The following is a 55988-nucleotide window of genomic DNA, read 5'->3' as shown; positions in this document are numbered from 1 at the left end:
GCGGGCATCTGACCTCTGTGTGGACACAGCACGTGTCAGGCGGCCCCCTTTCCAGAGGCAGCCAGGACCGTTCTCAGGCAGTTCTGCTCGGGACTATTACTTCCCACAAAGTTTTGCTTTTGAATAAAATTAGCTGAAAGTGTGCTTTTGCTAGTGTGTGTCACATATGTTTCGTAGTCAGTGCCGAAATTACTGTAAACACTTTCAAAATAACTTCACCACCTGGAGTCACTTGCTTCTCCCTCGTGTCTTTCACCTGTAATGATAAGAGGTGAGCTCCAAAATTCACAGTGAGATCTTTGCCTTTTCAAAGTGGCTTGCGATTTTTACCAATGTTAGGTTCTTGACTATTTCCTGAAAACACAAAAATGAATTGCTCTCAAAGATTCAGTTGCCATTTATATGACCACACCCTTAGAGAGTACACACACCACACCACAGCCTCATGCTTGATGTAGGCCTCTGGGGTGTATACTAGTGGTCACGTGGCCACGTGGTTGTGTGTCCCACAGTGGTGCCTAGTATCTGCGCCCTTGTAAAGTCCCCTCCCCTTGAATCTGGGCGGGGCCTGTGACTTACTTTAATCAATGGAATGCAGCAGAGGTGACACTGGGCCTGTTCTGGGACTAAACTTTAAGAAGTCATGGCATTTTGGGGGGCTTGGGACCCCTGTGTATGTAAGATGTTCAACTGTTCTGCTGGGAGACCATGTGCAAGCTTGCCAAAGAGGGTCTACCAACGGACAAATCTTACGGTGCTTTAGGCCGGAGAACCTAAATCTTTTTTAAAAAATACTTTTTGGCATCTTTCCTCTCCCTGGGGTACTGAGTGCCTGGGACAGAGAGATGAGTCCTCACAAAATCAGGAAGTACCGTACTTACCACGCATTCATTCATCAGTCACTCGCTGAGCAGCCGGGCTGACGAACGAAGAGATGCAGGGATGGACAGGATGCAGCCCTGCCTTCCCGGAGTTCGCAGTCTGGTGGGGGAGGCCATGTGGTCAGCACACACGTTCAGCAACGGGATGGGAGCAACAAGAGAGGAAAAGAATGGTGCTTACTGTGGCCTGCACAGGGAGGGGAGGAAAAGCCTGGCTGTCAGGCAGTGTGGGGAGGGCCAAGGAAGGCTTCTCAGGGAAGGTGACATAGGAACGCAGATTGGAGCTTGGTGTGGAAGGATATCGGGCGGGGAGAAGATCACACGTGAAGGCTTGTGGAGAGAGAGATCCTGAGACTTGGGGGGCCCACAAGTCCTTCTGTCCAGCCTGGGGAGGGGGTGCCCATGGGGGTGGCCGGAGAAGCAGCTGGAGAGGTGGGCAGGCATCAGAGCATAGATGGACAACTGCACCAAGGCTTCACGTGTTACTGGCTGAGGTGAGCTTGGACCTCGGGCCGGAACCGTTCCCACCAGGGATATCTTGCTGAAAAATACCCGAGACCATGCCCTCTCCTGCTGAAACACCCCACCAGCCTCTACTGCCTGCTGGATCAGGCCCAGATTTCCAGGCTGTCCCTTCAGTCCCCTGCTTAGGCCACCTCCCCGCTGCTCACCCTTAGTGCTCCCCCCCATCCTTCCCCCACCCCCACCCCTGGCTAACTTCCAGGTGAACCCCGCCCCTCTTGCATGACTCCCGGCTCTCTCCCCACTGAAGAAGAGGCAACTGCTCAGGGCTCAGCAAGCGCCTTAGCCACTCTGTGGCTGAATTATAACGGGACCCTCTCTCCCTCTCTTTTTTTAATTGAAGCATACTCAGTTTACAATGTTGTGTCAATTTCTGGTGTACAGCATAATGTTTCAGTCATACACAGACATACATATATTCGTTCTCATATTCTTTTTTATTATAGGTTATTACAAGGTATTGAATACAGTTCCCTGTACTTACATGGTAGGACCTTGTTGTTTATCTGTATTATACCTAGTAGCTAGTACCTGCAAATCCTGAACGCCCAATTTATCTCTTCTCACCTCCTTTTCCCCTGGTAACTGTAAGTCTGTTTTTTATGTCTGTGAATCTATCTCTGTTTTATAAATAAGTTCATTTGTGTCAATATACAACGGAGACAAGACAGTCTCTTTGGCAAGCGTTGTTGGGAAAACTGGACAGCTGCATGTACATCAATGAAGCTAGAACACTCCCTCACTCCATACACAACAATAAACTAAAAATGGCTTAAAGACTTAACCATAAGACAAGGCACTATAAACCTCCTAGAAGAAAACATAGGCAAAACGTTTTCTGACATAAGTCTTAGCAATGTTCTCCTAGGACAGTCTACCCAGACAATAGAAACAAAAGCAAAAATAAATGAATGGGACCTAATTAAACACAATGAGACTCTCTACCAGTGGGTCTCCCCTTCTAGACTCCATGCTCCTTGAGGGCAGGGCACCATATTCATGTTCACTCTGGACGTTACTGCCTCTCAGGAGAAGCACCCCCAGAGCTCTCCCCTGGAAGGGGGCTGAAGTGAGAGGAGCAGCCTTTCCATAGGAGACTGTCCCCCACTCTGCAGCCTGTGTGGCAGCAGCCTGCTGTAGCCAGTCCCACCTCGTCCCCAAAACACACACACAACATCGATTCAGTCTTTTCAGCCACAGTAACAGGGCGGTGGTGACAGAAAGTGTTGCTCAGGCCACAGGCTGGACACAGAAAGGAATTCTCCCAGGAAGAAACAGAATTAGCCCCACTCTCTCCCTCACGCCTGGAGGTGACAGCTTCCTTTAGGCGGGTAATCCACCATGAAGGCCGCATTCCACACTAGCCGCTCTGGACTAGGCCTGGGGGAATTGCTCCTGGAGAGTGACAAGTGGGACTCGTCTGGGTCATTTGTCCATCGCACCACACGCAATTCAGGCTGGTGCTCCTGGTCTGACCTGGTGCTGGCTGTGAATGAAATTGGCCTCAGACAGGTCGAGTGCTGGACCCCGCTCGCCCTTGGCTGGGAGCGAGCTTGGACAGCTGACTGGCCGACCGGCACGTGGCTGCCGGCCTAGCCCAGTCCTTTGCCTGCTGTGCCGTCTGAGTTGTTCACCTCAGAGCCCTGTCCCTCCCTCATCGGGGCGAGGAGACCCTCCTGCCAGGTCTTCCTCATAGGGTTGTCACTGAGTGCACACCAGATGATGACAAAGGCGGGTGTGGACCCTGCAAGTATGTCCTCTCAGTCGGCAGTCTCTGCTCACTTGCCCGAGGTGCCCTCCGCTGAACAGAAACTGTTCCGTGTGACGTCAGAAGCCTGTTCACACTTCTCAGGGTTGTGGTTTTGGGTCTTTCCCGCCACTAGGTCGCAATGATATTCTCTCATATTTTCCTTTATTAGCTTTGGAATTTTTGATCTTTTGTCTGTAGGTTTTTAGTCTGTCTCGAGTCCATCTTCGCTATGAGACAGAGGTCCAGTTTTCTTTTTCTCCATAGAGTGAGCCAGTTTCTCCAGCACCATCAACTGTCCTGTCAATTTATGTTGCTGCCTTTATCATATCTCATATTTCCATATATTCACGGGTCTTCCTCTGAACTCCTCATTATGATCCATTGGCCTGTTTATGTGGTCCTATGGTAAAATCGCGCTTTAAAAAATTCCTCATCGGGCGAGCCCCTACTTTGTTCTCTCCACCTCCAAACTGACTTAGGAATCCATGGACCATAAATCACCCATAGAATAAAATTTTAGAATAAAGTTGCTGAGATCTACCAAAAGAATCCATCTGGACTTTTGATTGGTGTTACATTGAATTTTAGGTTAATTGGAGGAGAACGTCCATTTCTGTCATGTTGAGCTCCTCATGCACAGCCATAGACTGTCTCTCTGCTTAGTGAGACCTCTTCTATGTCCTTTATAAGATGTCCCCATTTTATTTCCTCCATAGCATTGTCACTATGTGATCATTCTTATTCATTGATTTCTTTACCTGATTACAGTCTGTCTCTTCCTACCATCTGGCCATAAAACATAATCAGAGATCCCTCTTTTATTTACCTGTGTCCCCAGTGGCTACCTATCACTGACCCTATTTTACTGTGGAAAGAAACTGAGGCTCTGAAGGGTTGAACTTCCCAAGGTCACACAGGTTGTCGGCCACAGAGCTAGATTCACAATGGAAGAGAAGTGAGGAAACGCATCTTGGGGTCAGACAGTGGAGGGCATGGTACTAAGGAAGCATTTGGCCCTTATCCCTGTAGGAAAAAGGAGATTCTAGGAGACTGTGAACAGGGGGCAGGAAATTGGAAAGGGAGAGTCAGACGCTCCAACAGGCAGTGGGGCAGAGGCCAGAGAAGGTGGGGTTCAGGACATGGGGCAGAGATCCCTGCGAAGGGGAATGGAGAGAATTCATCCAGAGGATGGGAAACAGGCTTCCAGTCCTGGGGAGGGGGGAAAGGAACCCTGCTGGCTGTCAAGACAGGGAACAGGCTTGGGAATGACTTTTAACATTTAGGTGTATACATCCCAGGTTTTCATCCCTGCATTCTGTATCTGTAAGTATATATATATTTTCCTTTTTAAAAATAAGATCATACTATACAGAACTACTTTTGAAATTTCATATTTTCATTTACCAATATAGTGTGGAAATATTTTCAGGTTAAAACATAGACATTCAAATCATTTCTGTTGGCTGCGTTGTATTCCATTGTAATGATGCACCAGAATGCAATCAACCTCCTGTTTTAGACTTTAGGTTAATCTTATTTTGATATTATAAATATTCATTATGTAGTAAATCTCAGTAAACATCATCAAAAAATTACTTCCCTAGGATAAATTCCAGAAATAGAACGGTTGGATCAAAGGTTATATATATTTTTAAAGCTTTTAAAACTTATTATCAGTTACATTAAAAATTACATATTTCCCAAAATTTGTATCAGTTTGTACTACCACTAGCAGTGTTTGAGAGTGCTCTGTGGCAGATTGCATTAAGGTGACCTCAACAATCTCTTCCATCTTACATAGTTTCCCAGAACTTTATCACTGCCCCATCAAAAGGTGGAGCCTAGGGCTCCCCTTCTTGGACCCATGCAGGGCTTTGTATCTGCATCCTGTGTAAGCCTTTATGAAGTCCGGCAAAAGTTAATGCTGTTTGACTTTTGAGACTAGCACCTAAAAATGCCAAGCCCTTCCAGCTTGCTCTCTTTGGATGCTTGCTCTTGGAAACCAGTGCCATGGTATGAAGAAACCCAAACAGCCCATGGAGAGACCCACACAGAGAGGAACTGAGGCCCTCTGCCCACTGCCTAGCTGAGCTTCCAGGTGACAGCCAGCATCGACCTGCCAGATGGACCACACCCAGATACACTGCGTGGAGCAGAGATGAGCTGTTCGCTGCTAAATTCTGTTCAAGGTGCAGGTTCATGATCAAAGTAAGTGATGTCGTCTCACACTGCTGAGCTTTGGAGTGGTCTGTTAAGCAGCAGTGGATAACTGACACAGCTCATTTCTCCCCGCTCTACCTGCCACTATTTTTTTTTCCCTTTCATTTTTGCCAATAGGATAGAGGAAAGTGGCATTTCTCATTTGGTTTCAATACTTTGGCGCATTATTTTCAGCAGAGTTTTAGTGATTTTCTTATTTACAATAGAACTTTAAGATACTTTAATTCTGTTTATTTTACTTGTCATTTTTTTCTTTTCAAAAGAAATGTTGATAGCAAAAATTAAAAACCATACTTAAGTATTTAAGTCAGAGCCAGGACGAGGGTGAGGCTACAGAGGGACCTGGGCACCACATTTAAGGAGGCACTCACTCTCAGGTGCGGACCTCACTGGTGGGGCCCTGAAGATAAGTGTCTCCTTCAATTTTGCACCTTCCCTTGCTCACACGAGTCGCAGCCCTGTTTTAAGTCCACCCAGCCTCACTTTCTAGATATAACTGCACTGGTCGTAGTACGGTGTATATTCTTCAGGACTTCTTCTAGACAAACATTAACACATATATAGCAATGTTACAAATTACACTATTAATATATATGAATTATTATATTACATTTAATAATTTACTACATTTACATTAAATTACATTTAATAATTACATTATTATATATTTAGTAATAAAGATAGTAGTAGATAGTAATATTTATGTTTACAGAAATGTATCCTTGGAAATCTTATGTCAATGCTTGCAGACTAATCTCATTTTAAAAAAATTTATCTATTTATTTGGGGAGGGAGGTAATTTGGTTATTTATTTTTTAAATGGAGAGACTGGAGATTGAACCCAGGATCTCGTGCATGCCAAGCAGGCACTCTACCACTGATCTATACCCTCTCCCAAACTGATCTCATTCTTAAGATGGTATACGTTGTAATAGTTACCCCTTTGCTATGTTTATGGCATATATTTTCCCAATTTTTAAATATGTAGCTTGACTTTCTTTTTAATTTATTTTTAAAAATTAATGTTAAGTAGATTAAACTCTCACCTTAGTTATACTTTCCTTCATTTTTATATTTTTCCCATCTACATATTTTCCATTTATATATTTTTCAAAATTTTTATGCTTACAAAGACAGTATTCAGCTATATTTTCCTATACCTTAGTTTTACATCCCTGGGGTTTATTTTGGTGTATGGTGTGAAAATGGGATATTTCTGGGTTTTCCTTAAATAATCAATATTCTTAATATCATTTGCTGAACTCTGTGACCATTGGAAGTGTTGAGGGTTGAGGACTTGACAGGGACAGTGCAGAGCAGATTCAGGCTGGAGGAGGTTTTCGGTCCCTTCCAACCACAAGTGACAATTCTTGCGGCAGAGGCTTCCAGGCAGGCAGTCACTGGTGAGGGGAAGGACATGCCATCATGATGGTGGAGGAAGGAGGTTAACAGGCAGCATTGAGGCCCACTCTCCTCTGGGAGAACCCTGCCGCCCCAGGGAAAGGCCTTTTGCTCTCTCAGTATAGAGGTAAGCAAGTCTTGCCAAAGAAGCACCTGGAAATTTGCCAGCCCGGCCAGGTAGATTTCACCCTAGACTCTATAAACAGATGCTTCTTGAGTCTTCTTCAACACTCCCAAGGCCAATGCCCCCAGGGACCACCACCTTAGCTTTACCCTGTTGTATTGGCAGAGGTCCCCCACCTTTGCCTTGTGACTTCTAGACTCTTTCTTCCCTGCCTGGTACCCACACCTGGCACACACTCTCCCAGGCACGGGTGACACCTAGAGGGAAGGGGCAGAGAGGGTGAGCAGAGAGACTGAGCCATCTGACCCTCCTGGAGGCCATGGTACCCCACTCACAGGGGTGACTTCTCTTCAGGGCAGAGACCAAGGTCTGGGGAGGAGATCCCCCTGTGAACAGTCTCCACAGCTCCCCTACCCCACTCTGTCAGGGAGGAGCCAGGCCAGAGGTGGACCACCTCTTGGGGACCTCTGCAGCCCAGTGATGGCTTCTGAATGAAGCACCCCATAAGCCTGTGGTCCCTCCAACCCTGCTCATGAAACCCCTTTGTGGTTTTCCTTCCTTCAGGTCTCGGGGAAGCCTCCCCCACCCCCAGGCCATTCTCTATCCTTCAGAGCACTTACCGCAATCTGTCATTTTCTTCTCACTGGTCTGTCATTTCCTCTAGGGTGTAAGTGCCATAACAGCACGTCTCTCTGCTCTGCTTAACCCCAGCTTCCAGCCCAGCGCAGCATTGAAAAACATCCTTGTATTTTTTTAAAAGAGTTTTTCACTTAGACTTTCTCGTATTCACTGCTTTGCTGGACTTGGCCTGTGCTCTCTGCTCCGCCTGTGGTGCCTGCTTCCTCCTCACTTTCCTTGCTAACACCCACTCATCTGTCAAAACCCAGCTCAGCTGCCTCCTCCTTTAGGAAATCATTCCTGAACTCAGTACGTAACACCCCAGGCAGAGATGAGCTTCTCTGTCCGGCCCCAGAACCAGGAACCTTTGCTTTGCAGGGCTCCTTAAGGACTCTCTCCTGCACAGGAGCTCTTCCAAGGTGCAGAGAACAATCTAGAAACGGGAGGGCAGTGTTCAAGTCACAGAAGCCCCAGCTCCCAGCTTGGCAGCCTGGGTGGGGGAGGGGACCAGCTGGTGGGCGAAGCCGGTTTATCGATGCTGCTGGGAGCCCTAGGGAAATCAAGGTGAAAGGCAGCAGTTCGCTAAGGGGGAGGCTCACCCCTGTTTATCAATCAGAGGGGCTGGGGCAGAGTGAAAAGATGTTCGGCTGCCTGCCAGAGGCCACCCTAACGAAGGTGACTCACAGCCCAGCCACCACCAGGGTCCTGATGGCCTCAAGTAAGACCCTGCCTCCTGCCTTGGGCACTGTGAGCAGATACCGCTGCCCCCGAAGGCTTTTTCAGCCTAGTCATAATTCTAAAAACCCAAGCCTGGTTTTAGAAAACATGGTCGCTGGAGCCAGAAGGGCTGGCTAGGAGAAATCCCCTGCTCTTGGCATCATGTCAGGTACCAGGTGGCCTGGTGGGCGCTGGCCCCGGGAGCCTCATTCACCCTTTTGTGGGCCTGTCAGTCCCTCAGCCTCTCAGCCAGGGCCTGGTAGAGCAGGGTGGGATGAGCAGAGCCAGCCTAGGAGGATGGAGGAGCAGGTGCGTGACTAGAGCAGGGACACACAGAGGAGACACCAGAGGCCTGCTATCCGCCCGAGGAGCCAGGCAGCTGAAGAGGTAACATAGGGCTAACCCAAGCAGGGAAGGAGGGGTGGACCCTTGCCTGCCCCCGTCTACCCTCCCCACCCAGCTGCCCCAGCAGAGGGAGCTCGCTTGGCACCCCACCTGCTCTACCCAGTGCTGGGGCCATCTGAGCAGAGTGAAGATGTCAAAGAGAAAACCCCAAATCGGATTGAGGCTCCTGTTCCCCCTTAATGAGGTTCATTACCGGCTGCTCTGATCCTTGTAAAACCCAGCAGGCCGGATTGAGGGCAGGCTCTCTAATCGGGCTGACTCCTCCCCGCTGAGCAGCCAGCCCAGGCCAGCGGCTCTGGGCTCTCACAAACAAGCCGTCTCCTTCCTGGAGACGTAGGAGACCTGGCTGACGATGGCCAGGCAGCTGCAGGCAAGGTTCCTGGAGCAGAACTGAGAGCCCTGAGGCAGGTGCTCCCTGGGAGGGTGGGGGCAGAAGGAGGCGGGATTGCGGGGCTAGAGGCACAGAGAGCTCTGTGGGCAGTGGAGGGGGGCGCCCATCCAGGAGAGAGGGGCTGGGACAAGGGCACCTTGTTCCCCGCAGGCCAGGGGCTAAGTGAGCTGGCTGGATCCCAGGTGAGGCTGGGTTTTGCGCATTCTATCCAGACCTGGACACTATGTCTCCAAGTAGCAAGTTAAAGAACACACCGGTGCTTGCCTTAACGAAAATAATTTATTCCACAGCCTCCCTAACAGTGGGGTAGCGTGGGAATCAGCATGTGTACAGCGCTGTCCTCCTCCTCTCTGAAGCTTTTAACCTCTACACGATGGCAGGTGGGCCCGCAAGGGGAACACTCCCGTCATTCCAGCTCCCTCCACATTCAAAGATGAGCATCTATTTCGGAGACTAAAATCAAAGGCCAAAAGACCTAGCTCTGAGAAGGGTGGAGACCAATAGGGAGAAACCAAAGCACATTCAAAGCAAACGCTTCACTGGACCTCTCAAAGCTAAGGCACTAGAGGCCCCACCAGCTCTCCCTAGACCCCACACCACCTGCTGGTCAGGGCCCGCTGAGCCAGCCACTCCCCACGCCCAGTGCCACCACACCAGCTCCAGCCTGTGCCCGTCCTGCAGCAGAGGTTTGAGAAGGAGCCAGCCAGAGGCTCTCCTCCCATAGACCTCACCTGGGAGACCAGCATGACTTCCAGAAGCTTCCATACCCCACCCTAAAGCCAAACCCCGCCCAGGGGGTCTGAGGGGCTGCAGGACAGGCAAGCGCAGAGGCCAGAGGCAGTCCTTCCTTCTCTGGTGCAAAAAGTTCTTCATATCCAGAAGGGAGCAGGATGGATGGAGTCCCGGGATGCGGGGAGGAGTTCCACTCCAGGTCCCCCAGCCCCAGGGCCCCTCCTCGGGAGATGGGAAACTTTGGAAACTGTGGCCTCACTTGCCCCAGTTTAGGGCCAACACCAAGCGGGAGACATTGAAGCTTCAGCGAGAATGAGGCAGGACTTCAAATAAGCTGAAAAAGAGGAATTTGGTGCTGAGAGGCCAAGGATGGAGCCGCCCAACCCCATTGCCCAAGGCTGCCCTCCCCCTGTGCTAGCAGATGACCCTGGGTCCTGTGCATGTCTTCGTGTCTATGGAACACCCCTTTCCAGAAGGTGCCAGGAGGTTCACTAGAGCAACTGGTTTTCCTGGATTTCCTTGGACAAGGAGCAAGGGAGGAGGGGAAGAGGGTAGGGGGCGGGAAGAGTCCCTGGATGGCAGCTCCCTCTCTTGCCCCCTCCCAAGTTGGACAGTTCAGGCTGTGAGGTGGCTGGCATGGCCCTTCAGGGCCCTCATCCTGGTCCGGAAGTAGGTGTACACGGCCAGCAGGCCCATGAAGGACAGGGAGTAGAGCCCCACACAGAGGCTGATGTCCAGGTGGGAGATGTTCCCTTCCAGCACCTGCAGCCACTGGCCCTGCCTGGCCCCCGCCTCGGGCTCCCCCTCAGGGATGCTGGCCAGCTGCTTGGAGCTGCGGCCCACTCGCCTCAGCTCTGCAGGGCCTCTAGGGAGGTTCTTCTCGGCCAGGAACTCAGCCAGCAACACGGCTCCTGTGTCTTGCCTGGTCAAACGTTCCTGCCCTTTTGGCTGCTGAAGCTCTGCTATGTGCTCAGGAGGTCCCCAGTCTGGCTCAGCTGTGGCTGTGCCAAGGCCAGGGTGCACCTCCTGGGGGTGACTTGCCCCAAGTCCCTCTGCTGGAACATCTGAGACAGTGGCTCCAGGGAGCTTTGTCCCTGGGTCCACAGTGGCCTCAGCCTTCTCAGGGCCCAGAGTAAAATTGCCAGTCGCCAGCTCCAGCTCCACCTGCTTTGGGGGGACTCCCATCCTCTGTGCACCCCTCCGGGGGCTCAGCCCAGCTGAAGGAAGGTCCAGGACGATGTTGCTTGGGGAGAAGTGGGTCTTGAGGAAGGTGAGGGTGTTGCCCAGGTCCCACACGGGTGCACCCCGGAGTTCGTTGTGGCAGGCAGAACAGAGCTCGCGGGGCGGCCACTGCACCTTGGGGAACTGGGGGTCCTCGCTGGGGGCACCTGGGGAGGAAGCACACACAGGCTGGCTGTGACCCACTGGCCACCCGACAACGCAGACCTCATTCTTCCATTTAGAAAGGTAGTTTCCCCATCTGCAAAAATGGGGCACGAGAGGGCAGATGAAAAACCTAGCACAGGGCCTGGCCCACAGTGGAGCCCAATAATAGGGCCTTGCTGGGCGCCGGGCAAGAAGGACTCCTTCTCGCCCCTCCCTGCCCCAGGACCACTGCAGTTTCCCTTCCAGTCCCTTCCCCGTGTTAACCCACAGTCTCCCTTTGCGGACCTCGCTGCTGGCCTGTACCCCGGGACCAGATGTGGAAGAGAGCAGGGAGACTCAGATGACCTATCTCCCAGTCTTTGGTTGGTCTGCTAGTATTTATCTTTTTGTGTGTTTTCTGAAATTTCCCAAGTCTTATACAGTGGAGATACATTCATTTTGTAATTAAAGGGAAGATGTTTTTAGAACAAGAGTTCAAGGCACAAGGTAGTTATGAGGCATTCTCCTTTACCCCCCTCTCCCCCCGCAGCCCTCTGGGGTAGGGAAGAGTTAGTGGAATTTCTGCCTCAGGTGGGCCCCAGGGGGTGGGGTGTGGGGGTGTGGGGAGGCCTGGCGCCTGGACGGGGGTGGGTGGGGGAAGAGCACTCAGTCAGGAAGTTGCCCTGCCCACCAGGCTTTTGGAACCCCAAGCAGGGCCGGTACCGTGGGCAGAAGCCCAGGCTGCGTCCCAGAGGGCCTGCCACGGGCCCCTGGCCCAGCGCCACCTGGGGAATGCCAGTCAGCCCACGTCTCTCGGAGGAGGCCCCTCTTCTAGGGAATTTAATAGTGGAGGGAAAGGTGCTGGCCAGAATGAAGCAGCAGTAGCAAGTGACGTGAAAAACAGAATGGTTATTTTGGGGAGGGAGCAACGAGCAGATTCTGAGGCTCTGGCGGGAAGCGATGCTGACCGGGCCCTGCAGTGTGAGCGCTCCGCTTGCACCTGCTCACTGTTACTAGCTGATCTGAAAGGAGCCCTGTAAAGAGAGCAGGCTACCGCCTTCCTTCCGGGCCCCTCAGCAAGCAGCATAGGCGGCAGCAGCTGGGCTCTGAGGGAAGCTGGGAGCCTGCCTGCTGAGGTCATGGGGCTGGAGGGTCAAAGGGAGCATTTGGTGGCAGGGGTGGGGCAGGGGGAGAAGGGGAGGGGGGAGACACAGGCACGTGTCTGCTTTTCAAAGTCCACCAGGAGGCCCCAGGAGATGAAGACCAAGTGCAGCCCCTGCACGGCCACCTGCTCCGCTGCTCCTTCAACCCCAGCCCCGCCCCCGGCCTCACCCCCGCGTCCCACCCCTGGGGGGTCTGTGGCAGCCAAGCCCACTTCCTCTCTCCCCACAGACAAGCCCAGGCTCCCACCCGCAGATGGCTCCCTCCCCACCCACCAGCTTCTGGTCACCCCCGTCCCCAACCCGTTTAATGCCTTTGCCTGTCAGACCCATCAGACTCCTGTGCACGGGGAACAGAGAACACTGTAAATGAGGGCAACTCAGAAGATAAGGGTCCCCGCTGGTATCTCTAGGAAGGACCTGGTTTTTCTTTTCAAGCACATTTTATCAGTAGACCCCTCCCAGGGGGTGGAAAGGCCCAGTTTTCTCCTCTCTATTGGTTTGAGTAAGGGACCAATGGCCAGAAACCTCAGCAGAGGAGGCAGGAAGGGACCCCAACAGGCCAGAGGGAGGGGCCCTGGTGAGGGGGAGAGAGTGAACAATGGCGTCGGCACTGGAAGACCAGAATCTCGGGGTGTCAAAGCTCTGTTTCCTCATCTAGAAGATGGGTCTGATGATACTGACATGCGTCAGCAGGGCTGGCAGAGCGCGCGAAAGGGCTCCGGGCCTGAGGGGCACCGTGAAACATGGGGTGTCACCTGTGGGCAACAAAGTTCCCGTCTCCTGCCTCTGGTCCAAGACTCCAAAGTTCCCCCACCTCATCCTCCCCCTGCAGGTGACCCCAGCCTTGGAGGTGGCCCTTCCTTACCTGCGAGGCGGGCATTGACCTTGTTGTGGCTAGACCAGAACCAGAGGGCGGCGCTGTTGGGACTGGCCACCAGGTGCATGGAGGCAGAGGCCATCTGCTCGAAGTGGCGCGCGCAGTCCCGGCAGCCGAAGAAGAAGCGGACGTAGCCCCGGATGGCCTGCAGCACCTCCTGGGCCTTGGCTGCAGGGGAGAGGACACGCCAGTCACGGGCTGCTTGCTGCTGCCGGCCCCAACGCTGCCCCCGCCACAGGCCCTCCGTGGTCACCCCTGCTCAGGGAACACATACCCCAGCACATCTATGAGGGGCCCAGGGTCTCCGTGCCTACTTCACCTCCCAGGGGTCGCTTTGAGTTGATCCCATCTCCTCCCAAACTCTTAAACCTCAGCCTCTCTTTTCTGGCACTTATCCAGGCCCGCATCACTTACTGACAGGATAAAGTCCAAACCCATCGTTGACATGCTCAGGCTCTTTGAGATGTGGCTGGAGAGGAAGGCGGGGCCAGAGTGCCCACCACCCAAACCCTGGGCCTCTACTCTGCCCCTCCTGCTTTAGGCTTCCTGTTCCAACTTGCTCCCCATCATGCCTCCTCCCCAGGGCACTACAACCAGAGTCCCTCCTGATCTGGCTCTGCACACCCCCTAATTTGTCTCCATCTCCACTCGGCCCCCTATTCCCTCCCACTGGGCCCTCTGGATTGGCATCAGCACAGGCTCTGAACACCCTCCACCTTCTTGCTCTGACACCTGGCTCCTCCCTGAAGACACCGCAGTTCCCCCAACCCACCCCTCCTAAACCCCTTTGTCTTCCACACTTCAAATAGCTCAGGGCTGGAGGTGGTGGGAGTACCCTCCCTCCCTGCTGTTGGCTGCTTCCAAACTCTCTCTCCTTCCTGCTGCAAAACTCCTTAAAAGCCCATCTCCTACTCTCACCCCTCCATCCACTGGGACTCCAGCACCCTGCTCTCTGTCCTGCCTACCCTCATTCCCTGCACCATCAGGCAACTTCAGGGCCCACACCAATCCACGCCTCAATTTTCACCTCCGCGTCCCCCTCGGCTCCTGCATCTACCTCTGCCACCACCCCACCGCCTGCCCTGCAGCTTACAGACTCACCTCCCACCTGCCCTCACGCTCTGGACCTCACCTGCTCTCACCTCCTCCAAGATTTTACTCCTGTAAATATTTTCTTTTGTTATGACATCATCAACTTCTCCCTCGCGTGGAAGAACGTATACCAACAGGGTAAAAACAACTACAATAGAGAAACCCCTTCTCTGATCCCAGTGACACCCAAATCGCTCCCTCATTATCCTCAATTTCTCCCCTGCTCTTCTCTTCAGCCCAATCCACCCAGGCCTTTCTCTCCTCTCATCCACCAGAACAGCTCTGGCCAGGGAGGTCCTCACCTGGCACCCCCCTCCCCGGTGCAGCGCTCTCCCTCTTGGAACTCTCTATTTGGGGAGCCCTCTTCAAACCGCAATGGCTGCTTCTTCTTCGTCGCCTTTGCTGGCCCCGGGTCCCCTAGCAGAGGTCTGGGTGCTGAATGCCCCAGAGCACAGGCCTCAGCATTCTTTTCTGCCCACCCACTAATGGGCTCAGCCAGTCCGAGGCCACGGGATTTGTATCGCTACCCTGGACCTCTCCCCAGAGCTCCAGACTCAGCTGTCTACATCTCCGTGCAGATGCCCACAGGCACAGACCATTAAACATGCCCTCCCCCATCTACTCCCCCCCACCCCTGAGCCTTCTCATTTCTCGGCTCACAGGACCGGCATCCACCCGACGTTCAGGCCCAACAAGTCCACGGTCCAACCAAAGTCTCTGATCTTGCATTTTCTTCATCACTGAGTCCTATCAGCTCTATCTTTAAAATACCCCCCAAATATTTCATGTGCACACCTACTGCTCTAGTCCCGGCCACCACCACTAGTCTCCTGGGCCAGTTCCACAACTTCCCAATTGGCTGTCCTGCCTCCATCATGAGCCCTGTGGCCCACCCTCCACCCAGTAATCATCTCTAAAGCATTGATCGTCTGTATCATTCCCCTGCTTGAGGTCTCCAGGAGATTCTCATAATGCAGAAACTGAAATCCAGCTCCCTCCTTCACCAGGACCTCCATGTGCCCACCCCTTTTGCCTCCCCCACTCCCAGGCCCTGCCACACCGGCCTCCTGTGGGTGCTGCAAACACGCCAGACACGTGCCCTGCACTTGCTAGTCCCTGATCTGTGTTTCGGGCTGCACAGCGTCCTCTGAAATTCTCAGGCTGAAGTCCTAACCCCAGTACTTCAGAATGTGACTGCATTTGGACAGAGGGTCTTTAAAGAGGTGACTCAGTGAGAATGAGGTCATCGGGGTGTATCCTGATCCGATGTGACTGGTGTCCTGGTAAGGAGAGGAAATTTGGACCCAGACAGGCACACACACAGTGAGGACCACGTGAAGATGCAGGGTGAAGATGGCCATCTATAAAACCAAGGAGAGGCCTCAGCAGAACGGACCCTGCCAACACTTTCGTCATGGACTTCCAGCCTCCAGAACCGAGCAAATGCATTTCTGTTGTGCAGGCCACCCGGGGTACAGCGCTCTGCTATGTGGCCTGAGTGGACTCAGCCAGGAAGGCTCGTGGCCTGGATGTCCCACTGCTGCCCCCCTCTCACCAGTCGGGTCTCAGCGCAGGGGCACCGCCCCAGAGAAGCCTTCCCCAGCCAGCCAGCCTGTCTAAACACAGCAGCCCCTCCCCAGCCCCTCTCCCGCACCACTTGGCTCTGTCTTCTTCACAGATTTATCATCACACCTGAAATGATCTATCTGTGTGTTTACTGTCTGCCTCCTGCCACTGGAATACTGTCCCCTTGAGGTAGGGACTTCTGGCTGCATGCACCGCCATACCCCACCCCCAGAGCAGGTTTGGTTCTCGGAGACACTTCATAAATACTGGCTGACAGACTGATGGCTGTCCGTGTGCCCAGCAGCTCCTCTAATTCCCCCTGCCTCTGCACAGGCTGTCCCCTCTGTTGGGGACCCTGTCCATCAGCTGACTTTTACTTACATCCTCTTGCCCCTCCAGACAGCGTGGAACACCCTCCTCTCCCCCTTGGCCCTGGGCCCTGCAGGGCAGCCCTCGGCCCACCTGTCTCACAGTCCACTGGGAGAAGGGACATTTCCTGTCTACCTCTGTATCCTCCAGGCTGAGCCAGGGCCTGGTCCCCCAGTGAACGTGGACTGAATTGGACGTCCACCTGTTCGGCTGTTACGTGTGGCTGTGAGACAGTGTGGGTCATGGAGAACAGCTGTGTGGTTTGGGGACAAAACAGGGCAAAGAGGGCAGAGTGTTTCCCATAGAAAATGATTTTTTCAGTGGGAAATACAGTAAAATTGTTCAGAGTCCATGGTATCAGCCACATAAATTGTGAAAGAGACCAAATTCTTTTATGGGAGTATAAAAAAATAGAACCACAAATTTTTCATGAAGACTAAAAATAAAGCAAGCTTGCGGCTATGAGAAATCCAGGGATAAGCTACACACCCCCGAGTCTGGTGGCTACTCCAGGCCTGCCCCACTCTGGTTTCACGCTGGTCGTGTGTGGACAGCTGCAAACGCAGACTGCCCTAAGTCCAGGCCTGCAGCAGGGAGCCAGGGGAGGGCAGGGCAGGGCGGGGCGGGGCGGGCTGAGGCACGGGGTGCACAGGCCCCAGACTCACCTGTCTCTTGTGAGGGGTCGACATTCTGCCGAGCTGCCTGCACGGTCAGGAAGTGGAAGAGGAGCCACAAGGAGCAGGGAAAGCCCCGGAAATGCGGCTCGCTCCCCTGGCAGCCGACCCAGTTCACCTTCTTGGCAATCACACTGCCCTAAGGGACACATCTGAGTGTGAGTACATATATAGAGAAGAAAAAGGAGCTGGCATGGGGGGTGAGGAGAGTGGCTTGCAGGAGACTCAGAGGTCAGCACACAGTCTGAAGACAAACGGTCCCTCTCTCAGTCTGTCAGTTTGACAGTGGCATTTCCCTTTCACTGGCTACGTCTGTCAAAGGAGCAGCAGATCTGAAAACCCAAGACACAGGTCAAGCCATGTCCTTATTCCAGCCTCAACTTTCCCATCTATAGAAGGGGTTGATCTCCGAGGTCCCTTCAAGCTTTGACATTGCACACGTCTGCAAGGTTTTGTGCCTCTGCTGGCTGACACGGCCCACCTGTGTCAACAGCTGTGTGAGCAGGAGCCCAGAGAGCTGCCCATGGAGAGAACCAGAACGGATGAGCAGGATGGGCCTGGAGGCAGCAGAGAGCTGTAGTTAAAATCTCTCTCACACCGGTGGTCTCACAATTGGTTCTAAACCTCAGCGCAACCACTTACGGGCTGTATGATCTTAGACAAGTTGCTGGACCTCAGTGTCATCATCTGCTAAAGGGGGCTATGTCTGCCTTCCCCCAGCGTGGTGAGGATTGCATGAGGTATGCGGAGACAGCTCAGTAAGGAGCAGGTTACTAATTACTAATGGAAGGACCCAACCAAGATCACTGACTCCTTCCTGAATGCAGGCTGGTGACGGAGGAGAGAGGTGACAGGGTTAACCCCTTCCACTCCCAGAGATCTTCCTTCACCCCCAGCCCACCCTGGACTCACCTCCTTCCTGTTGTCCAGGGCAGTTTTAAAGAAACCGTAGGGGATTTTCCTTCTCTGCTGTTTCCTCAGCCAGTCATTCACGGAGTGCAGGAAGTTCTGGACTAAGGGCTGGCCAGGGTAGTACTGCAGGAGGAACAGGCGGGCTGCAGGGTGAGACGCCATCCCTGCGGAGTCCCACAGTCCCGGGGAGGGCAGGGGGCCAGGCTGAGCTGGGCTGGACCTGTCTTTTGGGGATGTTACAAAACTACTAGGAACACATTCTGCCTAAGACTCAAACGCGGGCTCCTCCCTACCTTTACTCTGGGGCACCCAGGAAGGCACGGGGGAGGGGTGGCAGAGGCTCTCAGTGGCCCTCTCCAGGCTGCAGGCGCCTGGGCTGACCCCTGACCACATGCCCACTGGGAGGAAGGCTGAGCACACGGTCCTCTGCTCAGGTGATCTGCTAGAGCGGCCGACTCGCTGGCTAACTGGCCGGCTGGGCTAGGCGGGCAAATGGGCTTTCATTTGCATTCCACGGGCTGCCAGTGGGCACAAGGGAGCCCAGGGGCTTACAGCCGAGATCCAGATCTTGATGGGAACTCCCAACAGTCTCTGAGGAGCATGAAAAGCTACTCTGACAATAAGTCAACCCAAATCTGATTAGTATCAGCGCTTTAAAACCACAAGGACTCCAGGGAGGAGGACGGGTGCGTGTGCACACGTGTGGGCAGGCACAAACACACCCGGGGTGGGGGGCGGGGGAGAGAGAGAGGAGGACGCCTAGCAGAGCAGGTCAGATAAACCACCAAGAGGCAGGTCAGGAGGACAACAAGCAGAAACTTGGAGGGAAAAGAGCAAAGAAAAACATTTTCGAGAAGAAGGGTGCTGGAGACAGGAATGATCACTTAACAGAAAAACCTGCCAGGGGACCCAGTCCTCTGAGAAAGCCATGGTGTACTCTTATCAAACCTCCAGGCTGTCCCCCAGCGGGAAAAGTGGCCAGAAGGAGCCCTGCGCTTTGATGTGCTCCCTCTCGGTCACTTACACGAGCCTCGGGGCTCTCAACCCAGATTTACAGCTTCAAGTCAGCGTTTCTCACTGACCTTCACCCACTGTCCTGACTTGGATAGATGACGCCCTTCAAGGCCACAGTGTCAGAAGGAAGGATGAATTAAGGGGCTCTGGACTACGGGGAGTCACGGTCTACCCAGAACAGGGAAACCCTGGTGACCGCACGCCACCCAGTGGCCAGTCGTGCCAGCTGCTTCCATGAGGGAGCAGGGAGACCCCGGCCGCAGGGCAGTGCCACAGCTGACAGTTCCCCAAGGCTGAGTGGGCAGAGTGGGCTCTGTTACCCTCCAGGGTTTCCGTGCCCCACGCACGTCATGGGTAAGGGCATGGGTTAGACAAGACGTGGGTGCACATCTCAGCTCAGCCGCTCACTGGCTGGAGGACCTTGGACAAGGTGCTTTACCCCTCTGGGCCTCCATTTCCCCTCTCTGTGACGGGGTAACGCTAGTTCCCACCCCCTGGAGTTTGCTCTGAGAAATACAGATAAGCTAAAACACAGAGGAGCACTTTGCAGAGTCTGACACCCTGTGAGAGCTCAAGAAATGCTAGCTGCTACTTATTACTACTCAGCAAGAATCTACCCAAGCCAGGGGAGGCCGGAGTCCTCGCGGTCTCCGGGCTGTGCTGCACAGCTCAAAGAGAGCCCCCCCTACAGCCCGCGCCCCGGGCCTCTGCTCCTACGTGGCGTACGCCTCTGCCCCGAGGCCAGCCCGGTCCTCTCGGGCTTCTGGCGGGGAGCACGGCTTCACCCCCAACTCCCGTGGGCAGCTCAGCAGGACCACGGAGAGGGTGCCACTTAGGCCTCTGTCCCACTCAGACATTTCCTGAGCCTCATTCTCTCCCCTCACGCTGGCTGCAATGGCCCCACTAGGGGCCAGACCAAAACCAGCTTTGAGTCCAGCTGTGAGATGCAAACAGCAGGCAAGAAACAGCTCCCCTGGGGAGAGTCCTTCAGCGTGGACTGGACTGGGGGCTGTGGGTCCCTCTCGGCACTTGGCGGCCCCTCATATGCCAGGAAGGACAACACACAGAACTGCTGGAGGCGTTTCCCTCTGATTCTCTGGGCTGGCCACCCCAGGCCCCAGCGACCTGGGGACCAAGCGGCTCTCAGGGACTCTGAGGAAAGGCTCTAGTATCAGACTGGGCTGAAGAGCAGGGCCCAGTCTGTGTGGGAGGGACGTCTGACTGCCTCAGACTCCACAGCACTATGATGAGCGCCCGCCACCCCACGGGCCGGGGCCTCAGTGTAACCACACGTGCGTGTGACTAAGCCAAGGGCGCCAGGGGCGAGGGGCTGGCAGTTCCCAAGGGAAGGCCATAGATGACCCCCAGAGGTAGCCCCAGCTGCCCACAGACCTGCACTGAGAAGGAGGGGCTCAGACCTGGCACCCAGGGCCAAGGGTGGCTGAGTCAGCACTCAGCCTCCGAAAGGGACCAGAGCCCGCATCTGACTCAGCAGTCCTGGGCAGCCAGAGCATGGGCTTTAAGTAGGGCAGCGCTGGCAGTGGACCCGGAGCCAGAGGCTGGGAGGTGGCGGCAGCAGGTGCAGAGGGAAGAGGCAGTCTGCATCTCACCTTCAGACATGAGGGAAGAGCGAGGCAGAGAAAGGGCACAGGCTCTAAACCTGGGACCTCAGGTCAAATCTGGGCACACCTCCTAACCAGAGGCCTAGGGCAGACCATTTGAGCAACCTGTGCCTCTTAACTGGGGGTAACACTTGCCACCCTGTGTCGAGATTAAGAGGGTTAAATGCCTGACACATATCAGGTCCTCAGTAAGCAGGAGCTACACTTCCTGGAGTAGCCATGCTGGCAGGAAACTGTACAGGAATAAGGAAGGCATGGCTAAGGCCAGGGAGCTGGGTCAGACTCTGGCCAGTGTTTGGGATGGAAAAGAGTAGATTCAGAAAAGCCTTCTTTCCTTCACTGTGGGGTCCATGGGTCCTGCTTTCCCAAGGACCACAGCGGGGAGTGAGAGGCCACACTCCAGACTCAGCCTGAGGTAGGGACTCAGGCAGGCAGAGCCACAGGCACTGAATTGGCTGGGAACATCCCCAGACAGGGAATACCTGGCCCTGTGTCCCACCCACCGCCCTGCACAGGGTGGGGTGGGGGGAGGGGGTCGTCCCTGGAGGTGCAGGGCCGGCGTTGGGTGTGGCTGAGGCTGCAGAGTAGCAGCCCGTGGTGGACCGGTACAGCTACGGGTCCAGATGTCCAGCCAGACCACCAGCCCCTGACGGAGGAGTTGGGCTGACTCCTCCAGGCGCCTGCTTGCAGGGATGTGCACTGACCCTGGGTGGAGCTGCCGGACAAAGGAGGCCAGGGCCCTGCTCACCTGTGCCAGCACTGCCATGAACTTTTTCAGGGCCACCAGGCGTTGCCCCTCCAGGATGGAGAACTTGCCCACTTCTACCCGGAGTATGTAGTGCAGGGCAGATTCCAGGTCAGCCATGTAGATCTTAGAGCTGAGGACCCAGAGGGAGCCAGAGAGAGAAAAGGGTATTAACCACAGGGCAAGGGCTGGGAAGGTGCACTCAGGGCCAAAGGAGAGAAGAGGAGGCACTACTGATAGTCACAGAGTCCTGTAAGTTAGCACTTGACTCAGACAGTAACTAGCTGTGTGACCTTGGGTGAATTATCTAACTTCTCTGAGCCTGAATTCCTCATCTATAATATGGGGATAATAAATTGCTCACAGGTAGGCTGCTGAGAGAATTAAATGAAAGCACAAATGCAAAACTCTCAGCAGCTCCTGGTACAGAGCGAAGTTCCCCCTCCACAGGTCAGCCCCTCCCATCACTCACTAAAGCTGTTTTAATCAGGCCACTAGTGGAAAGTTGAGCTTCATTCTCTGTTCTGAACAAAGACCCCTAGGGACAGACAAGTAGACTAACAGGGGCACCCACACAACACAGTTCTGGAGAAGCCGGGCCTCTTGGAAAGGCCAAGGGTTTGGCTGCCCACCAAGGCTGGGCACAGGGTGTGGGGGGTAAGCAGAGCACAGTCCCTATTTATTTGGGGGCTGATCCCAGCCCCGATGGAAGGGTTGCAGGCTCCAAGTTCGCTGCTCCACCCCGTGCCCATCATGCTTGTGGGATCTGGGCTCGGGGCCCCGATGGGAATGGCTGCTCCTCTACCCCTGCCTCCTGACGCCTGGCGTGCATTCTCACCTCGTCCTACAGTGGGCTTGCTCTGGGAGCTCAGTCAATTCAATCCAACCCTCCAGCCTCAGTGCCTCACCTGCAAAATGAACCACTCACTCCTGCCCCACCTGCCTCCTGAGGTGGCGGGGAGCCAACAAGCAGCTAAGCAGTGAGTACTGTGGCCACTTCCCCTTCATTTGCTGCCAAAGTCCCCTCTCTCTGCTCCACTTCTGTGTCCTTGGGCCTCAGTTTACCTCTCCGTTCCTGTGTTCTACCTCAAGAGCAGCCCTCTGAGTAAAGGAGAAATTGGACAAAGTACCCAGCAGAGCCTGGCATTTAAGGCTAGAAGTGTCAGCTAGCGTAGCAATTTGAATGACCTGAATAATCATAATGACCATTCCCACCTCTTGGCTTCTCTTTCCTTCTTACCTGATTTACTAAAAAACCTCTTCATAAGCACTTTCCACTCTTAGAGTCCCTCATGCCAGGATGCAAAATCCTTCCCGAAACCAGATGGCCCAGCCCCCAATCCTCTTGTGCAGCCCCCTGATGGGGCCACCTTCTGGACTCAGCTCTGAGCTTCCTAGTCAGCCATGTCCACCTGGCATCCTCGTGTTTACAACTGTGCAGGAAGACACGGGCTACCTCAAAGAGTAGTGAGCTCCCCGACACCAGAGGCATTCAAGTGAGATCAGGTGTCTTCCTAAAAGCGATGCTGTGAAGGCCCTGCATCTGCCCTGCACAACTGATATTCATGGTGTCCAGCACATTGCAGCTCTTCAAAAGTATTTGAAGAAATACGTGCTTGGTTGGAAAGTTGTTTGGAGGCTGCAGATTATCCTTCCAAGCTGATTCTACTTGCTTTTGAATAGAATTAAGCTTAAGGAATGTGGGCATCAGAAAGTATTCGTTCCAACATGAAGGGTACAGTCGGCAGACATCGGGGACACTGCCAGTGGACACTGCTGCTCCCACCATATCTAAGACTCTCCTGTGTATGGCTGGCAGCCGGGGGCCCCCAAAGTCCAAGACCAGCACTCAAGCGTCTGGGCTCAGGGTGGCATGTGCCAACTCATGACAAGGAACGGAGTGTGTGAGGAAGGGGAGGTCTGTGATCAGAGGAGGGGGTGGGGAGGGGAAGGGAGGAGGAGGACCAGGTGCCGCCTTACCGATCTGCAACTTTCCACACGGTGGGAGCTACCATACTAGTGGTGGTTGGTGCAGTCGTGGTTCGCACAGCCTCCCGGGTGCCCCTGGACAACCTCTGCAGGTAAGCGGTGTAGAAGGGCCTGGATTCCACAAGTCTGTCAGGGAAGGGAACAGTGGAGGAGCGGCAGTGAGCATGGAGAAACAAAACCTCAGAGCTAACTCACGTCACGAGAGGAAGCGGGTGGCTCATCTGATGAAAATGTTTATTTGAACTTGGTTCGGTCCTATGCTGGGTGAGGTCAAAATCAGGGCACCCCTGCCTCATGTTAATCCTTCTATTCACTGCTCATGCCGTGGGAAGCCTCCCTGATGACAGACTGAAGTGAAAATCCCTCCTGGGAAAGAGGCTGGGCCCGTGAATTCCTCAACCTGCCCCGGAGAGGCAGTGGGACAGGGCACCTTCAGGAACAGGTGGGCCCTCTGGGGACAATGGGACTTCTGCCCGAGGACTGGATGATGGGTGTAGCGACCCTTCCTGGAGACCAGAGGTGCAAAGTGGCAGGGCGCCTCCAGGAAGCTCGCAAGCCTGCTCCAAAGTACCATAGGTGACATCACTCCCCGGGACAGTCAAGGGAGGTTGATACGCAAGTTTAAAAAACAGATAGCAATGACAACACCCCAAAGCCACTAAAATCCTCAAATATGTTATAATCCTTTTGATTTTGTTCTCTGTTCTGATAGAGAGGAGTCCTCAAGGGCCGGAGCCGCCTCCTGGTCAGGGCCACCGGAGGGCGGGCTGTGAAGCCTAGCAGCGCGACAGGACACCCGGGGGAGCTGGCATCGGGAAGCACTGCTCTCCCCTCCGCCACCCCGGCCCCATGTCTATCCACGAGCAGATGGCTCCCAAGTGCGTCGTCACAATCAATTTTCCCCTCCACCAACTCCAAGTGAGGAAACAATGCCTCCCCTCCCTGTCCCTGCAGCCAGCTCACTTCTGTCCCCAGCAGGACTCCCCCTGACAGGGCCTGGCCCGGTGCCGCAGGGTGACGGGGGCCGGCGAGGGCGAGCGGCCGCGCGGCCCAGCCCCTGTGCAGGAGGGCGCTAATGGCCCTGCGGGGCGGCTCCCGGACATCCCGGGCCAGCCTTGGTCTCCCCGGCCCGCACGCAGGGCCCGGCGGACGTCAATCACCTGCCCGGGTAGGGCACCGAGGCACCATCTGGTGCCATTTAACGGGCCATTCAGCAGCGGGAGCCTGACAGGGGCTGCGGCTGGCCAGATTGTTTTCTCTTGGCATTTTGGAACTGGCTATTGTCTGGCTCCTAATGAACTTTTCTGCAATTAGAAAACCAAAGGGAGGGAGGGTCAGGCATATCTGAGTGCTTGCCAGGCCCGCAGCCTGCCAGCGAGTCCGTCTGTGAGGAGACGAGGATGGGGGAAGAGGGCCAGGGCCGCGGTGGGGATGGTGCAGAAGCGCCGGGACCCGGAGTGCGGGAGCCGGGTAGGGATGGGGGGCGGCCGGGGAGGGGGCGGCGTCCTGGGCCCCGCCTCCTGGCTGCAGAGGCCCTGCCCACCCCCGCAGGCAGACATCCGCTTCTCCTGCAGAGGGCGCTCCTCGCCAGCCCATGGACTCCTCGGGTGACTTGCAGGAGACTGTCAGCCCCTATGAAAGGCTGGCAGCCTCTCCAGGTAGGAAGAAAGGAGGAACAGCAGGTAGAGGGGAGAGGCAGGCAGAGAGACACTCACACGGGGATCCGGGAGAAAGAGCCGTTCCGAAACAGCAGGTAGCAAGATGGGAAGTCGGTGACACCAAACTTGTTCACCACGGCACGCTCTGTGTTCAGGACCCTGCGCACCGCTATGCCTTGGCGCTGGGACAGGTCCAGAGTCACCTGCAGAGACAGTAGGGCATCTGGAGCGGGACAAGCCATTGGGCAGAGGGAGTCACAGGCAGGCACCTGGGTGCCGCTGTGCTCTATCCAGGCTCTAAACCTTTCAAAGAGTAGACAGACTCTTGTAATGAATGTCTCCTGCCACCAACCGCATCTACCCCATGGTAGGAGAGCACCCACTGCCTACTTGAAACTGTGCAGACCACACATCTTGGATCTTCTAGGACAGTCCCGATTTAATATAATTTTCTTTCCAATGAAAACAATTTGTAAAAGGCATAACAAAATGTGGTTTCATTTTTGCTCTTTTATCTGTAAGGCTTTCTATCTATAATACAAACCAGAAAAACATAGATATGATGATTTTATTTTTAGGAGGAATTAAGAAGGAGAAATATAATATTAGCTAGTACTTATTGAGTATGTATTATATTCTGTATATAGATTGCCTCGTTTAATCTTCAAAATAGCACTTACTATGAACTAGGGACAGTTACTAGGAGATCAAACGAGGTGGCAGTGTATACCATGGCTGCTTGGGTGTGAATCCTGGCCCCACCAGACTAAACCTCTACCAGCCTGGATTCCCTTACTTGAAAAGTTGTAATAATAACAATACCAATCTCTAGGGGGCTGTGAAGAGGATTGAATGGGTTAATTTTTATCCAAGTGCTTCTAACAATGACTAGCAAATAGTAAATATGTAAGTATTTGTTTAAAAAAATAAAATTCCTACTGTACACTAGACACAAACCCTGAGGCTTAGCAGTGAAATCGTGAGACTAGGTCACACAGGTATATCAAGTGCCTGAGCTGGGCTATAAATCCCAGTTCCATCTGCCTCCAGAGCCGGGGCTTTTAGCCACTGGGCCCTCCAGCATCTCCAATTACCCATTTGCATGGACACGGGGCCCCTGCCCCTGGTTACCAGGGGACTTGGGGGAGGGCAGGGGGAAGAGTTGATTCTAATGAGCATTTATTAATTACCTCTATTGACAGGCTTGACCCCAGGCCTGGAATGGGACCCCAGAAGGTCAGGGTCAGGCACTCCTTCAGCAAAGCTCCCCGCCCCCTCCCACCACCACGCTTCCCCTCTCGGGGCTGAGAGGTCTGGAGACAGCTCAGAGGGCTCAGCTGTGCTTGGTGAGTTTCAGGAGGAAAACCATTCAGGGCCAATAGCGGCGTTTCATTTCATCCCCGCTCTATCTCCTTGCACTGCCTTGGAATGCCTCCCAGGCACTGGCCCATGCCTTCTCTGTCTGCATCTGGGAGAAGCCCAGTACCATGAGGCAGTGATGGAATGGCAGTCTCCCTACATTAGACTGAGGATGGATCTTTATAAAGCACCTACTCTGTGCCAGCTGCTCAGCCAGGTTCTTCCCCTAAACTGCCTCATCTAACGTTTCCAAAAATGCTCTGAAGAAAGGTGATAATCACCACTTCATAGGGAAATGAGGCTCAGAAACGTTAAGCAGTATGATCACAGACATTTCTCCTAAGTGATGGAGTACAGATTCCAACCTGCCTGGTTTGTTTTCTGCTTCACCTGGTGAGGGACCCCATTTCCTCATGAGGGACCGGATGCTCTCTGATGCTCCCTCCCCACCAAATTTTTTCACTCCAATTCTGCAGGGTTGGGGCAGTGTGGAAAAAACATGGGCTTTGGAGGGAGGGAGACCTGGTTTGAAGTCCTGCTCTATCAATTCACTGGCTGCATGATCTTCGACCTGTTATTTGACTACCTTCATTACATGTAAAATTAGCAACTACATGTGTCAGCAATCTAGTGCAATGCTCAATAAACAGCAGCTGTTACCATATTCAGTTTTATTGAGGAAGATCAAAGCAGAAAGGCTTTAGACAGAAAGGTCCAGTGCCTGCACTTCCCATTTCCCCCAGCAGGGGTCAGGCCAGTGCTGGGCTAAGAGGAACACAGGAACAGCCCTGCACTGGAACTCACTGGGCTCTCTCCCAATAGCTGGAGTTGCCGGAACCCTGCGGGCAGCTCACCTCTCTACCCACGTAGGAGCCTTCTTTTTCAAAGATCAGGGCCAGGTACTCTTCACTGTTTCTTGTAAAGAATCCAGTAATCTCCTCCAGCCTGCAAGAGACAATGCTGGCGATCACTCTCCACAGTCTGGCCGTGGGAATAAAGCAAACCTGCAGGTGACAGCAGACGTGGCTGACCCGCCACACACACCTTCGCCTCTGTTTGCACACAAAGCTTCACAAAAGTCTCTTCATGCCAGGCCTCCAGCCAGAGTAAACCAGACTTTCACTCTCAAAAGACTCTGCCTGTTACCTAAACTGGTTCTTCATTTCACCCACCTGTTTGGGGTATTGTTTCAGAGCCAGCAGGGAGTGTAGGCGGCCTGGGGAGGGGACCTGGGAAGGCATGCTCTGAAGCTGTCTCTATGCTCTGGGTAAGGCCCAGGCTTAGAGGGCAGTTTTCATTGGACCCCTAAGAGACTGGTGTTTACTACCAGCCAGGCACACGCTGTGATCTGTGCCAAGTCACTACCAACTGGGAGGTTTGCTGTTTCCTCTCCTGGAGCAGGCATAAAAAAGGAATGAAAGGATCAGAAAGTCCTCAGGGCAGGAGATCTTAGAAGTCATCTAATCTACCCTCCTTATTTTAAGACGTGGAAACTTGGGCCCCAGGACAAAGGTGGAAATTAATAAGAAGGCAAATGTTATTACCCACCCCCAAATCAAAGAATTCAGATACAAGTGATTTTCAAAACCAAGAGTTTCAACAGAAAACAATTGCATAATATAAAAATGATATTTCCTTATTCCAATTAAAAGCAGAACATCAGCAGACGCGTAATGGGACATGGCATCTTCTTTTTATCCCCATCCTGATGACCCATGTCCCACCTCTGGATCCAGTGACAAGGCAACAGTCACCTCCAAACAGAAGGCACAGCACAGGCCAATGAAGCCCAGCCCAGGGATCGTACAAATGGATATGCTAGTGAGGTGGGGGCCAGAGTGTACCCTAGTGGGTGGTGTCATGGATACCGACAGCTTCTGGGGTGGTAGTGGGTGGCCTCTCAACTTCACCAGATCTCCCCTCGGAGGGCAGAAGAGCAAGCCCCATGAAGCAGCTGTCCCTGGAGCCCATCCCCGACCCCATCCACTCCCGCCCGGACTTCTCGGACAGGCGTCCGCCTTTCATCACACAGCTCTGCCTCCACCCTGAAGCTCTTTAGAAGGACCACTTTGAGAGAAGATGGCGAGTTTACCTGCTTGGTTGCTTTTGAGATTCCCTCTGGGCTGAAAAGGCACCATGAGGGAGGTGTGGGTGTAGGAAAGAGAGAGACAGAGACAAGGTCGTTGAGAAATGGAAGTAGTAAGGAGCAGGGGTGTTTCCTGAGGGATGGGGTCTGGCTGTGGAGCTCCAAGCCGCACCAAGACTGTACACCAGGTCCAGGGGCTCCGCGAGGCCCTCTGGGAGGATGGAGAATTGGGGAGGATGATAAAAGAATCATTGTGAGTTGGAACCAACTGCCACTTGGAAACAATCTCTCAGCAGGGCTATGGCTTTCAAGACACCAGCACACAAACTTATAGGGCCTTGAGCACCAGTGCCAGCTTCTCAGCACCTGGAACCCCCGCTGTGTTCTGTGGCTGGGCTCCCTCTAGGAGTCCCAGGTGGTGCTTGGGTTTGTTCCTTCTTGGCCTCTTAAGGTGGGCTTTTCTCCTGCCCAGAATTCTCACCCAAAAGGGCAGGACTTCATGTCTTCAGTCTACCTGTCCCCTCTCTAGGAGAGTTAGGGCAAGAGACCGCGCACCTCATTGTCCTGATTGCCTAGAACAGAGGCAATCCTGGAAGCCTGCCTGGGAGGCAGACACAGGACGTCAGCTGGGAGTAGAGTCACCTCCCCATCCCCCAGTCACAGCCACTGCTCAGGAAAGGGCCACCTTCACTTTACAGGGCTTTGTGCTCCTCAGCCCCCCATCCCCTTTCCTCTAAAGTGCATCTGGTCTCCCTTTCTCCTCTCCATGCCCACCCTTCTCAGTGACCCTTCCTGGGTGAGATCATGTGAAATCTTGCTGCATCCCCCAAATGTACCTGAGCACAGGCTGTAAGCAGCAGCAGCAGGTGTGACCCAAGAAGCCCTGCCGTCCTCTCCTTCCCAGCCAGTGGGATGGGCCCTTGTACTCCCGACAGCCTCAGGAAGCTGGGGCTCCTCGGGTAGGACCTCCTACTCCTGCACTGGGAAGCCCTCCCCCAGCTGCTCCAAGCGGCCCCAGGGTCTGGCCCACTGGGACGTCTGCTACACAGGCAACAGGAAGAATCAACCTGGTCCCCGGCCCTGCTGTCCCCGCTGCCCTCTCTGGGTCAGGCCTGTGACCCTGCCACACTGTCCCGGGCCTGTCCCAACCCCCAGTACCTGGCAGGTTCCAGTGGGGGACAGGCGGAGGGCCACGTGTCACTGTGGGACTCCAGGGCGTCAATGAGCCTCTCCCGCAGCGTCTGCACATCGGCACCAGCCACTGGAAGGGAAGGTGGACACGGGAGGGGTGTGAGGAGGGGAGAGCGAGCCCCAGCACTCCCGCCGGCTTCCCTCACAGAAGCAGAGGGCCCAGGGTGCGAGCTAGTCCTGGGCGGATCAGAGCAGTCAGTCCTCCTCTGCCCAAGGCAGGTGGGGGGGCGCACCCCAGGGGCCCTAAGCACTGCAAGGGGACCCGTCCCTCAGGGCAGGAGACAGTCCCTCAGACCTGGGCCCCGAGGGCCCTCCCCACGTGCTCTGGCTGCCCCTGTGATGCCAGCCCCGCTTTGACATGAACAGCTATTCCAGGAACGCGGGACCCTCCTCCCTTCCCAGGACGGGTTCGAACGGAAGGGATTTTTCAGCCTTGTTTCCCCAGAGGCATCCACCAGGCTGGCCGGGAAGGACACTTCTAGGAAAACACAGGTTTGGCTGTCACGTGGGGAACTCCTCACCCCACGAGAAACCCAGGTGAAAGAGGGAGAGGAAGATGCTGACAAGACCAACGGGCCCACGCGAGCGGGGACACCCACCTGACAGAGTAGCTCCTGAGCCATCCTTGGAAAAGGCCTTAAAGAACTGGAAGCAAACATACAGGCCAGAGTCAGTGATCCACACAGAGCCCAGCACAACACCCGGCCAGACGGGTCTGCATTTGAGACCCAGGAAGGGGATGGCTGTAGGGGAATCACCCAATTTTTGTAAGCCTCAGTTTCTTCATCTGTAAAGTGGGAACAGGAGGTCTCTGCTCTTGCAGGGGGACACTGGTTCCTCCCCCTCGGGTCCCCATGCCCGATCCTAGCCCCCACAGCCCCGAAGCACCCAGGGAGCTCAGACACTTCACTAATGGTGGGCTGTTTCTACAAAGCATTGGCACCGAGCACGTAGTTACATAACTGGAAAATAGTTATTCTGTGAATGAATGATGTAGATCCATGTGAAAAAATAAAATGAAGTCATTTCATACCTCACCCCCCCAACACAGAAAATGTTAGCTGCCCTCTGAGGTGATCTGTCCTTGCCTCTTATCTTGGAAGTGGGGCAGGGAGGCTGGCGTCTCTGGCCACTGAGGACTCCTGGCCTGGCTCAACAGACACTCCAGAAAGGAGGGGTCTCCAGTTCGGTGCTGTTGAGGGGTGGGCCTGAGCCCCTGAAGAGACCTTGTTACAGATGGTTCAGTGTAACTCTTTCCCCATATCATTGACACCCAGGCCCAGTCTGTCACCTCCCTGGGAGAGAGGACAGAGAAAACAGAGCACAACTCCTTAGAATCTGAGCTCCTGTCTCAGTGGTAAGCACTGCCAGAACGCTGGCCTGTGCTCTCCTGGGCTCAGGAGGGAACCGAGTTCAGCTGTCCTGTCAGACGGCCCCTTAACTGCCTGGGGAAGGTCCTGTAGGCTGGGAAGAGGCCTCTTCCTGAGGCCTAACTTCAGGGCCACCTGTACCCATCTTGGGCCTCTGCCTCCAACAGTGTGGCCATTTGGCCTTATCCCAAGCCGGTGGCTGAGTGTAGGCCCTGGGGTCTAGCTGACCTGGCTGACTGCACTATGCTCTTGCTGTGTGACCTTGGGCAATCAATTAACCTCTCTGAACCTTCTCATCTTTAAGATGAGGATGATACCATCTACCTTGGAGAGTTGCTATGAGGATTCAACAACAATACATCTAAAGTGCTTAGCATGGCACCTGGTGCCTACAGTAAGAAATCAATAAATGTTATCATCATTATTCCCTTCCCCTGATCCTACCTTTTAAACACCAGGAAACAATGATCAGCTAGATTTGTTTGTTTCAGCCATTTGTAGGCAGAAAACTAAAATCTGGGGGCCAGCTGCCCCCCTTTCCCACAAAGATGCAGAGAAACTGCCCACTTCTCCCCACCTGCAACCTTCTCCTGCTGCCTCTGACCTCACCTGGACCCTGACTCCTGCTCACAGCTTTATTCTCTCTCTATTTAGAGCAGTAATATAAACTTTTACTCTGGGTGAAAACCATCCACTGATACAGGTCATGTATATTCATAAAGTGTTCTCTGCAGTTACTGAACACGTTATGAATTAATAAAATTATGTTATCCTCATGCTTGTAAAAACGAGCACAGATTTCCTGGATTGTGGCTTGAGATCAAGCAGATAAAGCACATTAAGGCAGTTATGGACCAATGTTGTTTCTCAGAAACAAAATGAAAGATGCACCTATCTGGGGTTTGGTTTGCTCACAAATAGTAACCCAGAGGAAGATCTTTATATCTGCAGCTTTTCGCAGTGACAGTGCCCTGGCTTCTGTACAGACAGAACAGACTTCGACTTGCTTCCACAGACATAAAAACACTGACATCATGAGGCCTTAAACCACGTGGCTTTCCCATAGCTGCTACAATCGCCACTGTCAGTTACTGAAAAGTAGCACGGTAACTCTTCTTCTCCAACCATCAGGTCACCCAAATCTGAGTAGGTGCCATATTCAAAGGGGCTGGCATTACCTCCATCAAACAGTGGCGTCCCCAGACCCCGCTGAGCCCCGGGCAGCGTGGAGATGGACAGGAGCCTCTGTTAGGGGAGGGCAGGAACTCTGAGAGCTCCCCTCCTTCACGAGATGCAGGGCTACAGGGACGGCCTCCCACCTCCCTCCAGTTGCTTCTGCCATGCAGCCTTCCCTTCTGTCCCCAGAAGCTTCCCAGCCACCTTCCAGAACACTGTCTCCCCCTGAGCTCTGGTTCCCACACCGCACACTCCATAGAATGTTTTCCTATCAGTTAATTTGTCTTCTTTCTCCTTATCTGCCAGCTCCTTCCTATGTCTACAAATAGATTCAAATCCTCCTGAAGGTAAAAAAAAAAAGAAAAAGAAAAAGAAAGGACAGGAAGGGAAGGAGGATGGGAACAGAGAGGCTGGCCCTCCTTCAGTTGCTGCATGTCCCCTGTCTATCCGCTCTCACTCCCCGGACGTCCTCTCTCTCCCTTCCCATGAAACGGGCTGTGGCTCGTGCCCCCACCACGCAGCCGTGACTGCTCTAGGACAGCCCAGCTGCCCTTCTCTTTGGCGGGTCCCCTGACCCTCCGGCCCCTCCTGCTCTCTCCGCAGTATCTGACGCTGTTGCAGCCTGCTTCTCCCGCCTCGGCCGGGGTTTGTCATTTTCTGTGCCACATCTTCCCAGCGCTCTCCTTCTGTGCCTTCATGCCACCGCCCTCCCGTGGTTTGCCTGACACTTCCCAGCCTTCTTGGCCACCTTCACAGCCTTCCCCTCACCCTTGTCCCAGCCTCGCCCTGGACTCCTCTCCTGTGCTGTGGCCCTTGCCATCTCCTGTCCCCAATCTCTTCTCCAGCCACAAGTCAGGTCATGACACTCTTCTGTTTAAAAAGCCCTGGGAGGCACTGCCACAGATGAGGGGCTCAATCTGTACTACTGAATGAATGAGTGAATGAATGGGTGAACGTACAGACCCGTCGTTTGCCTCCCTTGTCAAGGTCGCCTACTTGGTCTAAACGGTTTGTGATCTGAACCATCTGTCTCAGGCCCTCTCCTGTCTTAACTTCTGTTGCTTCCAGATGTCAGGGGACCCTCCCCCAGTAAACACACTCTCCAAGACTGAGTCGCCCCTCCCCCAACCTGTTTCTCCGCCTGTGTTCCTTATCTCACGAGTGATCATTCTCCTCCCCGTCACCCAGACCAGCAGCTCCCTCTCCCACGACCCCATCACCCAGTCAGTCGACAGGTTCTCCCAAATTGACCTTTGTGATCCTTCTGCAGTCTCTGAGACCAGTTGCCCTATCTAGACCAGGACCTACTTTCTGGACTCCTGCAATTGTCTCCACCTGTGCTGCCCTCACGACCTCAGCAATGTTAACATGCTCCATCTTTTCATTCTGCAGCCTCACTGCCACCCTGCTTAGGTCTCTAAGGGATAATTCTGGTCTGATCATGTCACCCTCTCCTCAAATCCCTTCCACAACTCCCCACTGCCAGTGAATAATGGCCTTCCAGGGTCTGACCCCACTTACCTCCCACTGCCCCTCAATTCCCTTCATTTCAGCTACAGTGGACTTGAACCTGAACTTTCCACCCATCCACCTCCCCCCTGGGAGGGCAGGACCATAGCTTATTCAACTCTACAAGCCCCACAGCACTTGGCACAGTGTCTAAGACGTGGAAACACTCAAAGGACATCTGTTCAGTTGAACAGAGAATCTCTGCCCTTTGATCATCTTGGAAACTCATGTAAAAATCACATCAAAATCGAGTCAGGGCACATTTTTGTCCTCTTATTAATATGCATCCTTGTTAAGTCAGCTGTTGGAGGCGTATGCCCTACGCAAGAGAAAACACCACCACTCCTTGGAAACCGGCAATTAAAGCTCCAGCAGTGAGCTTTCTTTCCTCCAGGAGAAGTCAGTGCCCGGTCCCTTTCCTCTCAACACTTTACACAGGAGCTTCTGCCTTCCCCATCTGTGAAGACTCTCAAATCCTCCACGTCTCCCCACAGGCTGGTGGCCAGACAGCATTGGGCAGAACTTTACCAACCTATCCAGCAGCAGCCCCACTCCCGGGGGTCAAGTAAGGCTAAACAGAAAGCACACTTTCCAGTGGCGACCGTCAATGGCATTGAATCCAAGCTCTTAAAACAAGTTTTAAGAAAAATGATCTAGTCTCCAAATGTCTTCTAGGCCTGCAAGGACCTACAAGCTTAAGCATTCCTACCTCGTGGACCGTCAGTGGAGGAGACGCCTGGGAGAGGGCAGGTGACTGCTGAGAGGAGGCCTATTTCCTTTTTCTAGAGAGAGGCAGGAGACGTCTTTCTGAGTCCTGTCCCCTCCCCGACATCTCACCATCTAGCAAGAGCCACATAAAGTAACAGCCCAGGCTCCGTACTCCCCATTCCCAGCCTTGAACTCAAGGACATGCCTTCACTGGGCTCCCTCCTTCCGGAGCCCTGCCTCAGGCCTGCACAGGAGCCTCTGCTCCAGCCAGACCAGCCTTCTCAACACACCGTGGAGCTCCGCCCACATCCTCTGCTCTGACATCCTCCCCTGCCCATGCCCCTCCGCTCTCCTAGCCAAACCCTATCCATCCTTAACACCACGTGGAAGTCCCCCTCCTCTCACATGCATGCCTCTCTGATGTGGGTGTGAAAGAGCTCAGTGAGGCCAGGCAGACCCCTCCCAGTGTTCACATGTGCACGTCCCTCCCTGCCTGCCAACTAGCTGGGAAGCTCCACCTGCCCCTGTGCACAGCACTTTCCTGCCTGGCTGGCCTCGCATATGTTTCTGGCCATGGCTTATGTGCCTGGCCTCTGTGTGATGGAGAGCACAGGGCCGCACCCCCAGCAAACATTCACCCAACAGCGGCTGATGGATGGACTGCTTCAAATGCGGTAGCACACAGGGGCCACCACGAGCCCAGAGGGCAGCAGGAAGAAAGACAGCTAATGTTTATGGAACTGTGAGTGACGCCACAGTGTCTCTCACTTCACACTTGGCAACAATCCCGTTAGACAGACAGTATCATCTCATTTCTCAGACAAGGAAACTGAGGCCTGTGGCTGGGGCACTGTTAAGTGACTTCCTGAGTCACTGTCAGTGAGCAGTGGAGCCAGGATATGGACCCACATCAATTACCTCCTCAGAATCTTGCAAAGGGAGGACATCCGCCCTCTCCCACCCCCATACTGCTGCTTCCTATAAACTCGATCCCAACCAGGTCTTTGGCTACACACAGTCCTGTACCATTACCCACTGAGGGGTATTCCTGGGGCCCATGGCAAAGCTCCTCCCCCAGAGGTTCCAGCCTCTGGGCCCCCAAGCACAGCCAGAACCTGCTGCAAGCTAGGCCCGCCCTCTCTCCTGCCCTCTCTCTGTTCCCTTCCAGCTGGGCACCGGCTCCAGTCCTATGGGCCCTGACACAGCCGGCCCGCCCCGCAGGGCCTGGTGTTTGCTCAACAGGCTGGGCTGGTGGAAGCTCACTGTTTGCTCATGGTGACAAGGGGCAGGAGGCAGAGGAAAGGGAAGATGACACATGTCACTGGGGGTGGCCAGACTCTTGCGTGAGCACGTTCCCAACACACCAGCAATGCTCTCTCTTCCCTTGTTCAGCACATGTCCCCATCTTAGAGCTCTCACAGCCGTTATGGGTATGAGCGAGGACAGGCTCCAGTCCCCAGGGGACAGCAGACAGGGGAACGGGGCAGTCTCTCTGGCCTGCTGGCAGCCAGGCCCACCTCCAGGGTCTGCACTGCTTTCTAGGGAGTCCAGCCACGCGGCCCACAGGCACACCCGGCTCCTAGTGGGTCAGACTCTCTGAAGATCTGGAATCTGAGCAGTGCTTTCCAAACACTAGGAGCAATCCAGTGGTGAGTTGTAAAATCAATTTAGTGACTCAGTAGTTTTGAAAAATAAATAGGACAAAATATCAGCGTGTCCTGCACTTACTAAGAATATTGTTCTATGAATCATTTGTTTTAGGGATAGCAGATACAAACCAACTTCTGGAGCTCACTGTAAGTATTGTAGGTCACAATAACAAGTGTTTGAAAGCCACTGTAGCGGGCCTTAGAGCAGAGCCCCGGCTTGAGCCACTAGCACCCTGGACCGGAGCCCCAGGGACAGGGCACCGAGGGCCTCTCCCTGCTGAGCTCAACTGCAGGCTCTTTGGGAAAGGCAGGGAGGGCTTGGCCGTGGGAGGTCACAACACTGGTCTGTGAAGCTCTTAAGAAGTGGACAGGTGACTACCAGCCCAGCTCAGCTCAGCCAGGTGCCACCCTGTATGGAGGCAGGGCAAGGTCAAGGAGACTGGCTCAGGGCCCTCCCAGCTCCCCTCCCACAGCCGGCCGGGCGGTTGGGAAGATGATTAACCACTCGAGGCATTCAGGCTGCGTGTGCTGCGTGACTCGAGCGGGCGCTGAGGAGCCAGATCTCCTGACGTCCCTGGGCCGCCTCCTTCACACCCACTGGGCCCCAGCGTCTCCCAGGCAGAAACAGAAAGCCCTAGATGCCAGGCCTTGGGGAGGCACCACAGGATGTCCTGACCTGGCCATAGGACCAATGTCGACCCGCCTTCCCAGGGGATGGGCAGTGGCCCGACCCCTGTGCGGAGTCCCCACTGGGAGAAAAACACCGGCCTGTGAACAGAGACTCCTGCTGTCACAGTGGTGTCCCCCCCACCCCCACCCCCTAGCCTCCCACGAGGCCGCTGCTGCTGGGCCAGGCTCCGCAGAAGGAACAGAGTGCCCCAGCCTCCCTCAGGGGAGTAATTTTGAATATTTTAAGTTACACATCTCGAGGCCAAGGAGAGGGCAAGGGCTCTGCCGGGAATTCTTTTACTTGAAAGAGATGATTGATAAACAACATTTCCACTGCCACTTCTAACCGATACTGCTCACAACGTGTCCCCAGGCCAGTCTGGCCCCGGCTGAAAGGGGCCTTGGGCCCTGACCCTAGGTGGTAACAGGAGCACAGGAGAGCTCCAAGGAGCCATGGCAACCCTGAGCCCAGCAGGACTTCACTGACTGTGAGAACAGAAAGGTCACATGGAGTTAGAGCTGGAAGACGCTGGGGGAGCCTGGAGCCTTGCTCTCCAGACGAATTTCTCGGCGTCATTAGCCTCAGACAGGGCTCATGGCTCTGCCTGGAAACAGAAGCCCCCGTACTCAGAGCTTGTTCCAGGACAGTTTTCAGAGGCATTTCCTGATTATTAATGGTACAGGGGAAACTGCTTTTCTAGATGCCATTCTGGTGGGAGCACACTAATTACTTATAGCTGGAGGTAGAGAGAGTGCAATCCGGATTTGGATTCTTCCATTTGGAAGGGAACTAATTGGATTACAGCCGGGCCTGAGCCCCGGGGAGGGCGCTAAGTATAACGGCATAGCCTTGCTGCTCTGGGCTTCCCAGAGCCTCCGACATGAGAGCCTTGGAAGTTGTCCAGATGTTAATTAAGTGGTGATGCCCCACGGTGGGCAGGCTGGCAGGCAAGGCACCATCAGAGACCTCGTGCTACTTTCAGAGCCAGGGTGACGGGGCCTCATGTGTTGGGTGTGACGACTCCCATGATGGGGATCCCTGCAGCCTGAGGCATCAGGGTAAGGCTCTCCTGACAGGTCACTTCCAAGCCACTTGGGTTCAAGGCTACTCACCTGATGAGGACGAGGCTTGAGAGTGTTTCTGGGGTCCTTTCCTAGGGGACCATGAGACCCCCCCTGAGTCTGATTCTGCCCACGGATGTGTCAGAGCCTGAACCCTGGTCTTATAGGGTTTAAATCAGCCCTCTAAGGCTGGGAGGTCAGGTGGAAGAGAACTGGAAAGAGGCCCCTGGGAAATGGGAGCTCTCACCAGCCTGGGTGATGATCACTGCACGGCTGAACTCTGCCCATCCCAACACACCCACACAGCCCCTTGCCCTTAGAAACGGGAGAATGTGCCAGACCAAGTGAACCTCTTTCTCTTCTGCTTCCCAATTCATATCCCTTTCTGCCTCTAAAACAGGTGTCTCATCCAGGCACAGTGTTCCAGGGGCTGTGACTTAAACAAGTTGAGCCCAGACGCCTGGGAGGATCCCCCCACCCCGCCCCTCCCAGAGCTCAGCAGCCAGGTGGATGCCAGGGAGGCACGGGGCAGCTGGCAACGAGCCCCAACAGCGCTGTCCCCCAGGCCCGCTCTCCCCTCCGAGTCACACACCCTCACAGTCGGGAAGCCAAGGATGTTGAAGTCTCTGCAGACGGCACTGTTGGTCTCATCCGCACAGTCCAGGACAGCAAGATTCAGGGCTGGCCTCCAGCCTGGAAGGACAAAGAAAAAACGCCCCCCAAAACCCAAGGTAAGTAAGAGGGACTGGCCCCTCTGCCTGCTCACCCTGCCCCCATGGCACCTGCTCCAAACTCTTATGAGAAAGGCCACTGCTTCCTCAAACAAGGACCTCTGAGATAGTCGGGTTATTCTGCCTTTGGCCCATGCTTAGGACACAGTTAAACAGCACCAGCAACCCACTCAGGACAGCAGTGCTGTCTTGTAATCACATCCGTGTTCTGCATTATTCTACAGTGGGGGAGGGGCGCAGGGGCTGGAGGAGCTGAAGAGAGGTGCGAGATGAGCCTGCCCTGCTGGTGAAAGGCCTCTGGGACACTGCCTCTGTCCCCGCTGTCCTCTACAGAGGATCAGTTCTAGATGGGTGAAGAGCAAGCCTCAGGCGTTTAGGATTCCCCAGGGGACCCTTGGTGAAGACTTCTGCAGCCAGAGGAACTGGCAGCCAGCCCAGCTTGGGTGGATGGGACATAGAGTGTTGGGGACTGGCTCCCTGCCAGAGATGGAGGCAGGAAGTCTAGGGGAGGAAGGGGAAGACACCTGGGATCTAGAAGCCACAGCAAAGAAGCCCTGAGGCCAGAATCTGGAAGGAGGTGAATAGCTCTCAAGGCTGGCTGCCTGGGCACCCTGCTCCTTCATCCCAGCCCTAGGCCACAAGCCCTCCCTCGGCTGGAACTTACTGGCAGAGAGAATAATGGCACGGTCCAGGGCCACCGCCCAGGATCTGGGAAACAGAAAACAAACTCATCTACTGGTCAGGCCTCCTGAGCTCTGGTTCCAGCTCAGGTGCCCCTGGAGCACCCACCGAAGTGCCACGTCACAGTGAGGCTGTTCCCGCTGCCGGGGTACATGCACAGGAAGGCCGCACAGATGTGAGGTGGCTATGGACTGGTGCCATGCTGTGTGGCCACAGGAGAGATCAGCCCTGGAGATCATGAAGGGGCCTGGCAGGAAAGGTGGAAATCAAGCAGAGCCTTGACTGTCAGTTGAGGTGACAGGGGACCAGGAAACCAGGGACCCAGGCAAGCAGTTGAGGAGGGGAGAATGGAACAGGCAGACTAAGGACTCTGACAAGACCTGGCGGGGCTGCAGAGGCTGTCGCCAGCTGGGAGTGGCAGCCCAGGGGTTCTGGGCTGACTCCCACAGGACCCCGGAGCACGGGCATCTCTGGGCAGATGAGGGAAGGGGGAAGCCTACCCGAGGGGTGTGGGGGCACATATGCTCCCCAGAGGGCCGTACTCCTCCCTTCTGGAGTACAGGATGGGGTAGGGGTATTTACACAGGCAGCCAACCAGAACCCACTAATTACAGGAGACTAATATCCAAATAACACCCCTGAGACCACAGCTTCGCGAGGACCTTTTACCTCGCCCCAGAACCTGTCCCTTATGACAACTGAAAAATCACTACTTCCGAAGGCATCAGAGCTCCCAAGAACCTTTTATGCCCAGCGGAGGAGTGTTACCCTCACTTCCACGACAGACACACGAAGAGCCAGGATACCTCCCAGACACCCCTGACCCATCACCATCCCTCAAAGGAAAGGTTCCGAAGGTTCAGAGCAACTAAACTGGTCCTTCTTTGGGCGACACAAGGGAGGGGCTTTGGGGCTGTGAGGCAGGCTGGCTGTCCCTCCTCCTCCTCTCCTTTCTTGCTAGCAGTCTACCCTTGGCACTGAATCCTGGCATGAGGGACGCAGTGGGGACAGGGTGGGCTAGTGGGTGAACGGAAGTGTTCAGCAGAGACTGGTGAGCCACATCCTATGATGCCATTTCCCCAACACTCCCGACCCCTCACCTCAGCAAACCCCTTCTGCGGAGCTCTCCGCTCCCCTGGCACAGGAGGGCAGCGTTTTGAGCTGCAAATACCTGCCAGCCCAACTGGCCCGTGTCCTTCAGCTTTACATCCAGCTGGCAGGGCAGCCTGTATAAACACAGCTGCGGGCAGCGGTCAGGGTCTGCTCCACACCAGGCTTGGACAGCATCCCTCCCACCCTTCCTGACACTCTGCTCTCCCCCCACAGTCAGCACCACGTGGGAGGGGCAGAGTCAGGCCGTCCAGCCACGCGGAACCGCTGATCCCAGCCAGCTTCCGTGTCCTGTCCATCTTCCCTCCCAGGTCTCTTCCTGCCCACGCCCACATCTCCTCTCCCTGCTCCTACATTCTCTACCTCTAACCACCCTCCTAGTGAGCTAGTGCCGGGTTTCTTAGGACAGCACCTGTCCAGATGAAATGTCTTATTTCCCTCCTGGCCGAGGTTCCAGTATGCTCTATCGGTAGCCTACCCGGTCCCCGGTGACCTTTTCCATCTGTGGATCTGACTGCATCACTCTCTACTCAATATTCTTTGATGGCTCCCATTGCCTTTAGAAGAAAACCTGCAGGCCTAAGACCATTCTTGATCTGGTCCCTCCCCACCCACCCAGTCTCCTCCTAACTTCCCCCAATTATGTTCCAGGAATCCTGTGGGTCTTCTTCCTTGAAAGCACAATGCTTGTCCAGGCCACTCCCACAGCCACCCTTACCCACCCAACAAACTTCCGTTTGTCAGGTACGACTCAGTCTGAACAAGATTCTTCCCCAGGAAGAGTTGCCTTCCAAGCGCCAGGCTCAGGCCCTGTTCTTGTTTCTACCACTCGGTTACAAACCTGTCCATCCCTAAGTGTCTCTTCGTTCTCACATCCTCACTGCCTAGCTTCACCACTGTCCTGCGCACAAGAGGTGCTCAGTGACTACTGTCTGAATGAGACAGTCCACCCAGCCCAGGGGCTGCTCTAGTGCTGGAGCATCTTCTCTCAGCCTCAGTCTGTCCTCAGATCCAGGTAGGGGGTGAGGCTAATGCCAGTCACCTGCCAATGCAGGAGAAGCGAGCTGCCCAGGGGCAGGGTTTTGCCTGGATCACAGCAGAGCACCCCAGGCCTCCGTTCTATGACTTCTCCCTTGCCTGGAGGCAGGGAGCCCAAGGGAGGATGGGAAACACAGGTCACCCCACAGAGCCATCTGGCACATTCCAGGCTTGGCTGCTTTGGTTCTGCACCCAGGGCTCTGGTCACTTTGTTTGGGGAGACCCACAGGAGAGGCCAGCTGTTCTCAAAAGTCAGTAAATCAATTAGACATACGGGTGGCAGAGAGGCAAGCTTATGTCCCTCCACCAGTGAGGGCCCCTGGCAGCGGCTCTCACAAGGCCAACTTGGCAGGGTGACCAGGGACAGCAGGCCTCAATCGCTCCTGTCCTCCCTGAGAGAGCAGGCACCATCCCTCGGGCCAGAGGGATGACTGGGGCACGGAGACTCCAGAAACGGGAGGGGAGAGGACCGAAAGCTAGCGTCCAGTGAGCTCCGGGCCACACTCTAGACTTTCTCACTCCACCACCCCATTGGGGGTGGCCACCATGTCCCCCACTTTACAAATGACAACAGAGACCAAGAGGTCTCCAAGTTGTCCAAGGGCTACCAGACTCAAAACCCACTTTCTTCCCTCTGCCTCACCAGGGTCACACGCTACCTTTATATTTTTGCTGTCTGCTCCAACCACAACCTTTCCGGTGAGAGAAAGAATGGTATAAACAGTCTTATCTTCTAGTTACATACCATTCTCTGTAACCCACAGCAGTCGGTCAGGATCACAGACTCAGCCCTTTCTTAGATGAGGATGATACCGCGCACACAGAGGGTTTACCGAGTGCCTAATTTACATAGTTTAGTGCCTGCAGCTACACTGTGAGGAAAGTAAGAAGGAATTTTTCCTTTGCCCGGCTTTCCTGGACTGTAAAATAGAGATCAGATAACTGTGCCCAGGGCACATAACTAACCAGCAGTGAATGCAGGATCTGAACCCAGGATTTGAGCCTCCCTGCTGGTCTCAAGAGGGCCCGGGACACAAAAGAGAGAAGCTCTGTTGCTTCCCAACCAGGAAACTCAAGAGGCGGTGGGTGGGGTGGGCGTTAGTAATGGGGGACAAGGGGGAGCTGATGCCTGGGAATTCTCAGCCCCTGGCTCCTGGAAGGTCTTTGATTCCTCTTTATGCCTTGATTCCCGGGACCTCTGTGAAACAGAACATGCCTCCTCTTACCAGCCTCAGCCCCAGGGAGAGGTGGAGGGGGAGACTGGGGCCAGTCAGGTGCTGGGAGAGTCCTGGCTGAGGAATGTTTCTCAGGAATATCAATGTCAATACCTTAATGAGCCATAATGACCTACAAAGATCTGGTCCGACACTAATCACGGCGGGCCTGACTATTCATCATGCTAACAGTACCGGGAACAGAGAGCACCCTTATCTGGGTGCTCCACTGCTAAAGCAAAGCTGCATTTCAAACGAAGTGCACTGCTGTCAAAAGAGGCACAGAACTGGGTGAGAGAGGCTTTTTAAAGTGACTTACTACCACAGCCTGCACACCTGACACCAAAAGAATCAGCAGGCTCTTGGGGAGGGAAAACTTTCCTGGTGCAATTACTGCACCGGCGAAGTAATCTCTCCACCGGCAACAGAGTAAATGAGCAAATGGAGGGGGGAGGCAGGGAGGCAAGCGTAGGTGGGACAGCTGTGGGCTTTGGGGTGGTGGGGGAGGGGACACGGTGATGAAGGGGGATGGGATCCTGCTGGAGCCACAGGCAGTGCCACCACCCCCACTCACAAGGCCAGGAAGGGGCACTAGACTCAGAGTCACAAGATTTGCTTATAGCTATTAGTGGTCAAAGCACCATCAGCTCCACATGTCCCCTCTCTGGGCCTCAGTTTCCCAGGATGGAGGTCTCTCAAGTCCTATCCAGCCCTCTCTGACAACCACTCAGGTGCTGGACGGCAAAACACTCTTGCCAAGAAGGGACGTGAGGCCTCTGAGCATTAAGCAGCCTGGTCCTCTGCTAAGGCAGACGCCGGACCCCCCGCAACCACCAAGAGCCAGTCGGGTTGAGAGACGTCTCTGGGAACCCTCCCGGCACAGGGAGTTGGCCAGTGCTACGCCGTCACCATATCCCTTCCTCCTTGTTGCGGGCAGGCTTCTGGGCAGTGAGGTCATGACATGGACAAAATGCCTTCCCTACCCCTCACACCCGGCTGACACCCCAGGTCTGAGTCAAGAGGAGCCACAGCAATAGCAGAAGGCCTGGTTACTCACAGCCTCGTCTGGAATCCCTCGAGGCTCACAGCATTGGTCTGCCTGAGTGTTCAGTGGCTGCTACCCTGGACCAGGCCCTGTGCCAGGACCGCAGGGGTACAAGCAGGACAGGTGAACCATGCCCTGGGAAAGAAAGGGGGGCAAACCCACACTGCTCACTGTCACTCAACATCCCTGCCTTACAAACCTCATCTCCACGGCTCTGCGCAGGCCAAAACTTCTCCCACCTGGAGTATCCTTCCTCCTCCCCCAACTCTCTACCTGCCCAGGCTCTGGAGAGGCAGAAAGCTGGGCTCTAAAACCTCCTCCAGCATCTATGTACACTTAATCAAGTTACTTATCTGTTAAAAAAGGCTATCTATTGCTCAGATGTTTTTCACAAAGATTATATATAACAGTGGCCTATAAAGGCCCTTACCTCAGTGCCTGGCGTAAGGCAAGTGTGTAGTAAGTAACTTCCTGGATGAAGGCCTTTGGTGACCAGGCTGTGACTTTCTCTTTCCCTGAATTCCCACAACAGGAAATGGCTGAGCTAACTTCTTTGACCCTTTTCAAACACAGCTTCTCATCGGTGCCAATTTCCCTGCTTTGTGATGCGTATTTACTCAATAGTAATGTAAACAATGCTTTGCACACAGAGGTCACTCAACAAATATTTGCTGATTGATTAGCAAGTGAAGTGGACTGAAGGTCTAAAATGAACACAATCAATTTCCCAAACATATTGTGAGGCAGTAAGAGCTGCTCTGGAATAGGAAGGAGTGAGCCAGGTCATCAGAAACAAGTGTTGGGCCCCAGGGTAACAACTGCCCCAGAGAACCTAGCCCACAGCTACTGAAGAAATGAGCCCTGGCCAATCAGATTAAATGCCTGAGGCCAGCTGGGCAGGACTGAAAAATTCTTCTCTCCCCCCAATGACCTTCCATCATCTCACAGCTCCCACCCAAGATGCCCATACCAACGGCAGAGGGCAGGGGCCACAAGCCCACGGTGGTGTGAGGGCAGCCCTCTGCTGGCCCACAACCAAATGTTCTCAAGGACCCTCAGAATGCAGAGATGTTGATGGGTCTCGCCAGGGAACACCCCTTGGATGGGAGTGGAAGCATTCCTTATCACTGCAGGCCAACACCAGAGCTGGCCAGTGCCCTCCCCCGACATCTTCTTGCTCAGGGGACTGACACCCAATGGCTCATGGGAGACCTCCAGTTTTCACCTAAACCTCCCATTTCTCATGGGCCGTGGTTCATCTCCACAGACATTTTCCTTTCTGAGGTTAAGTTTTAATTTTGCTTTTTTTTTTTTTTTTTTTGCGGGGGTGGGGGGACTGTCATTCCATGCACTGGAGAGAAGACTCCTTTGGGAAGTGGCAAACCTCAAGCAGGAGCAGGTTGGGTCAGTACCTGGATGTACAGTTCATTAGAAAATTCTGGGTTGCAAGAGGCCAAACTCATGAGTCAGATGTAAGCTAATCTTTCTGTCCAGCACTCTCCAGATACAAGAATCTTCTAGGTTGAGTCCATCAGCAGCCATTAAGGACCTCTTATGGCCTCAAAGTGGAAACTGATCTAGGGATTTTTATGATGTTCAGGCCCACAGTGTCCCTTGAACACCTAGGTGTTTCAAGTCCACATTCTTCCTACCTCCTGCCCTGATCAGATGTGTTGACATCACTGAAATAGTGTGAAGAGCTGCTGAGAAATGGCACATTCAGGTGATGGGACCAGAGAGGCATGCAGACAAACGTCACCTTGTAATTTGGAGGGAAAATGGTTTATCAGTTATGTTTAAAAATAACTTTTCAATGCTCATTATCTCTAATTATCAGAGAAATGCAAATCAAAGTGGCCATCATTAAAAAGTCCACAAACATTAAATGCTGGAGAGGGTGTGGAGAAAAGGGAACCCTCCTTCACTGTTGGTGGGAATGTAATTTGATGCAGCCACTATGGAAAACAGTATGAAGTTTTTTTTAAACTCAAAATAGAGTTACCATATGTTCCAGCAATCCCAATCCTGGGGATACATCTGGAGAATATTCTAACTCAAAAAGATACATGCACCCCAATGTTCATAGCAGCACTATTTACAATAGCCAAAACATGGAAGCAACCTAAATGTTCATCAACAGATGACTGGATAAAAAAGATGTGGTATATATATACAATGGAATACTACTCAGTCATAAAAAAGAACGAAATTATGCTATTTGCAGCAACATGGATGGACCTAGAGATTATCATACTAAGTTAAGTAAGTCAGACAGAGAAAGACAAATATCATATGATATCACTTATACGTGGAATCTGAAAAATGATACAAATGAACTGATTTACAAAACAGAGACAGGCACACAGACATAGAAAACAGACTTTAGGTTACCAAAGGGGAAAGGAGGGTGAAGGGATAAATTAGGAGTTTGGGATTGACATATACACACTACTATGTATAAAACAGATAAAATAATAAGGTTTTACTATATAGCACAGGGAACTATATTCAATATCTTGTAATAACTTGTAATAAAAAAGAATATGAAAAAGAATATATATATATCTGTATAACTGAATCATTATGCTGTACACCAGAAGCTAACACAATATTGTAAATCAACTATACCTCAATTTTCAAAAAAAGTCACACACAAAAAAATAACTTTCCAAGACCATATGGCTAACAGATGGGTACATTTCTTCATCCAGCCACCTGAGGAACCACTGCGCAAACTGCTCAAGGGAAGAGGTAGCCTAAGTTTGAAAACCAACATCTACAAATGCCCTACTCTACTGCAAATAGCTGGGTTTATCAAGCGCACAGCAGGGGAACAATGGTTCCAGTCCTCCTCTCTTCAGGAAGAGGCCAGTTCCCTAAGATGCCCACAGTCCTCATTCAGTGACCACTGAAGGTCAGAGTTTAGCACCACAATCAGGAAGCAGCTCCATTCAGAGGCAGCAAATCAGAAGCAAACCACTACCACTACACCACACCTGCCCCCCAAATACCTACTACCTGGGCTAGGCAGATGTATGACACCACAGGGATCTTTAACTGGGGAAAGGACACTCTGAGATAATGTATGTCAAGGAAGGTGTCTGATGTACCATATAGTAAGTACTCAATAAATACTGATTATTATTGTTGCCATATTTACTCAGCTCCAAATGTTATGTTTTTTAAAATGCTAACATTTCTGTAATATAGTACACTTTAAATCTCTATACATCTATTAGTGGTCGTCTTTTCCCTCTACCTCTCAGGCTTTTAGTAAATGAACGGTGGGGCTCACAACTCTTAGAATCAAGGAAATACGGTATTAGTGGTCAGGCCAATGAACGGGGAAATGGAGCAAGGGCCAAACACCTGAGTCGCGCCTCTGGGTTCATAGGGTTAAAGCAGAAGGATCTGACAGGGCGCGTGGACGCAGCGAAGACGAAGAAGGGTGTGACCCAGAAGCAAAGGGGCTGGAGGCAGCAGTTCAGGAGAGGCCTGGAGTCGAGTCAGGGAAACTCTGTCTCAAAGACAAGGCTGAGAAAGGAAGTCTATGGACCAGCTGGGTCAACTAGGGGTGAAGAAAGAGGCAAGGGAGTAGGGATAGGGCAACGGCGGAATAAGTATCAGTTCCTTTTCTCTCCAGCACTAATCTCACCGCAGCTGGGGAACTTGGTAGGAAGGGGGACGGCCACAAGGTTGGACTAGAGGAAGCCATAAGGTGTCACCGAGGAGGAACAAAGGAGATCACGTCGCAGGGATGGGGGCAGTAAGCCGGCAGAGGAGTGACTGGAAAAGAAGAGCAGGTCTGGGTACCCAGGCCGCGGAAAGGGGAGAGAAACTCCGGGCACTGGCCAAGGGGAAAGACAGGGAGAAGCAGGAGCTAAAGATGGAATTAAGGGCCGCGAGACTGGGCGGGGGAGGGGGAGAAGAGGGGGGGCAGAGAGGAAGACTGGCGGAGGTGATGGGCAAGGGGAAGTGGGCGGTGCCGGAGGGGCCTCCGCCGGGCAGGTGGGGGCATCTGTCCCCGTGGGGCGAGGGGAGCGGGCCTCCCTCGCCTCCGGCTTCTCACCTTTGACGTCGTCGGCCAGCGCCTTCCACGTCGGGGCGAAGGCGATGCAGTGTCCGCACCAGGAGGCGAAGAACTCCACCGCCCAGGCGCTGCGGGAGCCCTGCACGGCGCGGTGCACGGTGTCCGCCCGCAGCAGCGTCAGCGGGTCGGAGGCCGAGTAGAGCGCCGAACGCGGGGCCGCGCCAGCGCCGGGTACCGCCAGCAGCAGCAACAGCAGCAGCAGCGACGGCGGCGGCCCAGAGCCGCGGCCGCAACACCCCATCCTCGGCGACTGCGCCCACCACCGCGCACAAGTTTCGGATGAGTTGGTGTCGGGCGGCACCGCGGCACCTACTGCCTCCGTCGGGAGGCGGAGCCACGTGGCCCCGCCCACCGCGGGCGGGTACCGCCCCTGCCCCGCCCCGCCCGCCCTCCTGTGGGCGGGAGCTGGGGCCCGGAGTTCCCGGCCGGCGGCGAGCGCCTCCTTCGCCGTCCGCTGAGCCCTCAGAGCCAGGCCGGTTCCCGCCTCGGCGCTAGTAGCGAAGGAGCGCAGCCCAGGGGGCGCAGCCCGGAACCTGGAGCCCACCCGCCAGATGAAAGGTGTGAGACGTCCGCGGGGCAGAGCCCGGGACCCGCGTTTCGGCCGCCGCTGGGGACTCGGGGAAGTCGTTTGGCTTCTCACAGGCCCCGTATCCAACGGACAAAGAGTCCGTTGGAAGATTGGACCGATTTATGCTGTCCTAGGGAAGTTCTGGGGATCCCACCAAGCGATAAGATGGTGTGAATTAGAAGCCTGTGGGAGAGAAGAGGGACAGGTGCAGTCTCTGAGTCTGTGACCACAGTGACCCCACGGGGATCAGATGTGCCCACCCCTGGAGGCCTGTGACCGTCCAAGGAAAGCATTATTTCAGGGCTTCCTAGTCATAGATGAGAATCCCTCTTATTTTAAGCTGGGCTGGATTGGCGTGGCCATTGGGTGGAATCAGGGTTTCCTCAGCACACAAGTCTGGCCGCCCTAAGGTTGTTAGAACGATGCCTCCAACTGGGGCTCCTAGCAGCCCGGATCCCCCACACTTGACTCTCCAGCCTACTCACAAAGCTCCATATATTCACCTACGTGGCGCTCTCACAAGTAACCTGATAACTGATCTTGCGTTCATGTGTACTAAGGAGTTAATGTTTAATTTTCCCTGGTCGACCTTGTGTAGCTCCAAAGCTGAGTTATTTTAAGGGGATCAGGCGTTCCTCAGAGGACTGTCACAAGTGATCTTTTTTCTTGTGTCTTCTGGATTAGCCCACCTCACCTGTAAGCCATCTGAGACTAGATTTGCTATTCATTCAACATTTACTGTGTGGTTTCTTTGTGCCAGGCACTGTTCTTGGTACTAAGGATAAGGCAGTAAATAAAACCAAGTCATGGAACTTACATTCTAGTGGGTGTAGGGATAGAGAGATGATCCGCAAGTAAATGTAGCTCTATGGTGACAAAGGCTATGAAGAAATATACAGTAGGGTAAGAATAGGGTGACAGAAGAAGTGGTATTTTATTTTATACAGGGAGGTCAGGGATGGGCCCATCCCTCATATTTGCAGGGCCTGGGCCAACAGGACAAATGGAAGCCCACATATCATATGTCCACATATTTAAAAATTATAAACCAAGTTACACTTATGTAAAATTCCTATCCTTTTATTTTGACAGGTATAACTTCATAATAATATGGAGGGCCAGATTTAAGTTTAGAATTCTTGGACTCTCCTAAGATGTGCACTGGAATGGGGCCACTTAACTGGTCCCTGGCCCTCAACTTTACTGCTGCTCTTTGCATCTCAGCTGTATCCCATACTCAAGATGCCTGCACCTATAACATCCCTGTCTAACATCTGAGCTCCTTTCACACCTACCCCAAATAGCTACTCCTTGGCTCCTCAAGAGGACAGATCTTGGGAAAAGGCTGATACAGTCACCAGAAGCTGGCCTGGTGCTATTGGGGCAGTGAAGTTTAGGGTCTCAGGTACCAGCAGTATGATCTAAGAAGAGGTGATAAACAGGAGCTTTGGGTGGGCACTTCCCCTTGGCCCGTGGGCTTCCAGCTCTATGGAAAGGGACGTGGCTGGAAGAGAGCTGGAGAGCTCAGAAACGAAGGCAGAGGCTCCTCTTGCTCCAGTCTTAAGGCAGTTCTAATGACATAACATTTGCGCCAAAGACCCAAATGAAGAATGGGAGGGAAACTTGTGGTGATCTGGGATAAGAGCATTCCAGGCAGAGATCTGGAGGTTGGTGCTTTTACTCCCTTTATGCATTCATATTCTCTGTGCCAAAGTCTTGAACTCCATAAAGAAATTACATGTCGACCAGTTAGTACCTCCCAACCCGGATGCTGGGTGCTCCTGCCTGAGAGTCAGCCCCTGTACAGCTTCTGCCTCCCACTTCCCTCACTCCTAGCAGGCCTGGCCTGGGGTCATCTGGATAGATAGTCCCCTAGCAACCTTAGATTCCAAGGGTTGGAAGTACTCCAGCAGCTAGATCAGGTGCCAGTAAGGGTCAGGTGCCTTCAGTTGTTAAGCAGTGTTGTAGTTACCTTCCCCAGGGGATTCCCTGGGAGTTAAGGGGACAATGTCTGCTGAATGTGCAGAGCACCTGGCAAGAACAGCCCACGCAAATGCACAAAGATTTGCTTGTTCACACATCTATTTCAGAACATCAGAAATGGGAAAGAATGCAAACGACTTGAATGGAGTAGATAAAGTTTCTTGGCAAATGGGGCCAAAGAAATTAGCACTGAGAGTTGTCAAACGTGGGGCTTCAGTATCTCAGAACAGCAATACAGGGATTTTCAACTTGAAGTCTTGGAAGTCTGTTCAAACAGAATCTTAAAAGGAGTCTTAAAGAGACAAAAGAAAGCTGAAGGGTGTGACCTACGGCAATATCCACTTTCTGTGGTCCATGGAGCTTCTTGGGAACCTCAGGGCTCCCCAGGCCACCATTCGAAAACCACTGGTCTAGAACCGAAAGCAGAAAACATAAATATCACAACTTCCCTTCTTGCCTTTCCAGGAGCTTCCTGGGATGAAAAGGTGGCAGAGGATGAAATCTACTCAGGAATGAGGTATGGAGGGGGAAGATGTGCTGAGGAAAGCAAGCATGAAAAGTGGGGCAAAGGGGGACTTTGGAATTCCTGCTCAGGTCCCCTGTTGCTCTTCCTGCATACAAGCTGTAGGAAAGTGAGCCAAGATAAATCAGATGAGAGAACAAGAACAATATTGACTAATAGTTTGCACCTGCTGTTCTGAGCACTTATTAGATGTTGCTCATTTAATCCTCACACCAACCCGGAAGTTGAGAGTGTCATTGTCCCGTTTTTACAGATGACCGAGTTCCAAGAAACCCTGTTGACTTTCCCACTTGTGAATCATTTGTGTGTTATGTGTGAATAAAAGAGAGGGAATTTGGGAGTCTGTCAACCAAAAATGAGATAGATGGTAAGAGGAATGTAGTTCATACACCAATACAGATAATTATGGTTCACAACAGAATAGTGTTTGGTAAAATGTGTCAGCTGGTAGCAGAGCATTAGATGACCTTCCACCTCCTCATTAGCACCGAGGATCAGAGAGGGGGTGTGCAGCTGGAAGGCAAGTGCCCAGCAGCGGAGAAGGGATCTCAGCTTTGTCTCTTCAGAACTCACCTCTTGATCTTCCAGATGAACCTTCCCATAGCTGGGGTCTGTTAGAATATCAATTCCGAAAGTCAGAAGAGAGTAAGAGTCTGTACTGTTAGATATGGCAGGAAAGAGAAGGCACATTCCAAAATTTGCTGATGGGGATTTAATGGATGGACTATTTACAGAGGGGTATGCAGGGTAGAGGGAACTGACAAGAGATGTGAGGTCCCTAATGACTGAAAACCGGAAGAAGTCCTTTGAGCACTCCTCCACGGAGGAGGCAAGGGGAGCGAACTGTGTGGAAAACCAGTGGGAGCTGAAGTCGGGGAAGAGGGGCCACCCAACCTGAGCCATGACCGCAAAATGCCACCACTGCCAAGGACACAGCAGGGAGGAGAGCAGGGAGGCACCGGGAATGTCTCACTTCCACCTCCATCTCCTCCAGTCCTGGATGTCTTGCCAGCGCCTCCCACTGGCCAAACCCAATCAGATCTAGAGGTGAGAGTGTGCTGATTATAGTCCACAGAAGTAGGCTTCCAAGACAAAAGGTGGGGTAGAGGAGGATGGAGAATGCAGAATACTGTATCCAAACTTGGGCCCTTCAAGACCTTGGAAATGAAAATGGAAGACACGAAAATCCTTGATGGTCCTTCTCTGAGTCTCCTGGGTGGGAGCAGGGAACTAGAAATCTACACGCCCACCAGAGAGCCAGCACAAGAGAGCTGCTAAGCAGTTCCTTCCAGCTTCTCACTCCTTCCTGTTCACACTCAGTCCAGTTGTCTTATTCTTCATCTGTCGAGGAGACTGAAGCCCAGAAAGGTAAAGGGACTTGCTCAAGGCCACACAGCAAGGTGATGGTGGAATCCATTTCTGTCAGGCTTTCCAACATAGCTATTGAAGTATTGGGAGCCTCAGTGCAAGGGATATTTAGGGCAGAACCCCATGTTCAGGTAGAGCTTCCCTGGTCTCCAGGTCACTTGTTGGCAATTCAAAAGGAATAGGCAACCCTCCCTCAATGTCTCTCACCCCCTGTGCACTTACCCTCTTCCCCACCAAAGACGAATTCTTTAAAGTGGAATGAAGCTATGAGACTGTACAGTCAAGGCCTTCTTGTCTGGGCTCTCTGGCCAATACCAGGAGTGAAGCCTTTTGGGAACCTGCAAGTCATCAAATGAGGCCTGAAGTCAAAAGCAAGAAGGCCACATTGCTGGGGTGCTGGGGTGGAGGGTGTCCAATCTTCCCCATAGGAGGCTTCGGGGCCCTGCCAGCTTTGTGATTCTGTGAGATTGATCTGGGGGAACTTTAGGCTTCCAGAGTAGAGGTCCTAATTTTAAATAGTTCCTGCCACGACTTAAGGGTGTCTCCTGGAGTTCTTGCATAGACAATAAATGTACATAACTATAAGTATAACACAATTTCTGTGAAAGGACAGAGTTTATAAACTTTATACATATGTATATATAAAACAGGACCATTCTCAGGATTTGCCTGAAGAGAAATATAACGAGGTCAGCATGTCAGTGGCTGCACTATGCATGTGGGTGCAGAGGGAAAGGGGTGGGAGGAGCAGGGACAGGTTGGAAGTGGGCCATCAGCTGAGGCTAGGATGGGGACACTTCTTCCCCAAAGCCACTGGTTTTGGAACTTGCTTGGAAGGTGCTGGGGTGTGGTAGTTGAACAGAGGTTATTTTAAGTGTGGAGTTCTCATCTATGAATGCCATGGTGATCATATCTTATTCATCTGTGGTTCCACAAGTCCTCAGACCAGTTTTACCAGTCCAAGGGTGAAAATTTTTTTTTCATTTTGAAATTATGTATTTCTTAAATATTTCTTTTAAAGATGAAATAATTAAGAGATGAATAGAGCACAGAAAATTCTTAGAGCAGTGCAACTACTCCGTCAGATACTATAATGGTGGATGCATGCCATTATACATTTGTCCAACATCACCAAGAGAGAACCATACTGTAACCTGTAGACTCAGTGTTATGATGTGTCACTGTAGGTTCATTGTCACTGTAACAAAGGTACCGCTCTGGTGGGGACACTGGTAATGGGAGAGGCATGTGTAGGGGCGGGGGTATGGAAGAACTCTGTACTTTCTACTTAATTTTGCTGCCAACTTAAAACTGCTGTAAAAAATAAAGTGAATAAAAAATGAAATAATAATGGACAGGTAACTTAAAAAAAATTATACTTAATAGAAAAATCAAATTTGGTACCCTATTTGATCCCTGAAGTATTTTGGGAAACATTGCTGGCCTATGACAATCACAAAGAGTTTATGAGATTGACTTGTTGAATGTGTAAAGCTCAGGCCACACTTGGCTGGCTCTTGCCATCAGAGTGAGAGCCTTTCTAGTGCCAATTGCCCACCTGCAGAAAGACATTGTCCACGATCTGGAATTCAGAGCTTGGGTGAAATGTATAGAGGGCATTCAACTGTCATGGATCTGAGCAGAAAGCTAACAGCAATCACCTCCCAGTTTGGAATTACTGAGGCTTACTATGGACCAAGCACTGCGCTAAGTAAAGGGGCTTGGGGGGGGGGGGTACGGGTGTATGTGTCAGCGAATAACACCCCTGTGTCCCCTCTCAAGTAAGGAACAAGCATAAGAAACAAATAGACTAGAACTCCTCCACTTCCTTACAGATGAAGCTGAATGGAGAATGTGGCTTAGACGTGCTTCCACAGAGAATCCCTAATTGAGCATAAATGCCAACTGCAGGCCCTCTCCGCGGGGGCTGCGCCTGGCTGGGGAGCCGGCTGAACAAATGAGGAGACACCAGGAGGCACCTGCCCGCACCCTGGCAGGTCCCTGGGAAGGAGGCTCTGGCAGGGACTGAGCCACACTGTTGATTGAGTGCCTTTCCCTAGATTTACCGATTAAGCCCCCTGTCCTCCCGCTCAGCAAGGTGAGTGAGGACCAGGGAGAAGCCGGGCGTGTCATTCCTTGGCTCGTTCTCTTTCAGGGAGGGGATGGAGTGGAAATCCCACTTGTCAACCCTGAGTGTTTTGCATGTTTTATCTCACTTAATCCTCAGAACTGTCCTATGATGCTGTGATCTCCACTTTGCAGACATGGCCACTGAGTTACAGAGAGCTAAATACCTTGCCCAAGGTCACACAGCTATAAGAGGGCAGAGCTGGATTTCAGCACCAGATCTCTGTGTCTCCAAAGCTCGTGCTTAACCGCAGATCTGCACTGGCCTCCAGAATGTCCTGGATGGAGCCCCTGAGACCATGCCCTCCAAATTCAGCGATGCTGGTCAAAACGGCTAAGGTACATATCACAGTTCTATATCTATAAATATATCTTACAGCTGTACCTGTGCAAATGTCTACAGGCCTAGGAAGGCCACCCTGGGTCCCACATGAAGGGTGAATCATAGGACCCTGCTCTTAATGCCTTATAAACCATCCTGAAGATGTCCCTGCGCACAAAGAAACTTAATACACGTGTTAAAACTGGAAATCTGAATGTCTGAAGCCCAGCTGTCGGTACAGGGCCAGCTCTAGCTGTTGTAGGGGTTCAGGGGTTGCTTTTCTCTTTCTTGTCATACAGCCGTTAAAACAGTGAGGTGGACTTACATTAATGACACAGAAAGGTACCCAAGATGATTTAAGTGAAAAAAGTAAGTGGCAGGACAATACGTATCACATGATCATGTTTGTGTAAATATTTCAAAGATATGCATGCATATATGTGCATTATTCTTAAATAAATGTGCCTCTGAATTTATAGAAAACCTTTGGTTAACTTACCAGCATTGCCTGTTGTATTACCTCTTGGGTGGCCATGGTGGGAAGGAAATTTTTTATTTTGTGACTGTTTTATTTGAAAAAAATTTTCATGCTCATAAATTCACTTTAAAAAAATCAACTTTACTGAGGTATAATTTACACACAATAGAATTCACTCATCTTCAGTGTACATTTCAATGTGTTTTAAGAAATGGTGTGTACCTACATAGCTAACAGTGGAATCAAAATAGAGAACACGTCTGTCTCCACATAAAGTTCACTTGTACACTTTAAAGTTCAGCCTTCCTACCCCTGCACCCCCAAGCCCCAGCCCCAGGCAACCCCTGATCTGCTTTTTGTCACTATAGTTTAGTTTTGCTTATTCTAGAACTTTATACAAATGGGACCATACAGACGAAACTGTTTTGGTTTTAGCTGGTTTTGCTCGGCATAATGTTTTGAGATTCATTCTTCTTGTGGCATTTCCTCAAAAAGTTCAACACAGAGTTTATCCATTTTTCATTTTTCAGTTTTATTAGGTAGAATTGTTACAGTTTGACTGCACATGTACAATATATTGTGTGTAAATACATATACACAATATACTGCACATATTTTTAAACTTACATATATGTACTGTTTATTGTTTCTAAGAACATTTAGAGCCTTAGCTTTTTGAACTTACATAGTTGTCAAAGGAATAATTGCCAAGATAGATCCATTTATCATTTGATGGACATCTAGGTTATTTCCACCTTTTGGCTATTGTGCATAATGAACATTCATGTGCAAGTTTTTTATATGAATTTTTCAATTCTCTTGGATATATTCCTAGCAGTGAAATTGCTAGGATATATGGTAACTCTATGTTTAACTTTTTGAGGAATTGCTATAGTAAGTCTTTAATTAGAAAAAAATCACCTAATTTTGTTTCACTTTTTCAAAATTGTCTTGGCTATTTTAGTCCTTTGCATTTCTTTTTTTTTTTTTTATTGAGGTATAGTCATTTTACAATGCTGTGTCAAATTCCAGTGTGAGCACAATTTTTCAGTTATACATGAACATACATACAATCATTGTCACATTCTCTTTCGCTGTGAGCCACCACAAGATCCTGTTCCTTT

The 55988-nt window shown here is 52.8% G+C and overlaps 1 protein-coding gene and 1 long non-coding RNA gene across 3 annotated transcripts; one reads left to right on the top strand and one right to left on the bottom strand.

Moving 5' to 3' along the window:
• Window positions 1–9289: 9289 nt before the first annotated feature.
• On the bottom strand, window positions 9290–47812 carry QSOX1 (quiescin sulfhydryl oxidase 1). 2 transcript variants are annotated; one of them, XM_031435661.2, is made up of 13 exons: window positions 47475–47810; window positions 38179–38279; window positions 30043–30088; window positions 29411–29513; window positions 27021–27111; window positions 24865–25010; window positions 23141–23275; window positions 21164–21293; window positions 17780–17902; window positions 16859–17006; window positions 13155–13334; window positions 10926–11149; window positions 9290–10095 (listed from the first exon to the last, which is right to left on the bottom strand). In XM_031435661.2, exons 1-13 carry the CDS (start codon window positions 47734–47736, stop codon window positions 10087–10089), a joined length of 1698 nt encoding a protein of 565 aa, XP_031291521.2. In that variant the 5' UTR covers window positions 47737–47810; the 3' UTR covers window positions 9290–10086. The 2 variants fall into 2 exon arrangements, with proteins under 2 accessions (XP_031291521.2, XP_010991216.3); XM_010992914.3 differs by having other exon boundaries at window positions 9290–11149; window positions 47475–47812.
• Window positions 47813–47985: 173 nt separating this feature from the next.
• LOC116148069 (uncharacterized) lies at window positions 47986–54396 on the top strand. The gene is made up of 3 exons (XR_004131521.2): window positions 47986–48053; window positions 50512–50563; window positions 54200–54396. It is a non-coding gene; the product is annotated as an uncharacterized LOC116148069 (long non-coding RNA).
• Window positions 54397–55988: the final 1592 nt, after the last annotated feature.

This window comes from Camelus dromedarius, chromosome 23 (genome assembly GCF_036321535.1).
Source record: "Camelus dromedarius isolate mCamDro1 chromosome 23, mCamDro1.pat, whole genome shotgun sequence".
NCBI lineage: Eukaryota > Metazoa > Chordata > Mammalia > Artiodactyla > Camelidae > Camelus > Camelus dromedarius.
Note: the sequence above shows the minus strand (reverse complement) of the source record. Positions and strands in the feature narration are given on the sequence as shown.

Coding starts and splice junctions, on each gene's coding strand:
- QSOX1 (XM_010992914.3), bottom strand. CDS start 47,736: ATGGGGTGTTGCGGCCGCGGCTCTGGGCCGCCGCCGTCGCTGCTGCTG. Junction 29,514..30,042: donor CTCAGGAGCTACTCTGTCAG/GTGGGTGTCCCC, acceptor CTTCCCTTCCAG/TGGCTGGTGCCGATGTGCAG. Junction 11,150..13,154: donor GGTCAATGCCCGCCTCGCAG/GTAAGGAAGGGC, acceptor CTTCCTCCCCAG/GTGCCCCCAGCGAGGACCCC.